The following is a 69,103-nucleotide window of genomic DNA, read 5'->3' as shown; positions in this document are numbered from 1 at the left end:
AGAGTACCTTTCTGCCTCTGCAAGTCAGAGGGACGTTTCTCTAATGGGAAATAGCTACTTTAGTGTGAGTTGGCTATTTCCCATTAGACGAGAGGACCTTTCTGCCTCTGCAGGTCAGAGGGCCATTTGTCTAATGGGAAATAGCTGCTTCAGTGTGTATGGGCTAGTTCCCATTAGATGAGAGGACCTTTCTGCCTCTGCATGTCAGATGGGACGTTTCTCTAATGGGAAACAGCTGCTTCAGTGTGAATGGGCTAGTTCCCATTAGACGAGAGGACCTTTCTGCCTCTGCAGGTCAGAGGGCCGTTACTCTAATGGGAAATAGCTGCATCAGTGTGAATGGGCTGGTTCCCATTAGACGAAAGGACCTTTCTGCCTCTGCAGGTCGGAGGGCCGTTTCTCTAATGGGAAATAGCTGCTTCAGTTTGAGTGGGCTAGTTCCCATTAGACGAGAGGACCTTTCTGCCTCTGCAGGTCGGAGGGACGTTTCTCTAATGGTAAATAGCTGCTTCAGTGTGATTTGGCTAGTTCCCATTAGACAAGAGGACCTTTCTGCCTCTGCAGGTCGCAGGACCGTTTCTCTAATGGGAAATAGCTGCTTCAGTGTGAGTGGGCTAGTTCCCATTAGACGAGAGGATCTTTCTGCCTCTGCAGGTCTGAGGGCTGTTTCTCTAATGAGAAATAGCTGCTTCAGTGTGAGTGGGCTAGTTCCCATTAGACAAGAGAACCTTTCTGCCTCTGCAGGTCAGAGGGCCATTTCTCTAATGGGAAATAGCTGCTTCAGTGCAGGTCGGAAGGCCGTTTCTCTAATGTGAAATAGCTACTTCAGTGTGAATGGGCTAGTTCCCATTATACGAGAGGACCTGTTCTGCCTCTGCAGGTCGCAGGGCCGTTTCTCTAATGGGAAATAGCTACTTCAGTGTGAGTGGGCTAGTTCCCATTAGACGAGAGAACCTTTCTGCCCCTGCAGGTCGGAGGGCCGTTTCTCTAATGGGAAATAGCTGCTTCAGTGTGAAAGGGCTAGTTCCCATTAGACGAGAGGACCTTTCTGCCTCTGCATGTCAGAGGGCCGTTTCTCTAATGGGAAATAGCTGCTTCAGTGTGAGTGGGCTAGTTCCAAATAGACGAGAGGACCTTTCTGACTCTGCAGGTCAGAGGGCAATTTCTCTAATGGGGAAATAGCTGCTTCAGTATGAGTGGGCTAGTTCCCATTAGACGAGAGGACCTTTCTGCCTCTGCAGGTCGGAGGGCCGTTTCTCTAATGGGAAATAGCTGCTTCAGTGTGAAAGGGCTAGTTCCCATTAGACGAGAGGACCATTCTGCCTCTGCAGGTCAGAGGGCCGTTTCTCTAATGGGAAATAGCTGCTTCAGTGTGAGTGGGCTAGTTCTCAATAGACGAGAGGACATTTCTGACTCTGCAGGTCAGAGGGCCATTTCTCTAATCGGGAAATAGCTGCTTCAGTATGAGTGGGCTAGTTCCCATTAGACGAGAGTACCTTTCTGCCTCTGCAAGTCAGAGGGACGTTTCTCTAATGGGAAATAGCTACTTTAGTGTGAGTTGGCTATTTCCCATTAGACGAGAGGACCTTTCTGCCTCTGCAGGTCAGAGGGCCATTTGTCTAATGGGAAATAGCTGCTTCAGTGTGTATGGGCTAGTTCCCATTAGATGAGAGGACCTTTCTGCCTCTGCATGTCAGATGGGACGTTTCTCTAATGGGAAACAGCTGCTTCAGTGTGAGTGGGCTAGTTCCCATTAGATGAGAGGACCTTTCTGCCTCTGCAGGTCGGAGGGCCGTTTCTCTAATGGGAAATAGCTACTTCAGTGTGAGTGGGCTAGTTCCCATTAGACGAGAAGACCTTTCTGCCTCTGCAGGTCAGAGAGCTGTTTCTCTAATGGGAAATAGCTGCTTCAGTGTGAGTGGGCTAGTTCCCATTAGATGAGAGGACCTTTCTGCCTCTGCAGGTCGGAGGGCCGTTTCACTAATGGGAAATAGCTACATCAGTGTGATTGGGCTAGTTCCCTTTAGACGAGAGGACCTTTCTGCCTCTGCAGGTCAGAGGGCCGTTTCTCTAATGGGAAATATCTACTTCAGTGTGAGTGGGCTAGTTCCGATTAGACGAGAGGACCTGTCTGCCTCTGCAGGTCAGAGGGCTGTTTCTCTAATGGGAAATAGCTACTTCAGTGTGAGTGGGCTAGTTCCCATTAGACGAGAGGACCTTTCTGCCTTTCCAGGTCAGAGGGCCGTTTCTCTAATGGGAAATAGCTGCTTCAGTGTGAGTGGGCTAGTTCCCACTAGACGAGAGGACCTTTCTGCCTCTGCAGGTCGGAGGGCCGTTTCTCTAATGGGAAATAGCTGCTTCATTGTCAAAGGGCTAGTTCCCATTAGACGAGAGGACCTTTCTGCCTCTGCAGGTCAGAGGGCCGTTTCTCTAATGGGAAATAGCTGCTTCAGTGCGAGTGGGCTAGTTCCCATTAGACGAGAGGACCTTTCTGCCTCTGCAGGTCGGAGGGCTGTTTCTCTAATGGGAAATAGCTGCTTCAGTTTGAGTGGGCTAGTTCCCATTAGACGAAAGGACCTTTCTGCCTCTGCAGGTCAGAGGGCCGTTTCTCTAATGGGAAATAGCTGCTTCAGTGTGAATGGGCTAGTTCCCATTAGACGAGAGGACCTTTCTGCCTTTCCAGGTCGGAGGGCCGTTTTTCTAATGGGAAATAGCTGCTTCAGTGTGAGTGGGCTAGTTCCCATTAGACGAGAGGCCTTTCTGCCTCTGCAGGTCAGAGGGCTGTTTCTCTAATGGGAAATAGCTGCTTCAGTGTGAGTGGGATAGTTCCCATTAGAGGAGAGCACCTTTCTGCCTCTGCAGGTCGGAAAGGCCATTTCTCTAATGGGAACTAGCTGCTTCAGTGTGAATGGGCTAGTTCCCATTAGACGAGAGGCCCTTTCTGCCTTTCCAGGTCAGAGGACCGTTTCTCTAATGGGAAATAGCTGCTTCAGTGTAGTGGGGCAGTTCCCAATAGACTATAGGACCTTTCTGACTCTGCAGGTCAGAGGGCCGTTTCTCTAATGGGAAATAGCCACTTCAGTGTGAGTGGGCTAGTTCCCATTAGACAAGAGGACCTTTCTGCCTCTGCAGGTCAGAGGGCCGTTTCTCTAATGGGAAATAGCTGCTTCATTGTGAAAGGGCTAGTTCCCATTAGACGAGAGGACCTTTCTGCCTCTGCAGGTCAGAGGGCCGTTTCTCTAATGGGAAATAGCTGCTTCAGTGTGAGTGGGCTAGTTCCCAATAGACGAGAGGACCTTTCTGACTCTGCAGGTCAGAGGGCCGTTTCTCTGATGGGAAATAGCTGCTTCAGTGTGAATGGGCTAGTTCCCATTAGACGAGAGGACCTTTCTGCCTCTGCAGGTCAGACGGCCGTTTCTCTAATGGGAAATAGCTGCTTCAATGTGAAAGGGCTAGTTCCCATTAGACGAGAGGACCTTTCTGCCTCTGCAGGTCAGAGGGCCGTGTCTCTAATGGGAAATAGCTACTTCAGTGTGAGTGGGCTAGTTCCCATTAGACAAGAGGACCTTTCTGCCTCTGCAGGTCAGAGGGCTGTTTCACTAATGGGAAATAGCTGCTTCAGTGTGAGTGGGCTAGTTCCCATTAGACGAGAGGACCTTTCTGCCTCTGCAGGTCAGAGAGCCGTTTCTTTAATGGGAAATAGCTGCTTCAGTGTGAATGGGCTAGTTCCCATTAGACAAAAGGACCTTTCTGCCTCTCCAGGTCAGAGGGCTGTTTCTCTAATGGGAAATAGCAGCTTCAGTGTGAGTGGGCTAGTTCCCATTAGCCGGGAGGACCTTTCTGGACTGTGCAGGTCAGAGGGCCGTTTCTCTAATGAGAAATAGCTGCTTCAGTGTGAGTGGGCTAGTTCCCATTAGACGAGAGGACCTTTCTGCCTCTGCAGGTCAGAGGGCTGTTTCTCTAATGGGAAATAGCTGCTTCAGTGTGAGTGGGCTAGTTCCCAATAGACGACAGGACCTTTCTGACTCTGCAGGTCAGAGGGCTGTTTCTCTAATGGGAAATAGCTACTTCAGTGTGAGTGGGCTAGTTCCCATTAGACGAGAGGACCTTTCTGCCTTTCCAGGTCAGAGGGCCATTTCTCTAATGGGAAATAGCTGCTTCAGTGTGAGTGGGCTAGTTCCCACTAGACGAGAGGACCTTTCTGCCTCTGCAGGTCGGAGGGCCGTTTCTCTAATGGGAAATAGCTGCTTCATTGTCAAAGGGCTAGTTCCCATTAGACGAGAGGACCTTTCTGACTCTGCAGGTCAGAGTGCCGTTTCTCTGATGGGAAATAGCTGCTTCAGTGTGAATGGGCTAGTTCCCATTAGACGAGAGGACCTTTCTGCCTCTGCAGGTCAGAGGGCCGTTTCTCTAATGGGAAATAGCTGCTTCAATGTGAAAGGGCTAGTTCCCATTAGACGAGAGGACCTTTCTGCCTCTGCAGGTCAGAGGGCCGTTTCTCTAATGGGAAATAGCTACTTCAGTGTGAGTGGGCTAGTTCCCATTAGACGAGAGGACCTTTCTGCCTCTGCAGGTCAGAGGGCTGTTTCACTAATGGGAAATAGCTGCTTCAGTGTGAGTGGGCTAGTTCCCATTAGACGAGAGGACCTTTCTGCCTCTGCAGGTCAGAGAGCCATTTCTTTAATGGGAAATAGCTGCTTCAGTGTGAATGGGCTAGTTCCCATTAGACAAGAGGACCTTTCTGCCTCTGCAGGTCAGAGGGCTGTTTCACTAATGGGAAATAGCTGCTTCAGTGTGAGTGGGCTAGTTCCCATTAGACGAGAGGACCTTTCTGCCTCTGCAGGTCAGAGAGCCGTTTCTTTAATGGGAAATAGCTGCTTCAGTGTGAATGGGCTAGTTCCCATTAGACAAAAGGACCTTTCTGCCTCTCCAGGTCAGAGGGCTGTTTCTCTAATGGGAAATAGCAGCTTCAGTGTGAGTGGGCTAGTTCCCATTAGCCGGGAGGACCTTTCTGGACTGTGCAGGTCAGAGGGCCGTTTCTCTAATGAGAAATAGCTGCTTCAGTGTGAGTGGGCTAGTTCCCATTAGACGAGAGGACCTTTCTGCCTCTGCAGGTCAGAGGGCTGTTTCTCTAATGGGAAATAGCTGCTTCAGTGTGAGTGGGCTAGTTCCCAATAGACGACAGGACCTTTCTGACTCTGCAGGTCAGAGGGCTGTTTCTCTAATGGGAAATAGCTACTTCAGTGTGAGTGGGCTAGTTCCCATTAGACGAGAGGACCTTTCTGCCTTTCCAGGTCAGAGGGCCATTTCTCTAATGGGAAATAGCTGCTTCAGTGTGAGTGGGCTAGTTCCCACTAGACGAGAGGACCTTTCTGCCTCTGCAGGTCGGAGGGCCGTTTCTCTAATGGGAAATAGCTGCTTCATTGTCAAAGGGCTAGTTCCCATTAGACGAGAGGACCTTTCTGACTCTGCAGGTCAGAGTGCCGTTTCTCTGATGGGAAATAGCTGCTTCAGTGTGAATGGGCTAGTTCCCATTAGACGAGAGGACCTTTCTGCCTCTGCAGGTCAGAGGGCCGTTTCTCTAATGGGAAATAGCTGCTTCAATGTGAAAGGGCTAGTTCCCATTAGACGAGAGGACCTTTCTGCCTCTGCAGGTCAGAGGGCCGTTTCTCTAATGGGAAATAGCTACTTCAGTGTGAGTGGGCTAGTTCCCATTAGACGAGAGGACCTTTCTGCCTCTGCAGGTCAGAGGGCTGTTTCACTAATGGGAAATAGCTGCTTCAGTGTGAGTGGGCTAGTTCCCATTAGACGAGAGGACCTTTCTGCCTCTGCAGGTCAGAGAGCCATTTCTTTAATGGGAAATAGCTGCTTCAGTGTGAATGGGCTAGTTCCCATTAGACAAAAGGACCTTTCTGCCTCTCCAGGTCAAAGGGCTGTTTCTCTAATGGGAAATAGCAGCTTCAGTGTGAGTGGGCTAGTTCCCATTAGCCGGGAGGACCTTTCTGGACTGTGCAGGTCAGAGGGCCGTTTCTCTAATGAGAAATAGCTGCTTCAGTGTGAGTGGGCTAGTTCCCATTAGACGAGAGGACCTTTCTGCCTCTGCACGTCAGAGGGCTGTTTCTCTAATGGGAAATAGCTGCTTCAATGTGAAAGGGCTAGTTCCCATTAGACGAGAGGACCTTTCTGCCTCTGCAGGTCAGAGGGCCGTGTCTCTAATGGGAAATAGCTACTTCAGTGTGAGTGGGCTAGTTCCCATTAGACAAGAGGACCTTTCTGCCTCTGCAGGTCAGAGGGCTGTTTCACTAATGGGAAATAGCTGCTTCAGTGTGAGTGGGCTAGTTCCCATTAGACGAGAGGACCTTTCTGCCTCTGCAGGTCAGAGAGCCGTTTCTTTAATGGGAAATAGCTGCTTCAGTGTGAATGGGCTAGTTCCCATTAGACAAAAGGACCTTTCTGCCTCTCCAGGTCAGAGGGCTGTTTCTCTAATGGGAAATAGCAGCTTCAGTGTGAGTGGGCTAGTTCCCATTAGCCGGGAGGACCTTTCTGGACTGTGCAGGTCAGAGGGCCGTTTCTCTAATGAGAAATAGCTGCTTCAGTGTGAGTGGGCTAGTTCCCATTAGACGAGAGGACCTTTCTGCCTCTGCAGGTCAGAGGGCTGTTTCTCTAATGGGAAATAGCTGCTTCAGTGTGAGTGGGCTAGTTCCCAATAGACGACAGGACCTTTCTGACTCTGCAGGTCAGAGGGCTGTTTCTCTAATGGGAAATAGCTACTTCAGTGTGAGTGGGCTAGTTCCCATTAGACGAGAGGACCTTTCTGCCTTTCCAGGTCAGAGGGCCATTTCTCTAATGGGAAATAGCTGCTTCAGTGTGAGTGGGCTAGTTCCCACTAGACGAGAGGACCTTTCTGCCTCTGCAGGTCGGAGGGCCGTTTCTCTAATGGGAAATAGCTGCTTCATTGTCAAAGGGCTAGTTCCCATTAGACGAGAGGACCTTTCTGACTCTGCAGGTCAGAGTGCCGTTTCTCTGATGGGAAATAGCTGCTTCAGTGTGAATGGGCTAGTTCCCATTAGACGAGAGGACCTTTCTGCCTCTGCAGGTCAGAGGGCCGTTTCTCTAATGGGAAATAGCTGCTTCAATGTGAAAGGGCTAGTTCCCATTAGACGAGAGGACCTTTCTGCCTCTGCAGGTCAGAGGGCCGTTTCTCTAATGGGAAATAGCTACTTCAGTGTGAGTGGGCTAGTTCCCATTAGACGAGAGGACCTTTCTGCCTCTGCAGGTCAGAGGGCTGTTTCACTAATGGGAAATAGCTGCTTCAGTGTGAGTGGGCTAGTTCCCATTAGACGAGAGGACCTTTCTGCCTCTGCAGGTCAGAGAGCCATTTCTTTAATGGGAAATAGCTGCTTCAGTGTGAATGGGCTAGTTCCCATTAGACAAGAGGACCTTTCTGCCTCTGCAGGTCAGAGGGCTGTTTCACTAATGGGAAATAGCTGCTTCAGTGTGAGTGGGCTAGTTCCCATTAGACGAGAGGACCTTTCTGCCTCTGCAGGTCAGAGAGCCGTTTCTTTAATGGGAAATAGCTGCTTCAGTGTGAATGGGCTAGTTCCCATTAGACAAAAGGACCTTTCTGCCTCTCCAGGTCAGAGGGCTGTTTCTCTAATGGGAAATAGCAGCTTCAGTGTGAGTGGGCTAGTTCCCATTAGCCGGGAGGACCTTTCTGGACTGTGCAGGTCAGAGGGCCGTTTCTCTAATGAGAAATAGCTGCTTCAGTGTGAGTGGGCTAGTTCCCATTAGACGAGAGGACCTTTCTGCCTCTGCAGGTCAGAGGGCTGTTTCTCTAATGGGAAATAGCTGCTTCAGTGTGAGTGGGCTAGTTCCCAATAGACGACAGGACCTTTCTGACTCTGCAGGTCAGAGGGCTGTTTCTCTAATGGGAAATAGCTACTTCAGTGTGAGTGGGCTAGTTCCCATTAGACGAGAGGACCTTTCTGCCTTTCCAGGTCAGAGGGCCATTTCTCTAATGGGAAATAGCTGCTTCAGTGTGAGTGGGCTAGTTCCCACTAGACGAGAGGACCTTTCTGCCTCTGCAGGTCGGAGGGCCGTTTCTCTAATGGGAAATAGCTGCTTCATTGTCAAAGGGCTAGTTCCCATTAGACGAGAGGACCTTTCTGACTCTGCAGGTCAGAGTGCCGTTTCTCTGATGGGAAATAGCTGCTTCAGTGTGAATGGGCTAGTTCCCATTAGACGAGAGGACCTTTCTGCCTCTGCAGGTCAGAGGGCCGTTTCTCTAATGGGAAATAGCTGCTTCAATGTGAAAGGGCTAGTTCCCATTAGACGAGAGGACCTTTCTGCCTCTGCAGGTCAGAGGGCCGTTTCTCTAATGGGAAATAGCTACTTCAGTGTGAGTGGGCTAGTTCCCATTAGACGAGAGGACCTTTCTGCCTCTGCAGGTCAGAGGGCTGTTTCACTAATGGGAAATAGCTGCTTCAGTGTGAGTGGGCTAGTTCCCATTAGACGAGAGGACCTTTCTGCCTCTGCAGGTCAGAGAGCCATTTCTTTAATGGGAAATAGCTGCTTCAGTGTGAATGGGCTAGTTCCCATTAGACAAAAGGACCTTTCTGCCTCTCCAGGTCAAAGGGCTGTTTCTCTAATGGGAAATAGCAGCTTCAGTGTGAGTGGGCTAGTTCCCATTAGCCGGGAGGACCTTTCTGGACTGTGCAGGTCAGAGGGCCGTTTCTCTAATGAGAAATAGCTGCTTCAGTGTGAGTGGGCTAGTTCCCATTAGACGAGAGGACCTTTCTGCCTCTGCACGTCAGAGGGCTGTTTCTCTAATGGGAAATAGCTGCTTCAGTGTGAGTGGGCTAGTTCCCAATAGACGACAGGACCTTTCTGACTCTGCAGGTCAGAGGGCCGTTTCTCTAATGGGAAATAGCTACTTCAGTGTGAGTGGGCTAGTTCCCACTAGACGAGAGGACCTTTCTGCCTTTCCAGGTCAGAGGGCCGTTTCTCTAATGGGAAATAGCTGCTTCAGTGTGAGTGGGCTAGTTCCCACTAGACGAGAGGACCTTTCTGCCTCTGCAGGTCGGAGGGCCGTTTCTCTAATGGGAAATAGCTGCTTCATTGTCAAAGGGCTAGTTCCCATTAGACGAGAGGACCTTTCTGCCTCTGCAGGTCAGAGGGCCGTTTCTCTAATGGGAAATAGCTGCTTCAGTGTGAGTGGGCTAGTTCCCAATAGACGAGAGGACCTTTCTGACTCTGCAGGTCAGAGGGCCGTTTCTCTGATCCGAAATAGCTACTTCAGTGTGAGTGGGCTAGTTCCCATTAGACAAGAGGACCTTTCTGCTTCTGCATGTCCGATGGGACGTTTCTCTAATGGGAAATAGCTGCTTCAGTGTGAGTGGGCTAGTTCCCATTAGACGAGAGGACCTTTCTGCCTCTGCAGGTCGGAGGGCCGTTTCTCTAATGGGAAATAGCTGCTTCAGTGTGAATGGGCTAGTTCCCATTAGACGAGACGGCCTTTCTGCCTCTGCAGGTCGGAGGGCCGTTTCTCTAATGGGAAATAGCTGCTTCAGTGCGAGTGGGCTAGTTCCCATTAGACGAGAGGACCTTTCTGCCTCTGCAGGTCGGAGGGCTGTTTCTCTAATGGGAAATAGGTGCTTCAGTTTGAGTGGGCTAGTTCCCATTAGACGAAAGGACCTTTCTGCCTCTGCAGGTCGGAGGGCCGTTTCTCTAATGGGAAATAGCTGCTTCAGTGTGAATGGGCTAGTTCCCATTAGACGAGAGGATCTTTCTGCCTTTCCAGGTCAGAGGGCCGTTTCTCTAATGAGAAATAGCTGCTTCAGTGTGAGTGGGCTAGTTCCCATTAGACGAGAGGCCTTTCTGCCTCTGCAGGTCAGAGGGCCGTTTCTCTAATGGGAAATAGCTGCTTCAGTGTGAGTGGGCTAGTTCCCATTAGAGGAGAGGACCTTTCTGCCTCTGCAGGTCGGAAAGGCCATTTCTCTAATGGGAACTAGCTGCTTCAGTGTGAATGGGCTAGTTCCCATTAGACGAGAGGACCTTTCTGCCTTTCCAGGTCAGAGGACCGATTCTCTAATGGGAAATAGCTGCTTCAGTGTAGTGGGCCAGTTCCCAATAGACTAGAGGACCTTTCTGACTCTGCAGGTCAGAGGGCCGTTTCTCTAATGGGAAATAGCCACTTCAGTGTGAGTGGGCTAGTTCCCATTAGACAAAAGGACCTTTCTGCCTCTGCAGGTCGGAGGGCCGTTTCTCTAATGGGAAATAGCTGCTTCAGTGTGAGTGGGCTAGTTCACATTAGATGAGAGGACCTTTCTGCCTCTGCAGGTCGGAGGGCCGTTTCTCTAAAGGGAAATAGCTGCTTCAGTGTGAGTGGGCTAGTTCACATTAGATGAGAGGACCTTTCTGCCTCTCCAGGTCGGAGGGCCGTTTCTCTAATGGGAACTAGCCTTCTCAGTGTGGGTGGGCTAGTTCCCATTATTATGCAGGACTTGGCCATTAGGGGCAAAAAGGGCCGTTTCTCTAATGGGAAATAGCTGCTTCAGTGTGAAAGGGCTAGTTCCCATTAGACGAGAGGACCTTTCTGCCTCTGCATGTCAGAGGGCCGTTTCTCTAATGTGAAATAGCTGCGTCAATGTGAGTGGGCTAGTTCCAAATAGACGAGAGGACCTTTCTGACTCTGCAGGTCAGAGGGCCATTTCTCTAATGGGGAAATAGCTGCTTCAGTATGAGTGGGCTAGTTCCCATTAGACAAGAGGACCTTTCTGCCTCTGCAGGTCAGAGGGCCGTTTCTCTAATAGGAAATAGCTGCTTCAGTTTGAGTGGGCTAGTTCCCATTAGACGAGAGGACCTTTCTGCCTCTGCAGGTCGGAGGGACGTTTCTCTAATGGTAAATAGCTGCTTCAGTGTGATTGAGCTAGTTCCCATTAGACAAGAGGACCTTTCTGCCTCTGCAGGTCGCAGGGCCGTTTCTCTAATGGGAAATAGCTACTTCAGAGTGAATGGGCTAGTTCCCATTAGACGAGAGGACCTTTCTGCCTTTCCAGGTCAGAGGACCGATTCTCTAATGGGAAATAGCTGCTTCAGTGTAGTGGGCCAGTTCCCAATAGACTAGAGGACCTTTCTGACTCTGCAGGTCAGAGGGCCGTTTCTCTAATGGGAAATAGCCACTTCAGTGTGAGTGGGCTAGTTCCCATTAGACAAAAGGACCTTTCTGCCTCTGCAGGTCGGAGGGCCGTTTCTCTAATGGGAAATAGCTGCTTCAGTGTGAGTGGGCTAGTTCACATTAGATGAGAGGACCTTTCTGCCTCTGCAGGTCGGAGGGCCGTTTCTCTAAAGGGAAATAGCTGCTTCAGTGTGAGTGGGCTAGTTCACATTAGATGAGAGGACCTTTCTGCCTCTCCAGGTCGGAGGGCCGTTTCTCTAATGGGAACTAGCCTTCTCAGTGTGGGTGGGCTAGTTCCCATTATTATGCAGGACTTGGCCATTAGGGGCAAAAAGGGCCGTTTCTCTAATGGGAAATAGCTGCTTCAGTGTGAAAGGGCTAGTTCCCATTAGACGAGAGGACCTTTCTGCCTCTGCATGTCAGAGGGCCGTTTCTCTAATGTGAAATAGCTGCGTCAATGTGAGTGGGCTAGTTCCAAATAGACGAGAGGACCTTTCTGACTCTGCAGGTCAGAGGGCCATTTCTCTAATGGGGAAATAGCTGCTTCAGTATGAGTGGGCTAGTTCCCATTAGACAAGAGGACCTTTCTGCCTCTGCAGGTCAGAGGGCCGTTTCTCTAATAGGAAATAGCTGCTTCAGTTTGAGTGGGCTAGTTCCCATTAGACGAGAGGACCTTTCTGCCTCTGCAGGTCGGAGGGACGTTTCTCTAATGGTAAATAGCTGCTTCAGTGTGATTGAGCTAGTTCCCATTAGACAAGAGGACCTTTCTGCCTCTGCAGGTCGCAGGGCCGTTTCTCTAATGGGAAATAGCTACTTCAGAGTGAATGGGCTAGTTCCCATTAGAAGAGAGGACCTGTTCTGCCTCTGGAGGTCACAGGGCCGTTTGTCTAATAGGAAATAGCTGCTTCAGTGTGAATGGGCTAGTTCCCATTAGACGAGAGGACCTTTCTGCCTCTGCAGGTCAGAGGGCTGTTTCTCTAATGGGAAATAGCTGCTTCAGTGTGAGTGGGCTAGTTCACATTAGATGAGAGGACCTTTCTGCCTCTGCAGGTCGGAGGGCCGTTTCTCTAAAGGGAAATAGCTGCTTCAGTGTGAGTGGGCTAGTTCACATTAGATGAGAGGACCTTTCTGCCTCTCCAGGTCGGAGGGCCGTTTCTCTAATGGGAACTAGCCTTCTCAGTGTGGGTGGGCTAGTTCCCATTATTATGCAGGACTTGGCCATTAGGGGCAAAAAGGGCCGTTTCTCTAATGGGAAATAGCTGCTTCAGTGTGAAAGGGCTAGTTCCCATTAGACGAGAGGACCTTTCTGCCTCTGCATGTCAGAGGGCCGTTTCTCTAATGTGAAATAGCTGCGTCAATGTGAGTGGGCTAGTTCCAAATAGACGAGAGGACCTTTCTGACTCTGCAGGTCAGAGGGCCATTTCTCTAATGGGGAAATAGCTGCTTCAGTATGAGTGGGCTAGTTCCCATTAGACAAGAGGACCTTTCTGCCTCTGCAGGTCAGAGGGCCGTTTCTCTAATAGGAAATAGCTGCTTCAGTTTGAGTGGGCTAGTTCCCATTAGACGAGAGGACCTTTCTGCCTCTGCAGGTCGGAGGGACGTTTCTCTAATGGTAAATAGCTGCTTCAGTGTGATTGAGCTAGTTCCCATTAGACAAGAGGACCTTTCTGCCTCTGCAGGTCGCAGGGCCGTTTCTCTAATGGGAAATAGCTACTTCAGAGTGAATGGGCTAGTTCCCATTAGAAGAGAGGACCTGTTCTGCCTCTGGAGGTCACAGGGCCGTTTGTCTAATAGGAAATAGCTGCTTCAGTGTGAATGGGCTAGTTCCCATTAGACGAGAGGACCTTTCTGCCTCTGCAGGTCAGAGGGCTGTTTCTCTAATGGGAAATAGCTGCTTCAGTGTGAGTGGGCTAGTTCCCATTAGACGAGAGGATCTTTCTGCCTCTTCAGGTCAGAGGGCCATTTCTCTAATGAGAAATAGCTGCTTCAGTGTGAGTGGGCTGGTTCACATTAGACGAGAGGACCTTTCTGCCTCTGCAGGTCAGAGGGCCATTTCTATCATGGGAAATAGCTGCTTCAGTGCAGGTCGGAAGGCCGTTTCTCTAATGTGAAATAGCTACTTCAGTGTGAATGGGCTAGTTCCCATTAGACGAGAGGACCTGTTCTGCCTCTGCAGGTCGCAGGGCCGTTTGTCTAATGGGAAATAGCTGCTTCAGTGTGAATGGGCTAGTTCCCATTAGACAAGAGGACCTTTCTGCCTCTGCTGGTTAGAGGGCCATTTCTCTAATGGGAAATAGCTGCTTCAGTGTGAGTTGGCTAGTTCCCATTAGACGAGAGGACCTTTCTTCCTATGCAGGTCGGCGGGCCGTTTCTCTAATGGGAAATAGCTGCTTCAGTTTGAGTGGGCTAGTTCCCATTAGACGAGAGGACCTTTCTGCCTCTGCAGGTCGGAGGGCCGTTTCTCTAATGGGAAATAGCTGCTTCAGTGTGAGTGGGCTAGTTCCCATTAGACGAGAGGACCTTTCTGCCTCTGCAGGTCGGAGTGCCGTTTCTCTAATGGGAAATATCTGCTTCAGTGTGAGTGGGCTAGTTCCGATTAGACGAGAGGACCTTTCTGCCTCTGCAGGTCGGAGGGCGGTTTCTCTAATGGGAAATAGCTGCTTCAGTGTGATTGGGCTAGTTCCCATAAGACGAGAGGACCTTTCTACCTCTGCAGGTCAGAGGGCCGTTTCTCTAATGGGAAATAGCTGCTTCAGTGTGAATGGGCTAGTTCCCATTAGAGGAGAGGACCTTTCTGCCCTTCCAGGTTGGAGGGCCGTTTCTCTAATGGGAAATAGCTGCTTCAGTGTGAATGGGCTAGTTCCCATTAGACGAGAGGACCTTTCTGCCTCTGCAGGTCAGAGGGCCGTTACTCTAATGGGAAATAGCTGCATCAGTGTGAATGGGCTAGTTCCCATTAGACGAAAGGACCTTTCTGCCTCTGCAGGTCGGAGGGCCGTTTCTCTAATGGGAAATAGCTGCTTCAGTTTGAGTGGGCTAGTTCCCATTAGACGAGAGGACCTTTCTGCCTCTGCAGGTCGGAGGGACGTTTCTCTAATGGTAAATAGCTGCTTCAGTGTGATTTGGCTAGTTCCCATTAGACAAGAGGATCTTTCTGCCTCTGCAGGTCGCAGGACCGTTTCTCTAATGGGAAATAGCTGCTTCAGTGTGAATGGGCCGGTTCCCATTAGACGAGAGGACCTTTCTGCCTCTGCAGGTCTGAGGGCTGTTTCTCTAATGGGAAATAGCTGCTTCAGTGTGAGTGGGCTAGTTCCCATTAGACGAGAGGATCTTTCTGCCTCTTCAGGTCAGAGGGCCATTTCTCTAATGAGAAATAGCTGCTTCAGTGTGAGTGGGCTAGTTCCCATTAGACAAGAGAACCTTTCTGCCTCTGCAGGTCAGAGGGCCATTTCTCTAATGGGAAATAGCTGCTTCAGTGCAGGTCGGAAGGCCGTTTCTCTAATGTGAAATAGCTACTTCAGTGTGAATGGGCTAGTTCCCATTAGACGAGAGGACCTGTTCTGCCTCTGCAGGTCGCAGGGCCGTTTGTCTAATGGGAAATAGCTACTTCAGTGTGAGTGGGCTAGTTCCCATTAGACGAGAGAACCTTTCTGCCCCTGCAGGTCGGAGGGCCGTTTCTCTAATGGGAAATAGCTGCTTCAGTGTGAAAGTGCTAGTTCCCATTAGACGAGAGGACCTTTCTGCCTCTGCATGTCAGAGGGCCGTTTCTCTAATGGGAAATAGCTGCTTCAGTGTGAGTGGGCTAGTTCCAAATAGACGAGAGGACCTTTCTGACTCTGCAGGTCAGAGGGCCATTTCTCTAATGGGGAAATAGCTGCTTCAGTATGAGTGGGCTAGTTCCCATTAGACAAGAGGACCTTTCTGCCTCTGCAGGTCAGAGGGCCATTTCTCTAATGGGAAATAGCTACTTCAGTGTGAGCGGGCTAGTTCCCATTAGACGAGAGGACCTTTCTGCCTCTGCAGGTCAGAGGGCCGTTTCTCTAATGGGAAATAGCTGCTTCAGTGTGTGTGGGCTAGTTCCCATTAGACGAGAGGACCTTTCTGCCTCTGCAGGTCGGAGGGCCTTTTCTCTAATGGGAAATAGCTGCTTCAGTGTGAAAGGGCTAGTTCCCATTAGACGAGAGGACCTTTCTGCCTCTGCAGGTCAGAGGGCCGTTTCTCTAATGGGAAATAGCTGCTTCAGTGTGAGTGGGCTAGTTCTCAATAGACGAGAGGACATTTCTGACTCTGCAGGTCAGAGGGCCATTTCTCTAATCGGGAAATAGCTGCTTCAGTATGAGTGGGCTAGTTCCCATTAGATGAGAGTACCTTTCTGCCTCTGCAAGTCAGAGGGACGTTTCTCTAATGGGAAATAGCTAAATCAGTGTGAGTGGGCTATTTCCCATTAGACGAGAGGACCTTTCTGCCTCTGCAGGTCAGAGGGCCATTTCTCTAATGGGAAATAGCTGCTTCAGTGTGTATGGGCTAGTTCCCATTAGATGAGAGGACCTTTCTGCCTCTGCATGTCAGATGGGACGTTTCTCTAATGGGAAATAGCTGCTTCAGTGTGAGTGGGCTAGTTCCCATTAGATGAGAGGACCTTTCTGCCTCTGCAGGTCGGAGGGCCGTTTCTCTAATGGGAAATAGCTACTTCAGTGTGAGTGGGCTAGTTCCCATTAGACGAGAAGACCTTTCTGCCTCTGCAGGTCAGAGAGCTGTTTCTCTAATGGGAAATAGCTGCTTCAGTGTGAGTGGGCTAGTTCCCATTAGAAAAGAGGACCTTTCTGCATCTGCAGGTCGGAGGGCCGTTTCTCTAATGGGAAATAGCTGCTTCAGTGTGAGTGGGCTAGTTCCCATTAGACGAGAGGACCTTTCTGCCTCTGCAGGTCGGAGGGCCGTTTCTCTAATGGGAAATATCTGCTTCAGTGTGAGTGGGCTAGTTCCGATTAGACGAGAGGACCTTTCTGCCTCTGCAGGTCGGAGGGCCGTTTCTCTAATGGGAAATAGCTGCTTCTGTGTGATTGGGCTAGTTCCCATTAAACGAGAGGTCCTTTCTGTCTCTGCAGGTCAGAGGCCGTTTCTCTAATGGGAAATAGCTGCATCAGTGTGAATGGGCTAGTTCCCATTAGACGAAAGGACCTTTCTGCCTCTGCAGGTCGGAGGGCCGTTTCTCTAATGGGAAATAGCTGCTTCAGTTTGAGTGGGCTAGTTCCCATTAGACGAGAGGACCTTTCTGCCTCTGCAGGTCGGAGGGACGTTTCTCTAATGGGAAATAGCTGCTTCAGTGTGATTGGGCTAGTTCCCATTAGATGAGAGGACCTTTCTGCCTCTGCAGGTCAGAGGGCTGTTTCTCTAATGGGAAATAGCTGCTTCAGTGTGAATGGGCTAGTTCCCATTAGACGAGAGGACCGTTCTGCACTTCCAGGTTGTAGGGCCGTTTCTCTAATGGGAAATAGCTGCTTCAGTGTGAGTGGGCTAGTTCCCAATAGACGAGAGGACCTTTCTGCCTCTGCAGGTCAGAGGGCCGTTTCTCTGATGGGAAATAGCTGCTTCAGTGTGAGTGGGCTAGTTCCCATTAGACGAAAGGACCTTTCTGCCTCTGCAGGTCGGAGGGCATTTCTCTAATGGGAAATAGCTGCTTCAGTGTGAATGGGCTAGTTCCCATTAGATGAGAGGACCTTTCTGCCTCTGCAGGTCAGAGGGCTGTTTCTCTAATGGGAAATAGCTGCTTCAGTGTGAATGGGCTAGTTCCCATTAGACGAGAGGACCTTTCTGCCCTTCCAGGTTGTAGGGCCGTTTCTCTAATGGGAAATAGCTGCTTCAGTGTGAATGGGCTAGTTCCTATTAGACGAGAGGACCTTTCTGCCTCTGAAGGTCAGAGGGCCATTACTCTAATGGGAAATAGCTGCATCAGTGTGAGTGGGCTAGTTCCCATTAGACGAAAGGACCTTTCTGCCTCTGCAGGTCGGAGGGCATTTCTCTAATGGGAAATAGCTGCTTCAGTGTGAATGGGCTAGTTCCCATTAGACGAGAGGACCTTTCTGCCTCTGCAGGTCAGAGGGCCGTTTCTCTAATGGGAAATAGCTGCTTCAATGTGAAAGGGCTAGTTCCCATTAGACGAGAGGACCTTTCTGCCTCTGCAGGTCAGAGGGCCATTTCTCTGATGGGAAATAGCTGCTTCAGTGTGAGTGGGCTAGTTCCCAATAGACGAGAGGACCTTTCTGACTCTGCAGGTCAGAGGGCCGTTTCTCTAATGGGAAATAGCTGCTTCAGTGTGAGTGGGCTAGTTCCCATTAGACGAGAGGACCTTTCTGCCTCTACAGGTCGCAGGGCCATTTCTCTAATGGGAAATAGCTACTTCAGTGTGAATGGGCTAGTTCCCATTAGACAAGAGGACCTTTCTGCCTCTGCAGGTCAGAGGGCCTTTTCTCTAATGGGAAATAGCTGCTTCAGTGTGAGTGGGCTAGTTCCCATTAGACGAGACCTTTCTGCCTCTGCAGGTCGCAGGGCCGTTTCTCTAATGGGAAATAGCTGCTTCAGTGTGAATGGGCTAGTTCCCATTAGACAAGAGGACCTTTCTGCCTCTGCAGGTCAGAGGGCCGTTTCTCTAATGGGAAATAGCTGCTTCAGTGTGAGTGGGCTAGTTCCCATTAGACAAGAGGACCTTTCTGCCTCTGCAGGTCAGAGGACCGTTTCTCTAATGGGAAATAGCTGCTTCAGTGTGAGTGGGCTAGTTGCCATTAGACAAAAGGACCTTTCTGCCTCTCCAGGTCAGAGGGCCGTTTCTCTAAAGGGAAATAGCTGCTTAAGTATGAGTGGGCTAGTTCCCATTTGACGAGAGTACCTTTCTGCCTCTGCAGGTCAGAGGGCCGTTTCTCTAATGGGAAATAGCTGCTTCAGTGGGACTGGGCTAGTTCCCATTAGACGAGAGGACCTTTCTGCCTCTGCAGGTCGGAGGGCCGTTTCTCTAAAGGGAAATAGCTGCTTCAGTGTGAGTGGGCTAGTTCCCATTAGACGAGAGGACCTTTCTGCCTCTGCAGGTCAGAGGGCCGTTTCTCTAAAGGGAAATAGCTGCTTCAGTGTGAATGGGCTAGTTCCCATTAGACGAGAGGACCTTTCTGCCTCTGCAGGTCAGAGGGCCGTTTCTCTAATGGGAAATAGCTGCTTCAGTGTGAATGGGCTAGTTCCCATTAGACGAGAGGACCTTTCTGCCCTTCCAGGTTGTAGGGCCGTTTCTTTAATGGGAAATAGCTGCTTCAGTGTGAATGGGCTAGTTCCCATTAGACGAGAGGACCTTTCTGCCTCTGCAGGTCAGAGGGCGGTTACTCTAATGGGAAATAGTTGCATCAGTGTGAGTGGGCTAGTTCCCATTAGACGAAAGGACCTTTCTGCCTCCGCAGGTCGGAGGGCCGTTTCTCTAATGGGGAATAGCTGCTTCAGTGTGAATGGGCTAGTTCCCATTAGACGAGAGGACCTTTCTGCCTCTGCAGGTCATAGGGCCGTTTCTCTAATGGGAAATAGCTGCTTCAATGTGAAAGGGCTAGTTCCCATTAGACGAGAGGACCTTTCTGCCTCTGCAGGTCAGAGGGCCGTTTCTCTAATGGGAAATAGCTGCTTCAGTGGGACTGGGCTAGTTCCCATTAGACGAGAGGACCTTTCTGCCTCTGCAGGTCGGAGGGCCGTTTCTCTAAAGGGAAATAGCTGCTTCAGTGTGAGTGGGCTAGTTCCCATTAGACGAGAGGACCTTTCTGCCTCTGCAGGTCAGAGGGCCGTTTCTCTAAAGGGAAATAGCTGCTTCAGTGTGAATGGGCTAGTTCCCATTAGACGAGAGGACCTTTCTGCCTCTGCAGGTCAGAGGGCCGTTTCTCTAATGGGAAATAGCTGCTTCAGTGTGAATGGGCTAGTTCCCATTAGACGAGAGGACCTTTCTGCCCTTCCAGGTTGTAGGGCCGTTTCTTTAATGGGAAATAGCTGCTTCAGTGTGAATGGGCTAGTTCCCATTAGACGAGAGGACCTTTCTGCCTCTGCAGGTCAGAGGGCGGTTACTCTAATGGGAAATAGTTGCATCAGTGTGAGTGGGCTAGTTCCCATTAGACGAAAGGACCTTTCTGCCTCCGCAGGTCGGAGGGCCGTTTCTCTAATGGGGAATAGCTGCTTCAGTGTGAATGGGCTAGTTCCCATTAGACGAGAGGACCTTTCTGCCTCTGCAGGTCATAGGGCCGTTTCTCTAATGGGAAATAGCTGCTTCAATGTGAAAGGGCTAGTTCCCATTAGACGAGAGGACCTTTCTGCCTCTGCAGGTCAGAGGGCCATTTCTCTAATGGGAAATAGCTGCTTCAGTGTGAGTGGGCTAGTTCCCAATAGACGAGAGGACAATTCTGCCTCTGCAGGTCAGAGGGCCGTTTCTCTAATGGGAAATAGCTGCTTCAGTGTGAGTGGGCTAGTTCCGATTAGACGAGAGGACCTTTCTGCCTCTGCAGGTCAGAGGGCCATTTCTCTAATGGGAAATAGCTGCTTCAGTGTGAGTGGGCTAGTTCCCAATAGACGAGAGGACAATTCTGCCTCTGCAGGTCGGAGGGCCGTTTCTCTAATGGGAAATAGCTGCTTCAGTGTGATTGGGCTAGTTCCCATTAGACGAGAGGACCTTTCTGCCTCTGCAGGTCAGAGGGCCGTTTCTCTAATGGGAAATAGCTGCTTCAGTGTGAATGGGCTAGTTCCCATTAGACGAGAGGACCTTTCTGCCCTTCCAGGTTGGAGGGCCGTTTCTCTAATGGGAAATAGCTGCTTCAGTGTGAATGGGCTAGTTCCCATTAGACGAGAGGACCTTTCTGCCTCTGCAGGACAGAGGGCCGTTACTCTAATGGGAAATAGCTGCATCAGTGTGAATGGGCTAGTTCCCATTAGACGAAAGGACCTTTCTGCCTCTGCAGGTCAGAGGGGCGTTTCTCTAATGGGAAATAGCTGCTTCAGTTTGAGTGGGCTAGTTCCCATTAGACGAGAGGACCTTTCTGCCTCTGCAGGTCCGAGGGACGTTTCTCTAATGGGAAATAGCTGCTTCAGTGTGATTGGGCTAGTTCCCATTAGATGAGAGGACCTTTCTGCCTCTGCAGGTCGGAGGGCCGTTTCTCTAATGGGAAATAGCTGCTTCAGTGTGAGTGGGCTAGTTCCCATTAGATGAGAGGACCTTTCTGCCTCTGCAGTTCGGAGGGCCGTTTCTCTAATGGGAAATAGCTGCTTCAGTGTGATTGGGCTAGTTCCCATTAGATGAGAGGACCTTTCTGCCTCTGCAGGTCAGAGGGCCGTTTCTCTAATGGGAAATAGCTGCATCAGTGTGAGTGGGCTAGTACCCATTAGACGAAAGGACCTTTCTGCCTCTGCAGGTCAGAGGGGCGTTTCTCTAATGGGAAATAGCTGCTTCAGTTTGAGTGGGCTAGTTCCCATTAGACAAGAGGACCGTTCTGCCCTTCCAGGTTGTAGGGCCGTTTCTCTAATGGGAAATAGCTGCTTCAGTGTGAGTGGGCTAGTTCCCATTAGACAAGAGGACCTTTCTGCCTCTGCAGGTCAGAGGGCCGTTTCTCTAATGGGAAATAGCTGCTTCAATGTGAAAGGGTTAGTTCCCATTAGACGAGAGGACCTTTCTGCCTCTGCAGGTCAGAGGGCCATTTCTCTAATGGGAAAAAGCTGCTTCAGTGTGAGTGGGCTAGTTCCCAATAGACGAGAGGACCTTTCTGACTCTGCAGGTCAGAGGGCCGTTTCTCTAATAGGAAATAGCTACTTCAGTGTGAGTGGGCTAGTTCCCATTAGACGAGAGGACCTTTCTGCCTCTGCAGGTCAGAGGGCCGTTTCTCTAATGGGAAATAACTGCTTCAGTGTGAGTGGGCTAGTTCCCATTAGAGAGAGGACCTTTCTGCCTCTGCAGGTCAGAGAGCCGTTTCTTTAATGGGAAATAGCTGCTTCAGTGTAAATGGGCTAGTTCCCATTAGACAAAAGGATCTTTCTGCCTCTCCAGGTCAGAGGGCCGTTTCTCTAATGGGAAATAGCAGCTTCAGTGTGAGTGGGCTAGTTCCCATTAGCTGGAAGGACCTTTCGACGAGAGACCTTTCTGCCTCTGCAGGTCGAAGGGCCGTTTCTCTAATGGGAAATAGCTGCTTCAGTGTGATTGGGCTAGTTCCCATTAGACGAGAGGACCTTTCTGCCTCTGCAGGTCAGAGGGCCGTTTCTCTAATGGGAAATAGCTGCTTCAGTGTGAATGGGCTAGTTCCCATTAGACGAGAGGACCTTTCTGACGTTCCAGGTTGGAGGGTCGTTTCTCTAATGGGAAATAGCTGCTTCAGTGTGAATGGGCTAGTTCCCATTAGACGAGAGGACCGTTCTGCCTCTGCAGGTCAGAGGGCCGTTACTCTAATGGGAAATAGCTGCATCAGTGTGAATGGGCTACTTCCCATTAGACAACAGGACCTTTCTGCCTCTGCAGGTCGGAGGGCCGTTTCTCTAATGGGAAATAGCTGCTTCAGTTTGAGTGGGCTAGTTCCCATTAGACGAGAGGACCTTTCTGCCTCTGCAGGTCGGAGGGACGTTTCTCTAATGGGAAATAGCTGCTTCAGTGTGATTGGGCTAGTTCCCATTAGATGAGAGGACCTTTCTGCCTCTGCAGGTCGGAGGGCCGTTTCTCTAATGGGAAATAGCTGCTTCAGTGTGAATGGGCTAGTTCCCATTAGACGAGAGGACCTTTCTGCCCTTCCAGGTTGTAGGGCCGTTTCTCTAATGGGAAATAGCTGCTTCAGTGTGAATGGGCTAGTTCCCATTAGACGAGAGGACCTTTCTGCCTCTGCAGGTCAGAGGGCTGTTACTCTAATGGGAAATAGCTGCATCAGTGTGAGTGGGCTAGTTCCCATTAGACGAGAGAACCTTTCTGCCTCTGCAGGTCGGAGGGCCGTTTCTCTAATGGGAAATAGCTGCTTCAGTGTGAATGGGCTAGTTCCCATTAGACGAGAGGACTTTTCTGCCTCTGCAGGTCAGAGGGCCGTTTCTCTAATGGGAAATAGCTGCTTCAGTGTGAATGGGCTAGTTCCCATTAGACGAGAGGACCTTTCTGCCCTTCCAGGTTGTAGGGCCGTTTCTCTAATGGGAAATAGCTGCTTCAGTGTGAATGGGCTAGTTCCCATTAGACGAGAGGACCTTTCTGCCTCTGCAGGTCAGAGGGCTGTTACTCTAATGGGAAATAGCTGCATCAGTGTGAGTGGGCTAGTTCCCATTAGACGAAAGGACCTTTCTGACTCTGCAGGTCGGATGGCCGTTTCTCTAATGGGAAATAGCTGCTTCAGTGTGAATGGGCTAGTTCCCATTAGACCAGAGGACCTTTCTGCCTCTGCAGGTCAGAGGGCCGTTTCTCTAATGGGAAATAGCTGCTTCAATGTGAAAGGGCTAGTTCCCATTAGACGAGAGGACCTTTCTGCCTCTGCAGGTCAGAGGGCCATTTCTCTAATGGGAAATAGCTGCTTCAGTGTGAGTGGGCTAGTTCCCAATAGACGAGGGGACCTTTCTGACTCTGCAGGTCAGAGGGCCGTTTCTCTAATGGGAAATAGCTACTTCAGTGTGAGTGGGCTAGTTCCCATTAGACGAGAGGACCTTTCTGCCTCTGCAGGTCAGAGGGCCGTTTCTCTAATGGGAAATAGCTGCTTCAGTGTGAGTGGGCTAGTTCCCATTACACGAGAGGACCTTTCTGCCTCTGCAGGTCAGAGAGCCGTTTCTTTAATGGGAAATAGCTGCTTCAGTGTGAATGGGCTAGTTCCCATTAGACAAAAGGACCTTTCTGCCTCTCCAGGTCAGAGGGCCGTTTCTCTAATGGGAAATAGCTGCTTCAGTGTGAATGGGCTAGTTCCCATTAGACGAGAGGACCTATCTGCCCTTCCAGGTCGGAGGGCCGTTTCTCTAATGGGAAATAGCTGCTTCAGTGAGAATGGGATAGTTCCCATTAGACGAGAGGACCTTTCTGCATTTCCAGGTCAGAGGGCCGTTTCTCTAATGGGAAATAGCTGCTTCAGTGTGAGTGGGCTAGTTCCCATTAGACAAGAGGACCTTTCTGCCTCTGCAGGTCGGAGGGCCGTTTCTCTAATGGGAAATAGCTGCTTCATTGTCAAAGGGCTAGTTCCCATTAGACGAGAGGACCTTTCTGCCTCTGCAGGTCAGAGGGCCGTTTCTCTAATGGGAAATAGCTGCTTCAGTGTGAGTGGGCTAGTTCCCAATAGACGAGAGGACCTTTCTGACTCTGCAGGTCAGAGGGCCGTTTCTCTGATGGGAAATAGCTGCTTCAGTGTGAATGGGCTAGTTCCCATTAGACGAGAGGACCTTTCTGCCTCTGCAGGTCAGAGGGCCGTTTCTCTAATGGGAAATAGCTGCTTCAATGTGAAAGGGCTAGTTCCCATTAGACGAGAGGACCTTTCTGACTCTGCAGGTCAGAGGGCCATTTCTCTAATGGGAAATAGCTGCTTCAGTGTGAGTGGGCTAGTTCCCAATAGACGAGAGGACCTTTCTGACTCTGCAGGTCAGAGGGCCGTTTCTCAAATGGGAAATAGCTACTTCAGTGTGAGTGGGCTAGTTCCCATTAGACGAGAGGTCCTTTCTGCCTCTGCAGGTCAGAGGGCCGTTTCTCTAATGGGAAATAGCTGCTTCAGTGTGAGTGGGCTAGTTCCCATTAGACGAGAGGACCTTTCTGCCTCTGCATGTCGGATGGGAGGTTTCTCTAATGGGAAATAGCTGCTTCAGTGTGAGTGGGCTAGTTCCCATTAGATGAGAGGATCTTTCTGCCTCTGCAGGTCGGAGGGCTGTTTCTCTAATGGGAAATAGCTACTTCAGTGTGAGTGGGCTAGTTCCCATTGGACGAGAAGACCTTTCTGCCTCTGCAGGTCAGAGGGCCGTTTCTCTAATGGGAAATAGCTGCTTCAGTGTGAGTGGGCTAGTTCCCATTAGACGAGAGGACTTTTCTGCCTCTGCATGTCGGATGGGACGTTTCTCTCATGGGAAATAGCTGCTTCAGTGTGAGTGCGCTAGTTCCCATTAGACGAGAGGACATTTCTGCCTCTGCAGGTCGGAGGACCGTTTCTCTAATGGGAAATAGCTGCTTCAGTGTGAGTGGGCTAGTTCCCATTAGACGAGACAACCTTTCTGCCTCTGCAGGTCGGAGGGCCGTTTCTCTAATGGGAAATAGCTGCTTCAGTGTGAGTGGGCTAGTTCCCATTAGACGAGAGGACCTTTCTGCCTCTGCAGGTCGGAGGGCCGTTTCTCCAATGGGAAATAGCTGCTTCAGTGTGAGTGGGCTAGTTCCCATTTGACGAGAGGACCTTTCTTCCTCTGCAGGTCGGAGGGCCGTTTCTCTAATGGGAAATAGCTGCTTCAGTGTGAATGGGCTAGTTCCCATTAGACGAGAGGACCTTTCTGCCTCTGCAGGTCAGAGGGCTGTTACTCTAATGGGAAATAGCTGCATCAGTGTGAGTGGGCTAGTTCCCATTAGACGAGAGAACCTTTCTGCCCCTGCAGGTCGGAGGGCCGTTTCTCTAATGGGAAATAGCTGCTTCAGTGTGAATGGGCTAGTTCCCATTAGACAAGAGGACCTTTCTGCCTCTGCAGGTCAGAGGGCCTTTTCTCTAATGGGAAATAGCTGCTTCAGTGTGAGTGGGCTAGTTCCCATTAGACGAGACCTTTCTGCCTCTGCAGGTCGCAGGGCCGTTTCTCTAATGGGAAATAGCTGCTTCAGTGTGAATGGGCTAGTTCCCATTAGACAAGAGGACCTTTCTGCCTCTGCAGGTCAGAGGGCCGTTTCTCTAATGGGAAATAGCTGCTTCAGTGTGAGTGGGCTAGTTCCCATTAGACAAGAGGACCTTTCTGCCTCTGCAGGTCAGAGGACCGTTTCTCTAATGGAAAATAGCTGCTTCAGTTTAGTGGGCTAGTTGCCATTAGACAAAAGGACCTTTCTGCCTCTCCAGGTCAGAGGGCCGTTACTCTAATGGGAAATAGCTGCATCAGTGTGAGTGGGCTAGTTCCCATTAGACGAAAGGACCTTTCTGCCTCTGCAGGTCGGAGGGCATTTCTCTAATGGGAAATAGCTGCTTCAGTGTGAATGGGCTAGTTCCCATTAGACGAGAGGACCTTTCTGCCTCTGCAGGTCAGAGGGCCGTTTCTCTAATGGGAAATAGCTGCTTCAATGTGAAAGGGCTAGTTCCCATTAGACGAGAGGACCTTTCTGCCTCTGCAGGTCAGAGGGCCATTTCTCTGATGGGAAATAGCTGCTTCAGTGTGAGTGGGCTAGTTCCCAATAGACGAGAGGACCTTTCTGACTCTGCAGGTCAGAGGGCCGTTTCTCTAATGGGAAATAGCTGCTTCAGTGTGAGTGGGCTAGTTCCCATTAGACGAGAGGACCTTTCTGCCTCTACAGGTCGCAGGGCCATTTCTCTAATGGGAAATAGCTACTTCAGTGTGAATGGGCTAGTTCCCATTAGACAAGAGGACCTTTCTGCCTCTGCAGGTCAGAGGGCCTTTTCTCTAATGGGAAATAGCTGCTTCAGTGTGAGTGGGCTAGTTCCCATTGGACGAGACCTTTCTGCCTCTGCAGGTCGCAGGGCCGTTTCTCTAATGGGAAATAGCTGCTTCAGTGTGAATGGGCTAGTTCCCATTAGACAAGAGGACCTTTCTGCCTCTGCAGGTCAGAGGGCCGTTTCTCTAATGGGAAATAGCTGCTTCAGTGTGAGTGGGCTAGTTCCCATTAGACAAGAGGACCTTTCTGCCTCTGCAGGTCAGAGGACCGTTTCTCGAATGGGAAATAGCTGCTTCAGTGTGAGTGGGCTAGTTGCCATTAGACAAAAGGACCTTTCTGCCTCTCCAGGTCAGAGGGCCGTTTCTCTAAAGGGAAATAGCTGCTTAAGTATGAGTGGGCTAGTTCCCATTTGACGAGAGTACCTTTCTGCCTCTGCAGGTCAGAGGGCCGTTTCTCTAATGGGAAATAGCTGCTTCAGTGGGACTGGGCTAGTTCCCATTAGACGAGAGGACCTTTCTGCCTCTGCAGGTCGGAGGGCCGTTTCTCTAAAGGGAAATAGCTGCTTCAGTGTGAGTGGGCTAGTTCCCATTAGACGAGAGGACCTTTCTGCCTCTGCAGGTCAGAGGGCCGTTTCTCTAAAGGGAAATAGCTGCTTCAGTGTGAATGGGCTAGTTCCCATTAGACGAGAGGACCTTTCTGCCTCTGCAGGTCAGAGGGCCGTTTCTCTAATGGGAAATAGCTGCTTCAGTGTGAATGGGCTAGTTCCCATTAGACGAGAGGACCTTTCTGCCCTTCCAGGTTGTAGGGCCGTTTCTTTAATGGGAAATAGCTGCTTCAGTGTGAATGGGCTAGTTCCCATTAGACGAGAGGACCTTTCTGCCTCTGCAGGTCAGAGGGCGGTTACTCTAATGGGAAATAGTTGCATCAGTGTGAGTGGGCTAGTTCCCATTAGACGAAAGGACCTTTCTGCCTCCGCAGGTCGGAGGGCCGTTTCTCTAATGGGGAATAGCTGCTTCAGTGTGAATGGGCTAGTTCCCATTAGACGAGAGGACCTTTCTGCCTCTGCAGGTCATAGGGCCGTTTCTCTAATGGAAAATAGCTGCTTCAATGTGAAAGGGCTAGTTCCCATTAGACGAGAGGACTTTTCTGCCTCTGCAGGTCAGAGGGCCGTTTCTCTAATGGGAAATAGCTGCTTCAGTGGGACTGGGCTAGTTCCCATTAGACGAGAGGACCTTTCTGCCTCTGCAGGTCAGAGGGCTGTTACTCTAATGGGAAATAGCTGCATCAGTGTGAGTGGGCTAGTTCCCATTAGACGAGAGAACCTTTCTGCCTCTGCAGGTCGGAGGGCCGTTTCTCTAATGGGAAATAGCTGCTTCAGTGTGAATGGGCTAGTTCCCATTAGACGAGAGGACTTTTCTGCCTCTGCAGGTCAGAGGGCCGTTTCTCTAATGGGAAATAGCTGCTTCAGTGTGAATGGGCTAGTTCCCATTAGACGAGAGGACCTTTCTGCCCTTCCAGGTTGTAGGGCCGTTTCTCTAATGGGAAATAGCTGCTTCAGTGTGAATGGGCTAGTTCCCATTAGACGAGAGGACCTTTCTGCCTCTGCAGGTCAGAGGGCTGTTACTCTAATGGGAAATAGCTGCATCAGTGTGAGTGGGCTAGTTCCCATTAGACGAAAGGACCTTTCTGACTCTGCAGGTCGGATGGCCGTTTCTCTAATGGGAAATAGCTGCTTCAGTGTGAATGGGCTAGTTCCCATTAGACCAGAGGACCTTTCTGCCTCTGCAGGTCAGAGGGCCGTTTCTCTAATGGGAAATAGCTGCTTCAATGTGAAAGGGCTAGTTCCCATTAGACGAGAGGACCTTTCTGCCTCTGCAGGTCAGAGGGCCATTTCTCTAATGGGAAATAGCTGCTTCAGTGTGAGTGGGCTAGTTCCCAATAGACGAGGGGACCTTTCTGACTCTGCAGGTCAGAGGGCCGTTTCTCTAATGGGAAATAGCTACTTCAGTGTGAGTGGGCTAGTTCCCATTAGACGAGAGGACCTTTCTGCCTCTGCAGGTCAGAGGGCCGTTTCTCTAATGGGAAATAGCTGCTTCAGTGTGAGTGGGCTAGTTCCCATTACACGAGAGGACCTTTCTGCCTCTGCAGGTCAGAGAGCCGTTTCTTTAATGGGAAATAGCTGCTTCAGTGTGAATGGGCTAGTTCCCATTAGACAAAAGGACCTTTCTGCCTCTCCAGGTCAGAGGGCCGTTTCTCTAATGGGAAATAGCTGCTTCAGTGTGAATGGGCTAGTTCCCATTAGACGAGAGGACCTATCTGCCCTTCCAGGTCGGAGGGCCGTTTCTCTAATGGGAAATAGCTGCTTCAGTGAGAATGGGATAGTTCCCATTAGACGAGAGGACCTTTCTGCATTTCCAGGTCAGAGGGCCGTTTCTCTAATGGGAAATAGCTGCTTCAGTGTGAGTGGGCTAGTTCCCATTAGACAAGAGGACCTTTCTGCCTCTGCAGGTCGGAGGGCCGTTTCTCTAATGGGAAATAGCTGCTTCATTGTCAAAGGGCTAGTTCCCATTAGACGAGAGGACCTTTCTGCCTCTGCAGGTCAGAGGGCCGTTTCTCTAATGGGAAATAGCTGCTTCAGTGTGAGTGGGCTAGTTCCCAATAGACGAGAGGACCTTTCTGACTCTGCAGGTCAGAGGGCCGTTTCTCTGATGGGAAATAGCTGCTTCAGTGTGAATGGGCTAGTTCCCATTAGACGAGAGGACCTTTCTGCCTCTGCAGGTCAGAGGGCCGTTTCTCTAATGGGAAATAGCTGCTTCAATGTGAAAGGGCTAGTTCCCATTAGACGAGAGGACCTTTCTGACTCTGCAGGTCAGAGGGCCATTTCTCTAATGGGAAATAGCTGCTTCAGTGTGAGTGGGCTAGTTCCCAATAGACGAGAGGACCTTTCTGACTCTGCAGGTCAGAGGGCCGTTTCTCAAATGGGAAATAGCTACTTCAGTGTGAGTGGGCTAGTTCCCATTAGACGAGAGGTCCTTTCTGCCTCTGCAGGTCAGAGGGCCGTTTCTCTAATGGGAAATAGCTGCTTCAGTGTGAGTGGGCTAGTTCCCATTAGACGAGAGGACCTTTCTGCCTCTGCATGTCGGATGGGACGTTTCTCTAATGGGAAATAGCTGCTTCAGTGTGAGTGGGCTAGTTCCCATTAGATGAGAGGATCTTTCTGCCTCTGCAGGTCGGAGGGCTGTTTCTCTAATGGGAAATAGCTACTTCAGTGTGAGTGGGCTAGTTCCCATTGGACGAGAAGACCTTTCTGCCTCTGCAGGTCAGAGGGCCGTTTCTCTAATGGGAAATAGCTGCTTCAGTGTGAGTGGGCTAGTTCCCATTAGACGAGAGGACTTTTCTGCCTCTGCATGTCGGATGGGACGTTTCTCTCATGGGAAATAGCTGCTTCAGTGTGAGTGCGCTAGTTCCCATTAGACGAGAGGACATTTCTGCCTCTGCAGGTCGGAGGACCGTTTCTCTAATGGGAAATAGCTGCTTCAGTGTGAGTGGGCTAGTTCCCATTAGACGAGACAACCTTTCTGCCTCTGCAGGTCGGAGGGCCGTTTCTCTAATGGGAAATAGCTGCTTCAGTGTGAGTGGGCTAGTTCCCATTAGACGAGAGGACCTTTCTGCCTCTGCAGGTCGGAGGGCCGTTTCTCCAATGGGAAATAGCTGCTTCAGTGTGAGTGGGCTAGTTCCCATTTGACGAGAGGACCTTTCTTCCTCTGCAGGTCGGAGGGCCGTTTCTCTAATGGGAAATAGCTGCTTCAGTGTGAATGGGCTAGTTCCCATTAGACGAGAGGACCTTTCTGCCTCTGCAGGTCAGAGGGCTGTTACTCTAATGGGAAATAGCTGCATCAGTGTGAGTGGGCTAGTTCCCATTAGACGAGAGAACCTTTCTGCCCCTGCAGGTCGGAGGGCCGTTTCTCTAATGGGAAATAGCTGCTTCAGTGTGAATGGGCTAGTTCCCATTAGACAAGAGGACCTTTCTGCCTCTGCAGGTCAGAGGGCCTTTTCTCTAATGGGAAATAGCTGCTTCAGTGTGAGTGGGCTAGTTCCCATTAGACGAGACCTTTCTGCCTCTGCAGGTCGCAGGGCCGTTTCTCTAATGGGAAATAGCTGCTTCAGTGTGAATGGGCTAGTTCCCATTAGACAAGAGGACCTTTCTGCCTCTGCAGGTCAGAGGGCCGTTTCTCTAATGGGAAATAGCTGCTTCAGTGTGAGTGGGCTAGTTCCCATTAGACAAGAGGACCTTTCTGCCTCTGCAGGTCAGAGGACCGTTTCTCTAATGGAAAATAGCTGCTTCAGTTGAGTGGGCTAGTTGCCATTAGACAAAAGGACCTTTCTGCCTCTCCAGGTCAGAGGGCCGTTACTCTAATGGGAAATAGCTGCATCAGTGTGAGTGGGCTAGTTCCCATTAGACGAAAGGACCTTTCTGCCTCTGCAGGTCGGAGGGCATTTCTCTAATGGGAAATAGCTGCTTCAGTGTGAATGGGCTAGTTCCCATTAGACGAGAGGACCTTTCTGCCTCTGCAGGTCAGAAGGCCGTTTCTCTAATGGGAAATAGCTGCTTCAATGTGAAAGGGCTAGTTCCCATTAGACGAGAGGACCTTTCTGCCTCTGCAGGTCAGAGGGCCATTTCTCTGATGGGAAATAGCTGCTTCAGTGTGAGTGGGCTAGTTCCCAATAGACGAGAGGACCTTTCTGACTCTGCAGGTCAGAGGGCCGTTTCTCTAATGGGAAATAGCTGCTTCAGTGTGAGTGGGCTAGTTCCCATTAGACGAGAGGACCTTTCTGCCTCTACAGGTCGCAGGGCCATTTCTCTAATGGGAAATAGCTACTTCAGTGTGAATGGGCTAGTTCCCATTAGACAAGAGGACCTTTCTGCCTCTGCAGGTCAGAGGGCCTTTTCTCTAATGGGAAATAGCTGCTTCAGTGTGAGTGGGCTAGTTCCCATTAGACGAGACCTTTCTGCCTCTGCAGGTCGCAGGGCCGTTTCTCTAATGGGAAATAGCTGCTTCAGTGTGAATGGGCTAGTTCCCATTAGACAAGAGGACCTTTCTGCCTCTGCAGGTCAGAGGGCCGTTTCTCTAATGGGAAATAGCTGCTTCAGTGTGAGTGGGCTAGTTCCCATTAGACAAGAGGACCTTTCTGCCTCTGCAGGTCAGAGGACCGTTTCTCTAATGGGAAATAGCTGCTTCAGTGTGAGTGGGCTAGTTGCCATTAGACAAAAGGACCTTTCTGCCTCTCCAGGTCAGAGGGCCGTTTCTCTAAAGGGAAATAGCTGCTTAAGTATGAGTGGGCTAGTTCCCATTTGACGAGAGTACCTTTCTGCCTCTGCAGGTCAGAGGGCCGTTTCTCTAATGGGAAATAGCTGCTTCAGTGGGACTGGGCTAGTTCCCATTAGACGAGAGGACCTTTCTGCCTCTGCAGGTCAGAGGGCCGTTTCTCTAATGGGAAATAGCTGCTTCAGTGTGAGTGGGCTAGTTCCCATTACACGAGAGGACCTTTCTGCCTCTGCAGGTCAGAGAGCCGTTTCTTTAATGGGAAATAGCTGCTTCAGTGTGAATGGGCTAGTTCCCATTAGACAAAAGGACCTTTCTGCCTCTCCAGGTCAGAGGGCCGTTTCTCTAATGGGAAATAGCTGCTTCAGTGTGAATGGGCTAGTTCCCATTAGACGAGAGGACCTATCTGCCCTTCCAGGTCGGAGGGCCGTTTCTCTAATGGGAAATAGCTGCTTCAGTGAGAATGGGATAGTTCCCATTAGACGAGAGGACCTTTCTGCATTTCCAGGTCAGAGGGCCGTTTCTCTAATGGGAAATAGCTGCTTCAGTGTGAGTGGGCTAGTTCCCATTAGACAAGAGGACCTTTCTGCCTCTGCAGGTCGGAGGGCCGTTTCTCTAATGGGAAATAGCTGCTTCATTGTCAAAGGGCTAGTTCCCATTAGACGAGAGGACCTTTCTGCCTCTGCAGGTCAGAGGGCCGTTTCTCTAATGGGAAATAGCTGCTTCAGTGTGAGTGGGCTAGTTCCCAATAGACGAGAGGACCTTTCTGACTCTGCAGGTCAGAGGGCCGTTTCTCTGATGGGAAATAGCTGCTTCAGTGTGAATGGGCTAGTTCCCATTAGACGAGAGGACCTTTCTGCCTCTGCAGGTCAGAGGGCCGTTTCTCTAATGGGAAATAGCTGCTTCAATGTGAAAGGGCTAGTTCCCATTAGACGAGAGGACCTTTCTGACTCTGCAGGTCAGAGGGCCATTTCTCTAATGGGAAATAGCTGCTTCAGTGTGAGTGGGCTAGTTCCCAATAGACGAGAGGACCTTTCTGACTCTGCAGGTCAGAGGGCCGTTTCTCAAATGGGAAATAGCTACTTCAGTGTGAGTGGGCTAGTTCCCATTAGACGAGAGGTCCTTTCTGCCTCTGCAGGTCAGAGGGCCGTTTCTCTAATGGGAAATAGCTGCTTCAGTGTGAGTGGGCTAGTTCCCATTAGACGAGAGGACCTTTCTGCCTCTGCATGTCGGATGGGACGTTTCTCTAATGGGAAATAGCTGCTTCAGTGTGAGTGGGCTAGTTCCCATTAGATGAGAGGATCTTTCTGCCTCTGCAGGTCGGAGGGCTGTTTCTCTAATGGGAAATAGCTACTTCAGTGTGAGTGGGCTAGTTCCCATTGGACGAGAAGACCTTTCTGCCTCTGCAGGTCAGAGGGCCGTTTCTCTAATGGGAAATAGCTGCTTCAGTGTGAGTGGGCTAGTTCCCATTAGACGAGAGGACTTTTCTGCCTCTGCATGTCGGATGGGACGTTTCTCTCATGGGAAATAGCTGCTTCAGTGTGAGTGCGCTAGTTCCCATTAGACGAGAGGACATTTCTGCCTCTGCAGGTCGGAGGACCGTTTCTCTAATGGGAAATAGCTGCTTCAGTGTGAGTGGGCTAGTTCCCATTAGACGAGACAACCTTTCTGCCTCTGCAGGTCGGAGGGCCGTTTCTCTAATGGGAAATAGCTGCTTCAGTGTGAGTGGGCTAGTTCCCATTAGACGAGAGGACCTTTCTGCCTCTGCAGGTCGGAGGGCCGTTTCTCCAATGGGAAATAGCTGCTTCAGTGTGAGTGGGCTAGTTCCCATTTGACGAGAGGACCTTTCTTCCTCTGCAGGTCGGAGGGCCGTTTCTCTAATGGGAAATAGCTGCTTCAGTGTGAATGGCCTAGTTCCCATTAGACGAGAGGACCTTTCTGCCTCTGCAGGTCAGAGGGCTGTTACTCTAATGGGAAATAGCTGCATCAGTGTGAGTGGGCTAGTTCCCATTAGACGAGAGAACCTTTCTGCCCCTGCAGGTCGGAGGGCCGTTTCTCTAATGGGAAATAGCTGCTTCAGTGTGAATGGGCTAGTTCCCATTAGACAAGAGGACCTTTCTGCCTCTGCAGGTCAGAGGGCCTTTTCTCTAATGGGAAATAGCTGCTTCAGTGTGAGTGGGCTAGTTCCCATTAGACGAGACCTTTCTGCCTCTGCAGGTCGCAGGGCCGTTTCTCTAATGGGAAATAGCTGCTTCAGTGTGAATGGGCTAGTTCCCATTAGACAAGAGGACCTTTCTGCCTCTGCAGGTCAGAGGGCCGTTTCTCTAATGGGAAATAGCTGCTTCAGTGTGAGTGGGCTAGTTCCCATTAGACAAGAGGACCTTTCTGCCTCTGCAGGTCAGAGGACCGTTTCTCTAATGGAAAATAGCTGCTTCAGTTGAGTGGGCTAGTTGCCATTAGACAAAAGGACCTTTCTGCCTCTCCAGGTCAGAGGGCCGTTACTCTAATGGGAAATAGCTGCATCAGTGTGAGTGGGCTAGTTCCCATTAGACGAAAGGACCTTTCTGCCTCTGCAGGTCGGAGGGCATTTCTCTAATGGGAAATAGCTGCTTCAGTGTGAATGGGCTAGTTCCCATTAGACGAGAGGACCTTTCTGCCTCTGCAGGTCAGAAGGCCGTTTCTCTAATGGGAAATAGCTGCTTCAATGTGAAAGGGCTAGTTCCCATTAGACGAGAGGACCTTTCTGCCTCTGCAGGTCAGAGGGCCATTTCTCTGATGGGAAATAGCTGCTTCAGTGTGAGTGGGCTAGTTCCCAATAGACGAGAGGACCTTTCTGACTCTGCAGGTCAGAGGGCCGTTTCTCTAATGGGAAATAGCTGCTTCAGTGTGAGTGGGCTAGTTCCCATTAGACGAGAGGACCTTTCTGCCTCTACAGGTCGCAGGGCCATTTCTCTAATGGGAAATAGCTACTTCAGTGTGAATGGGCTAGTTCCCATTAGACAAGAGGACCTTTCTGCCTCTGCAGGTCAGAGGGCCTTTTCTCTAATGGGAAATAGCTGCTTCAGTGTGAGTGGGCTAGTTCCCATTAGACGAGACCTTTCTGCCTCTGCAGGTCGCAGGGCCGTTTCTCTAATGGGAAATAGCTGCTTCAGTGTGAATGGGCTAGTTCCCATTAGACAAGAGGACCTTTCTGCCTCTGCAGGTCAGAGGGCCGTTTCTCTAATGGGAAATAGCTGCTTCAGTGTGAGTGGGCTAGTTCCCATTAGACAAGAGGACCTTTCTGCCTCTGCAGGTCAGAGGACCGTTTCTCTAATGGGAAATAGCTGCTTCAGTGTGAGTGGGCTAGTTGCCATTAGACAAAAGGACCTTTCTGCCTCTCCAGGTCAGAGGGCCGTTTCTCTAAAGGGAAATAGCTGCTTAAGTATGAGTGGGCTAGTTCCCATTTGACGAGAGTACCTTTCTGCCTCTGCAGGTCAGAGGGCCGTTTCTCTAATGGGAAATAGCTGCTTCAGTGGGACTGGGCTAGTTCCCATTAGACGAGAGGACCTTTCTGCCTCTGCAGGTCGGAGGGCCGTTTCTCTAAAGGGAAATAGCTGCTTCAGTGTGAGTGGGCTAGTTCCCATTAGACGAGAGGACCTTTCTGCCTCTGCAGGTCAGAGGGCCGTTTCTCTAAAGGGAAATAGCTGCTTCAGTGTGAATGGGCTAGTTCCCATTAGACGAGAGGACCTTTCTGCCTCTGCAGGTCAGAGGGCCGTTTCTCTAATGGGAAATAGCTGCTTCAGTGTGAATGGGCTAGTTCCCATTAGACGAGAGGACCTTTCTGCCCTTCCAGGTTGTAGGGCCGTTTCTTTAATGGGAAATAGCTGCTTCAGTGTGAATGGGCTAGTTCCCATTAGACGAGAGGACCTTTCTGCCTCTGCAGGTCAGAGGGCGGTTACTCTAATGGGAAATAGTTGCATCAGTGTGAGTGGGCTAGTTCCCATTAGACGAAAGGACCTTTCTGCCTCCGCAGGTCGGAGGGCCGTTTCTCTAATGGGGAATAGCTGCTTCAGTGTGAATGGGCTAGTTCCCATTAGACGAGAGGACCTTTCTGCCTCTGCAGGTCATAGGGCCGTTTCTCTAATGGGAAATAGCTGCTTCAATGTGAAAGGGCTAGTTCCCATTAGACGAGAGGACTTTTCTGCCTCTGCAGGTCAGAGGGCCATTTCTCTAATGGGAAATAGCTGCTTCAGTGTGAGTGGGCTAGTTCCCAATAGACGAGAGGACAATTCTGCCTCTGCAGGTCAGAGGGCCGTTTCTCTAATGGGAAATAGCTGCTTCAGTGTGAGTGGGCTAGTTCCGATTAGACGAGAGGACCTTTCTGCCTCTGCAGGTCAGAGGGCCATTTCTCTAATGGGAAATAGCTGCTTCAGTGTGAATGGGCTAGTTCCCATTAGACAAGAGGACCTTTCTAACTCTGCAGGTCAGAGGGCCGTTTCTCTAATGGGAAATAGCTGCTTCAGTTGAGTGGGCTAGTTGCCATTAGACAAAAGGACCTTTCTGCCTCTCCAGGTCAGAGGGCCGTTACTCTAATGGGAAATAGCTGCATCAGTGTGAGTGGGCTAGTTCCCATTAGACGAAAGGACCTTTCTGCCTCTGCAGGTCGGAGGGCATTTCTCTAATGGGAAATAGCTGCTTCAGTGTGAATGGGCTAGTTCCCATTAGACGAGAGGACCTTTCTGCCTCTGCAGGTCAGAGGGCCGTTTCTCTAATGGGAAATAGCTGCTTCAATGTGAAAGGGCTAGTTCCCATTAGACGAGAGGACCTTTCTGCCTCTGCAGGTCAGAGGGCCATTTCTCTGATGGGAAATAGCTGCTTCAGTGTGAGTGGGCTATTTCCCAATAGACGAGAGGACCTTTCTGACTCTGCAGGTCAGAGGGCCGTTTCTCTAATGGGAAATAGCTGCTTCAGTGTGAGTGGGCTAGTTCCCATTAGACGAGAGGACCTTTCTGCCTCTACAGGTCGCAGGGCCATTTCTCTAATGGGAAATAGCTACTTCAGTGTGAATGGGCTAGTTCCCATTAGACAAGAGGACCTTTCTGCCTCTGCAGGTCAGAGGGCCTTTTCTCTAATGGGAAATAGCTGCTTCAGTGTGAGTGGGCTAGTTCCCATTAGACGAGACCTTTCTGCCTCTGCAGGTCGCAGGGCCGTTTCTCTAATGGGAAATAGCTGCTTCAGTGTGAATGGGCTAGTTCCCATTAGACAAGAGGACCTTTCTGCCTCTGCAGGTCAGAGGGCCGTTTCTCTAATGGGAAATAGCTGCTTCAGTGTGAGTGGGCTAGTTCCCATTAGACAAGAGGACCTTTCTGCCTCTGCAGGTCAGAGGACCGTTTCTCTAATGGGAAATAGCTGCTTCAGTGTGAGTGGGCTAGTTGCCATTAGACAAAAGGACCTTTCTGCCTCTCCAGGTCAGAGGGCCGTTTCTCTAAAGGGAAATAGCTGCTTAAGTATGAGTGGGCTAGTTCCCATTTGACGAGAGTACCTTTCTGCCTCTACAGGTCAGAGGGCGGTTTCTCTAATGGGAAATAGCTGCTTCAGTGGGACTGGGCTAGTTCCCATTAGACGAGAGGACCTTTCTGCCTCTGCAGGTCGGAGGGCCGTTTCTCTAAAGGGAAATAGCTGCTTCAGTGTGAGTGGGCTAGTTCCCATTAGACCAGAGGACCTTTCTGCCTCTGCAGGTCAGAGGGCCGTTTCTCTAAAGGGAAATAGCTGCTTCAGTGTGAATGGGCTAGTTCCCATTAGACGAGAGGACCTTTCTGCCTCTGCAGGTCAGAGGGCCGTTTCTCTAATGGGAAATAGCTGCTTCAGTGTGAATGGGCTAGTTCCCATTAGACGAGAGGACCTTTCTGCCCTTCCAGGTTGTAGGGCCGTTTCTTTAATGGGAAATAGCTGCTTCAGTGTGAATGGGCTAGTTCCCATTAGAAGAGAGGACCTTTCTGCCTCTGCAGGTCAGAGGGCGGTTACTCTAATGGGAAATAGTTGCATCAGTGTGAGTGGGCTAGTTCCCATTAGACGAAAGGACATTTCTGCCTCCGCAGGTCGGAGGGCCGTTTCTCTAATGGGGAATAGCTGCTTCAGTGTGAATGGGCTAGTTCCCATTAGACGAGAGGACCTTTCTGCCTCTGCAGGTCATAGGGCCGTTTCTCTAATGGGAAATAGCTGCTTCAATGTGAAAGGGCTAGTTCCCATTAGACGAGAGGACCTTTCTGCCTCTGCAGGTCAGAGGGCCATTTCTCTAATGGGAAATAGCTGCTTCAGTGTGAGTGGGCTAGTTCCCAATAGACGAGAGGACAATTCTGCCTCTGCAGGTCAGAGGGCCGTTTCTCTAATGGGAAATAGCTGCTTCAGTGTGAGTGGGCTAGTTCCGATTAGACGAGAGGACCTTTCTGCCTCTGCAGGTCAGAGGGCCATTTCTCTAATGGGAAATAGCTGCTTCAGTGTGAGTGGGCTAGTTCCCAATAGACGAGAGGACAATTCTGCCTCTGCAGGTCGGAGGGCCGTTTCTCTAATGGGAAATAGCTGCTTCAGTGTGATTGGGCTAGTTCCCATTAGACGAGAGGACCTTTCTGCCTCTGCAGGTCAGAGGGCCGTTTCTCTAATGGGAAATAGCTGCTTCAGTGTGAATGGGCTAGTTCCCATTAGACGAGAGGACCTTTCTGCCCTTCCAGGTTGGAGGGCCGTTTCTCTAATGGGAAATAGCTGCTTCAGTGTGAATGGGCTAGTTCCCATTAGACGAGAGGACCTTTCTGCCTCTGCAGGACAGAGGGCCGTTACTCTAATGGGAAATAGCTGCATCAGTGTGAATGGGCTAGTTCCCATTAGACGAAAGGACCTTTCTGCCTCTGCAGGTCAGAGGGGCGTTTCTCTAATGGGAAATAGCTGCTTCAGTTTGAGTGGGCTAGTTCCCATTAGACGAGAGGACCTTTCTGCCTCTGCAGGTCCGAGGGACGTTTCTCTAATGGGAAATAGCTGCTTCAGTGTGATTGGGCTAGTTCCCATTAGATGAGAGGACCTTTCTGCCTCTGCAGGTCGGAGGGCCGTTTCTCTAATGGGAAATAGCTGGTTCAGTGTGAGTGGGCTAGTTCCCATTAGATGAGAGGACCTTTCTGCCTCTGCAGTTCGGAGGGCCGTTTCTCTAATGGGAAATAGCTGCTTCAGTGTGATTGGGCTAGTTCCCATTAGATGAGAGGACCTTTCTGCCTCTGCAGGTCAGAGGGCCGTTTCTCTAATGGGAAATAGCTGCATCAGTGTGAGTGGGCTAATACCCATTAGACGAAAGGACCTTTCTGCCTCTGCAGGTCAGAGGGGCGTTTCTCTAATGGGAAATAGCTGCTTCAGTTTGAGTGGGCTAGTTCCCATTAGACAAGAGGACCGTTCTGCCCTTCCAGGTTGTAGGGCCGTTTCTCTAATGGGAAATAGCTGCTTCAGTGTGAATGGGCTAGTTCCCATTAGACGAGAGGACCTTTCTGCCTCTGCAGGTCAGAGGGCCGTTACTCTAATGGGAAATAGCTGCATCAGTGTGAGTGGGCTAGTACCCATTAGACGAAAGGACCTTTCTGCCTCTGCAGGTCGGAGGGCCGTTTCTCTAAAGGGAAATAGCTGCTTCAGTGTGAGTGGGCTAGTTCCCATTAGACAAGAGGACCTTTCTGCCTCTGCAGGTCAGAGGGCCGTTTCTCTAATGGGAAATAGCTGCTTCAATGTGAAAGGGTTAGTTCCCATTAGACGAGAGGACCTTTCTGCCTCTGCAGGTCAGAGGGCCATTTCTCTAATGGGAAAAAGCTGCTTCAGTGTGAGTGGGCTAGTTCCCAATAGACGAGAGGACCTTTCTGACTCTGCAGGTCAGAGGGCCGTTTCTCTAATAGGAAATAGCTACTTCAGTGTGAGTGGGCTAGTTCCCATTAGACGAGAGGACCTTTCTGCCTCTGCAGGTCAGAGGGCCGTTTCTCTAATGGGAAATAACTGCTTCAGTGTGAGTGGGCTAGTTCCCATTAGAGAGAGGACCTTTCTGCCTCTGCAGGTCAGAGAGCCGTTTCTTTAATGGGAAATAGCTGCTTCAGTGTAAATGGGCTAGTTCCCATTAGACAAAAGTATCTTTCTGCCTCTCCAGGTCAGAGGGCTGTTTCTCTAATGGGAAATAGCAGCTTCAGTGTGAGTGGGCTAGTTCCCATTAGCTGGGAGGACCTTTCGACGAGAGACCTTTCTGCCTCTGCAGGTCGAAGGGCCGTTTCTCTAATGGGAAATAGCTGCTTCAGTGTGATTGGGCTAGTTCCCATTAGACGAGAGGACCTTTCTGCCTCTGCAGGTCAGAGGGCCGTTTCTCTAATGGGAAATAGCTGCTTCAGTGTGAATGGGCTAGTTCCCATTAGACGAGAGGACCTTTCTGACGTTCCAGGTTGGAGGGTCGTTTCTCTAATGGGAAATAGCTGCTTCAGTGTGAATGGGCTAGTTCCCATTAGACGAGAGGACCGTTCTGCCTCTGCAGGTCAGAGGGCCGTTACTCTAATGGGAAATAGCTGCATCAGTGTGAATGGGCTACTTCCCATTAGACAACAGGACCTTTCTGCCTCTGCAGGTCGGAGGGCCGTTTCTCTAATGGGAAATAGCTGCTTCAGTTTGAGTGGGCTAGTTCCCATTAGACGAGAGGACCTTTCTGCCTCTGCAGGTCGGAGGGACGTTTCTCTAATGGGAAATAGCTGCTTCAGTGTGATTGGGCTAGTTCCCATTAGATGAGAGGACCTTTCTGCCTCTGCAGGTCGGAGGGCCGTTTCTCTAATGGGAAATAGCTGCTTCAGTGTGAATGGGCTAGTTCCCATTAGACGAGAGGACCTTTCTGCCCTTCCAAGTTGTAGGGCCATTTCTCTAATGGGAAATAGCTGCTTCAGTGTGAATGGGCTAGTTCCCATTAGACGAGAGGACCTTTCTGCCTCTGCAGGTCAGAGGGCTGTTACTCTAATGGGAAATAGCTGCATCAGTGTGAGTGGGCGAGTTCCCATTAGACGAGAGAACCTTTCTGCCTCTGCAGGTCGGAGGGCCGTTTCTCTAATGGGAAATAGCTGCTTCAGTGTGAATGGGCTAGTTCCCATTAGACGAGAGGACTTTTCTGCCTCTGCAGGTCAGAGGGCCATTTCTCTAATGGGAAATAGCTGCTTCAGTGTGAATGGGCTAGTTCCCATTAGACGAGAGGACCTTTCTGCCCTTCCAGGTTGTAGGGCCGTTTCTCTAATGGGAAATAGCTGCTTCAGTGTGAATGGGCTAGTTCCCATTAGACGAGAGGACCTTTCTGCCTCTGCAGGTCAGAGGGCTGTTACTCTAATGGGAAATAGCTGCATCAGTGTGAGTGGGCTAGTTCCCATTAGACGAAAGGACCTTTCTTACTCTGCAGGTCGGATGGCCGTTTCTCTAATGGGAAATAGCTGCTTCAGTGTGAATGGGCTAGTTCCCATTAGACCAGAGGACCTTTCTGCCTCTGCAGGTAAGAGGGCCGTTTCTCTAATGGGAAATAGCTGCTTCAATGTGAAAGGGCTAGTTCCCATTAGACGAGAGGACCTTTCTGCCTCTGCAGGTCAGAGGGCCATTTCTCTAATGGGAAATAGCTGCTTCAGTGTGAGTGGGCTAGTTCCCAATAGACGAGGGGACCTTTCTGACTCTGCAGGTCAGAGGGCCGTTTCTCTAATGGGAAATAGCTACTTCAGTGTGAGTGGGCTAGTTCCCATTAGACGAGAGGACCTTTCTGCCTCTGCAGGTCAGAGGGCCGTTTCTCTAATGGGAAATAGCTGCTTCAGTGTGAGTGGGCTAGTTCCCATTACACGAGAGGACCTTTCTGCCTCTGCAGGTCAGAGAGCCGTTTCTTTAATGGGAAATAGCTGCTTCAGTGTGAATGGGCTAGTTCCCATTAGACAAAAGGACCTTTCTGCCTCTCCAGGTCAGAGGGCCGTTTCTCTAATGGGAAATAGCTGCTTCAGTGTGAATGGGCTAGTTCCCATTAGACGAGAGGACCTATCTGCCCTTCCAGGTCGGAGGGCCGTTTCTCTAATGGGAAATAGCTGCTTCAGTGAGAATGGGATAGTTCCCATTAGACGAGAGGACCTTTCTGCATTTCCAGGTCAGAGGGCCGTTTCTCTAATGGGAAATAGCTGCTTCAGTGTGAGTGGGCTAGTTCCCATTAGACAAGAGGACCTTTCTGCCTCTGCAGGTCGGAGGGCCGTTTCTCTAATGGGAAATAGCTGCTTCATTGTCAAAGGGCTAGTTCCCATTAGACGAGAGGACCTTTCTGCCTCTGCAGGTCAGAGGGCCGTTTCTCTAATGGGAAATAGCTGCTTCAGTGTGAGTGGGCTAGTTCCCAATAGACGAGAGGACCTTTCTGACTCTGCAGGTCAGAGGGCCGTTTCTCTGATGGGAAATAGCTGCTTCAGTGTGAATGGGCGAGTTCCCATTAGACGAGAGGACCTTTCTGCCTCTGCAGGTCAGAGGGCCGTTTCTCTAATGGGAAATAGCTGCTTCAATGTGAAAGGGCTAGTTCCCATTAGACGAGAGGACCTTTCTGACTCTGCAGGTCAGAGGGCCATTTCTCTAATGGGAAATAGCTGCTTCAGTGTGAGTGGGCTAGTTCCCAATAGACGAGAGGACCTTTCTGACTCTGCAGGTCAGAGGGCCGTTTCTCAAATGGGAAATAGCTACTTCAGTGTGAGTGGGCTAGTTCCCATTAGACGAGAGGTCCTTTCTGCCTCTGCAGGTCAGAGGGCCGTTTCTCTAATGGGAAATAGCTGCTTCAGTGTGAGTGGGCTAGTTCCCATTAGACGAGAGGACCTTTCTGCCTCTGCATGTCGGATGGGACGTTTCTCTAATGGGAAATAGCTGCTTCAGTGTGAGTGGGCTAGTTCCCATTAGATGAGAGGACCTTTCTGCCTCTGCAGGTCGGAGGGCTGTTTCTCTAATGGGAAATAGCTACTTCAGTGTGAGTGGGCTAGTTCCCATTGGACGAGAAGACCTTTCTGCCTCTGCAGGTCAGAGGGCCGCTTCTCTAATGGGAAATAGCTGCTTCAGTGTGAGTGGGCTAGTTCCCATTAGACGAGAGGACTTTTCTGCCTCTGCATGTCGGATGGGACGTTTCTCTCATGGGAAATAGCTGCTTCAGTGTGAGTGCGCTAGTTCCCATTAGACGAGAGGACATTTCTGCCTCTGCAGGTCGGAGGACCGTTTCTCTAATGGGAAATAGCTGCTTCAGTGTGAGTGGGCTAGTTCCCATTAGACGAGACAACCTTTCTGCCTCTGCAGGTCGGAGGGCCGTTTCTCTAATGGGAAATAGCTGCTTCAGTGTGAGTGGGCTAGTTCCCATTAGACGAGAGGACCTTTCTGCCTCTGCAGGTCGGAGGGCCGTTTCTCCAATGGGAAATAGCTGCTTCAGTGTGAGTGGGCTAGTTCCCATTTGACGAGAGGACCTTTCTTCCTCTGCAGGTCGGAGGGCCGTTTCTCTAATGGGAAATAGCTGCTTCAGTGTGAATGGGCTAGTTCCCATTAGACGAGAGGACCTTTCTGCCTCTGCAGGTCAGAGGGCTGTTACTCTAATGGGAAATAGCTGCATCAGTGTGAGTGGGCTAGTTCCCATTAGACGAGAGAACCTTTCTGCCCCTGCAGGTCGGAGGGCCGTTTCTCTAATGGGAAATAGCTGCTTCAGTGTGAATGGGCTAGTTCCCATTAGACAAGAGGACCTTTCTGCCTCTGCAGGTCAGAGGGCCTTTTCTCTAATGGGAAATAGCTGCTTCAGTGTGAGTGGGCTAGTTCCCATTAGACGAGACCTTTCTGCCTCTGCAGGTCGCAGGGCCGTTTCTCTAATGGGAAATAGCTGCTTCAGTGTGAATGGGCTAGTTCCCATTAGACAAGAGGACCTTTCTGCCTCTGCAGGTCAGAGGGCCGTTTCTCTAATGGGAAATAGCTGCTTCAGTGTGAGTGGGCTAGTTCCCATTAGACAAGAGGACCTTTCTGCCTCTGCAGGTCAGAGGACCGTTTCTCTAATGGGAAATAGCTGCTTCAGTTGAGTGGGCTAGTTGCCATTAGACAAAAGGACCTTTCTGCCTCTCCAGGTCAGAGGGCCGTTTCTCTAAAGGGAAATAGCTGCTTAAGTATGAGTGGGCTAGTTCCCATTTGACGAGAGTACCTTTCTGCCTCTGCAGGTCAGAGCGCCGTTTCTCTAATGGGAAATAGCTGTTTCAGTGGGACTGGGCTAGTTCCCATTAGACGAGAGGACCTTTCTGCCTCTGCAGGTCGGAGGGCCGTTTCTCTAAAGGGAAATAGCTGCTTCAGTGTGAGTGGGCTCGTTCCCATTAGACGAGAGGACCTTTCTGCCTCTGCAGGTCAGAGGGCCGTTTCTCTAAAGGGAAATAGCTGCTTCAGTGTGAATGGGCTAGTTCCCATTAGACGAGAGGACCTTTCTGCCTCTGCAGGTCAGAGGGCCGTTTCTCTAATGGGAAATAGCTGCTTCAGTGTGAATGGGCTAGTTCCCATTAGACGAGAGGACCTTTCTGCCCTTCCAGGTTGTAGGGCCGTTTCTTTAATGGGAAATAGCTGCTTCAGTGTGAATGGGCTAGTTCCCATTAGACGAGAGGACCTTTCTGCCTCTGCAGGTCAGAGGGCGGTTACTCTAATGGGAAATAGCTGCTTCAGTTGAGTGGGCTAGTTGCCATTAGACAAAAGGACCTTTCTGCCTCTCCAGGTCAGAGGGCCGTTTCTCTAATGGGAAATAGCTGCTTCAGTTGAGTGGGCTAGTTGCCATTAGACAAAAGGACCTTTCTGCCTCTCCAGGTCAGAGGGCCGTTTCTCTAAAGGGAAATAGCTGCTTAAGTATGAGTGGGCTAGTTCCCATTTGACGAGAGTACCTTTCTGCCTCTGCAGGTCAGAGCGCCGTTTCTCTAATGGGAAATAGCTGCTTCAGTGGGACTGGGCTAGTTCCCATTAGACGAGAGGACCTTTCTGCCTCTGCAGGTCGGAGGGCCGTTTCTCTAAAGGGAAATAGCTGCTTCAGTGTGAGTGGGCTCGTTCCCATTAGACGAGAGGACCTTTCTGCCTCTGCAGGTCAGAGGGCCGTTTCTCTAAAGGGAAATAGCTGCTTCAGTGTGAATGGGCTAGTTCCCATTAGACGAGAGGACCTTTCTGCCTCTGCAGGTCAGAGGGCCGTTTCTCTAATGGGAAATAGCTGCTTCAGTGTGAATGGGCTAGTTCCCATTAGACGAGAGGACCTTTCTGCCTCTGCAGGTCAGAGGGCGGTTACTCTAATGGGAAATAGTTGCATCAGTGTGAGTGGGCTAGTTCCCATTAGACGAGAGGACCTTTCTGCCTCTGCAGGTCAGAGGGCCGTTTCTCTAATGGGAAATAGCTGCTTCAATGTGAAAGGGCTAGTTCCCATTAGACGAGAGGACCTTTCTGCCTCTGCAGGTCAGAGGGCCGTTTCTCTAATGGGAAATAGCTGCTTCAGTGTGAGTGGGCTAGTTCCGATTAGACGAGAGGACCTTTCTGCCTCTGCAGGTCGGAGGGCCGTTTCTCTAATGGGAAATAGCTGCTTCAGTGTGAATGGGCTAGTTCCCATTAGACGAGAGGACCTTTCTGCCTCTGCAGGTCAGAGGGCTGTTACTCTAATGGGAAATAGCTGCATCAGTGTGAGTGGGCTAGTTCCCATTAGACGAGAGAACCTTTCTGCCTCTGCAGGTCGGAGGGCCGTTTCTCTAATGGGAAATAGCTGCTTCAGTGTGAATGGGCTAGTTCCCATTAGACGAGAGGACTTTTCTGCCTCTGCAGGTCAGAGGGCCGTTTCTCTAATGGGAAATAGCTGCTTCAGTGTGAATGGGCTAGTTCCCATTAGACGAGAGGACCTTTCTGCCCTTCGAGGTTGTAGGGCCGTTTCTCTAATGGGAAATAGCTGCTTCAGTGTGAATGGGCTAGTTCCCATTAGACGAGAGGACCTTTCTGCCTCTGCAGGTCAGAGGGCTGTTACTCTAATGGGAAATAGCTGCATCAGTGTGAGTGGGCTAGTTCCCATTAGATGAAAGGACCTTTCTGACTCTGCAGGTCGGAGGGCCGTTTCTCTAATGGGAAATAGCTGCTTCAGTGTGAATGGGCTAGTTCCCATTAGACCAGAGGACCTTTCTGCCTCTGCAGGTCAGAGGGCCGTTTCTCTAATGGGAAATAGCTGCTTCAATGTGAAAGGGCTAGTTCCCATTAGACGAGAGGACCTTTCTGCCTCTGCAGGTCAGAGGGCCATTTCTCTAATGGGAAATAGCTGCTTCAGTGTGAGTGGGCTAGTTCCCAATAGTCGAGGGGACCTTTCTGACTCTGCAGGTCAGAGGGCCGTTTCTCTAATGGGAAATAGCTACTTCAGTGTGAGTGGGCTAGTTCCCATTAGACGAGAGGACCTTTCTGCCTCTGCAGGTCAGAGGGCCGTTTCTCTAATGGGAAATAGCTGCTTCAGTGTGAGTGGGCTAGTTCCCATTACACGAGAGGACCTTTCTGCCTCTGCAGGTCAGAGAGCCGTTTCTTTAATGGGAAATAGCTGCTTCAGTGTGAATGGGCTAGTTCCCATTAGACAAAAGGACCTTTCTGCCTCTCCAGGTCAGAGGGCCGTTTCTCTAATGGGAAATAGCTGCTTCAGTGTGAATGGGCTAGTTCCCATTAGACGAGAGGACCTATCTGCCCTTCCAGGTCGGAGGGCCGTTTCTCTAATGGGAAATAGCTGCTTCAGTGAGAATGGGATAGTTCCCATTAGACGAGAGGACCTTTCTGCATTTCCAGGTCAGAGGGCCGTTTCTCTAATGGGAAATAGCTGCTTCAGTGTGAGTGGGCTAGTTCCCATTAGACAAGAGGACCTTTCTGCCTCTGCAGGTCGGAGGGCCGTTTCTCTAATGGGAAATAGCTGCTTCATTGTCAAAGGGCTAGTTCCCATTAGACGAGAGGACCTTTCTGCCTCTGCAGGTCAGAGGGCCGTTTCTCTAATGGGAAATAGCTGCTTCAGTGTGCGTGGGCTAGTTCCCAATAGACGAGAGGACCTTTCTGACTCTGCAGGTCAGAGGGCCGTTTCTCTGATGGGAAATAGCTGCTTCAGTGTGAATGGGCTAGTTCCCATTAGACGAGAGGACCTTTCTGCCTCTGCAGGTCAGAGGGCCGTTTCTCTAATGGGAAATAGCTGCTTCAATGTGAAAGGGCTAGTTCCCATTAGACGAGAGGACCTTTCTGACTCTGCAGGTCAGAGGGCCATTTCTCTAATGGGAAATAGCTGCTTCAGTGTGAGTGGGCTAGTTCCCAATAGACGAGAGGACCTTTCTGACTCTGCAGGTCAGAGGGCCGTTTCTCAAATGGGAAATAGCTACTTCAGTGTGAGTGGGCTAGTTCCCATTAGACGAGAGGTCCTTTCTGCCTCTGCAGGTCAGAGGGCCGTTTCTCTAATGGGAAATAGCTGCTTCAGTGTGAGTGGGCTAGTTCCCATTAGACGAGAGGACCTTTCTGCCTCTGCATGTCGGATGGGACGTTTCTCTAATGGGAAATAGCTGCTTCAGTGTGAGTGGGCTAGTTCCCATTAGACGAGAGGACCTTTCTGCCTCTGCAGGTCGGAGGGCTGTTTCTCTAATGGGAAATAGCTACTTCAGTGTGAGTGGGCTAGTTCCCATTGGACGAGAAGACCTTTCTGCCTCTGCAGGTCAGAGGGCCGTTTCTCTAATGGGAAATAGCTGCTTCAGTGTGAGTGGGCTAGTTCCCATTAGACGAGAGGACTTTTCTGCCTCTGCATGTCGGATGGGACGTTTATCTCATGGGAAATAGCTGCTTCAGTGTGAGTGCGCTAGTTCCCATTAGACGAGAGGACATTTCTGCCTCTGCAGGTCGGAGGACCGTTTCTCTAATGGGAAATAGCTGCTTCAGTGTGAGTGGACTAGTTCCCATTAGACGAGACAACCTTTCTGCCTCTGCAGGTCGGAGGGCCGTTTCTCTAATGGGAAATAGCTGCTTCAGTTTGAGTGGGCTAGTTCCCATTAGACGAGAGGACCTTTCTGCCTCTGCAGGTCGGAGGGCCGTTTCTCCAATGGGAAATAGCTGCTTCAGTGTGAGTGGGCTAGTTCCCATTTGACGAGAGGACCTTTCTTCCTCTGCAGGTCGGAGGGCCGTTTCTCTAATGGGAAATAGCTGCTTCAGTGTGAATGGGCTAGTTCCCATTAGACGAGGGGACCTTTCTGCCTCTGCAGGTCAGAGGGTTGTTCCTCTAATGGGAAATAGCTGCATCAGTGTGAGTGGGCTAGTTCCCATTAGACGAGAGAACCTTTCTGCCCCTGCAGGTCGGAGGGCCGTTTCTCTAATGGGAAATAGCTGCTTCAGTGTGAATGGGCTAGTTCCCATTAGACAAGAGGACCTTTCTGCCTCTGCAGGTCAGAGGGCCTTTTCTCTAATGGGAAATAGCTGCTTCAGTGTGAGTGGGCTAGTTCCCATTAGACGAGACCTTTCTGCCTCTGCAGGTCGCAGGGCCGTTTCTCTAATGGGAAATAGCTGCTTCAGTGTGAATGGGCTAGTTCCCATTAGACAAGAGGACCTTTCTGCCTCTGCAGGTCAGAGGGCCGTTTCTCTAATGGGAAATAGCTGCTTCAGTGTGAGTGGGCTAGTTCCCATTAGACAAGAGGACCTTTCTGCCTCTGCAGGTCAGAGGACCGTTTCTCTAATGGGAAATAGCTGCTTCAGTTGAGTGGGCTAGTTGCCATTAGACAAAAGGACATTTCTGCCTCTCCAGGTCAGAGGGCCGTTTCTCTAAAGGGAAATAGCTGCTTAAGTATGAGTGGGCTAGTTCCCATTTGACGAGAGTACCTTTCTGCCTCTGCAGGTCAGAGGGCCGTTTCTCTAATGGGAAATAGCTGCTTCAGTGGGACTGGGCTAGTTCCCATTAGACGAGAGGACCTTTCTGCCTCTGCAGGTCGGAGGGCCGTTTCTCTAAAGGGAAATAGCTGCTTCAGTGTGAGTGGGCTCGTTCCCATTAGACGAGAGGACCTTTCTGCCTCTGCAGGTCAGAGGGCCGTTTCTCTAAAGGGAAATAGCTGCTTCAGTGTGAATGGGCTAGTTCCCATTAGACGAGAGGACCTTTCTGCCTCTGCAGGTCAGAGGGCCGTTTCTCTAATGGGAAATAGCTGCTTCAGTGTGAATGGGCTAGTTCCCATTAGACGAGAGGACCTTTCTGCCCTTCCAGGTTGTAGGGCCGTTTCTTTAATGGGAAATAGCTGCTTCAGTGTGAATGGGCTAGTTCCCATTAGACGAGAGGACCTTTCTGCCTCTGCAGGTCAGAGGGCGGTTACTCTAATGGGAAATAGTTGCATCAGTGTGAGTGGGCTAGTTCCCATTAGACGAGAGGACCTTTCTGCCTCTGCAGGTCAGAGGGCCGTTTCTCTAATGGGAAATAGCTGCTTCAATGTGAAAGGGCTAGTTCCCATTAGACGAGAGGACCTTTCTGCCTCTGCAGGTCAGAGGGCCGTTTCTCTAATGGGAAATAGCTGCTTCAGTGTGAGTGGGCTAGTTCCGATTAGACGAGAGGACCTTTCTGCCTCTGCAGGTCGGAGGGCCGTTTCTCTAATGGGAAATAGCTGCTTCAGTGTGATTGGGCTAGTTCCCATTAGACGAGAGGACCTTTCTGCCTCTGCAGGTCAGAGGGCCGTTTTTCTAAAAGGAAATAGCTGCTTCAGTGTGAATGGGCTAGTTCCCATTAGACGAGAGGACCTTTCTGCCCTTCCAGGTTGGAGGGCCGTTTCTCTAATGGGAAATAGCTGCTTCAGTGTGAATGGGCTAGTTCCCATTAGACGAGAGGACCTTTCTGCCTCTGCAGGACAGAGGGCTGTTACTCTAATGGGAAATAGCTGCATCAGTGTGAGTGGGCTAGTTCCCATTAGACGAGAGAACCTTTCTGCCCCTGCAGGTCGGAGGGCCGTTTCTCTAATGGGAAATAGCTGCTTCAGTGTGAATGGGCTAGTTCCCATTAGACAAGAGGACCTTTCTGCCTCTGCAGGTCAGAGGGCCTTTTCTCTAATGGGAAATAGCTGCTTCAGTGTGAGTGGGCTAGTTCCCATTAGACGAGACCTTTCTGCCTCTGCAGGTCGCAGGGCCGTTTCTCTAATGGGAAATAGCTGCTTCAGTGTGAATGGGCTAGTTCCCATTAGACAAGAGGACCTTTCTGCCTCTGCAGGTCAGAGGGCCGTTTCTCTAATGGGAAATAGCTGCTTCAGTGTGAGTGGGCTAGTTCCCATTAGACAAGAGGACCTTTCTGCCTCTGCAGGTCAGAGGACCGTTTCTCTAATGGGAAATAGCTGCTTCAGTTGAGTGGGCTAGTTGCCATTAGACAAAAGGACCTTTCTGCCTCTCCAGGTGAGAGGGCCGTTACTCTAATGGGAAATAGCTGCATAAGTGTGAGTGGGCTAGTTCCCATTAGACGAAAGGGCCTTTCTGCCTCTGCAGGTCGGAGGGCATTTCTCTAATGGGAAATAGCTGCTTCAGTGTGAATGGGCTAGTTCCCATTAGACGAGAGGACCTTTCTGCCTCTGCAGGTCAGAGGGCCGTTTCTCTAATGGGAAATAGCTGCTTCAATGTGAAAGGGCTAGTTCCCATTAGACGAGAGGACCTTTCTGCCTCTGCAGGTCAGAGGGCCATTTCTCTGATGGGAAATAGCTGCTTCAGTGTGAGTGGGCTAGTTCCCAATAGACGAGAGGACCTTTCTGACTCTGCAGGTCAGAGGGCCGTTTCTCTAATGGGAAATAGCTGCTTCAGTGTGAGTGGGCTAGTTCCCATTAGACGAGAGGACCTTTCTGCCTCTACAGGTCGCAGGGCCATTTCTCTAATGGGAAATAGCTACTTCAGTGTGAATGGGCTAGTTCCCATTAGACAAGAGGACCTTTCTGCCTCTGCAGGTCAGAGGGCCTTTTCTCTAATGGGAAATAGCTGCTTCAGTGTGAGTGGGCTAGTTCCCATTAGACGAGACCTTTCTGCCTCTGCAGGTCGCAGGGCCGTTTCTCTAATGGGAAATAGCTGCTTCAGTGTGAATGGGCTAGTTCCCATTAGACAAGAGGACCTTTCTGCCTCTGCAGGTCAGAGGGCCGTTTCTCTAATGGGAAATAGCTGCTTCAGTGTGAGTGGGCTAGTTCCCATTAGACAAGAGGACCTTTCTGCCTCTGCAGGTCAGAGGACCGTTTCTCTAATGGGAAATAGCTGCTTCAGTGTGAGTGGGCTAGTTGCCATTAGACAAAAGGACCTTTCTGCCTCTCCAGGTCAGAGGGCCGTTTCTCTAAAGGGAAATAGCTGCTTAAGTATGACTGGGCTAGTTCCCATTAGACGAGAGGACCTTTCTGCCTCTGCAGGTCGGAGGGCCGTTTCTCTAAAGGGAAATAGCTGCTTCAGTGTGAGTGGGCTAGTTCCCATTAGACGAGAGGACCTTTCTGCCTCTGCAGGTCAGAGGGCCGTTTCTCTAAAGGGAAATAGCTGCTTCAGTGTGAATGGGCTAGTTCCCATTAGACGAGAGGACCTTTCTGCCTCTGCAGGTCAGAGGGCCGTTTCTCTAATGGGAAATAGCTGCTTCAGTGTGAATGGGCTAGTTCCCATTAGACGAGAGGACCTTTCTGCCCTTCCAGGTTGTAGGGCCGTTTCTTTAATGGGAAATAGCTGCTTCAGTGTGAGTGGGCTAGTTCCCATTAGACGAGACCTTTCTGCCTCTGCAGGTCGCAGGGCCGTTTCTCTAATGGGAAATAGCTGCTTCAGTGTGAATGGGCTAGTTCCCATTAGACAAGAGGACCTTTCTGCCTCTGCAGGTCAGAGGGCCGTTTCTCTAATGGGAAATAGCTGCTTCAGTGTGAGTGGGCTAGTTCCCATTAGACAAGAGGACCTTTCTGCCTCTGCAGGTCAGAGGACCGTTTCTCTAATGGGAAATAGCTGCTTCAGTGTGAGTGGGCTAGTTGCCATTAGACAAAAGGACCTTTCTGCCTCTCCAGGTCAGAGGGCCGTTTCTCTAAAGGGAAATAGCTGCTTAAGTATGACTGGGCTAGTTCCCATTAGACGAGAGGACCTTTCTGCCTCTGCAGGTCGCAGGGCCGTTTCTCTAATGGGAAATAGCTGCTTCAGTGTGAATGGGCTAGTTCCCATTAGACAAGAGGACCTTTCTGCCTCTGCAGGTCAGAGGGCCGTTTCTCTAATGGGAAATAGCTGCTTCAGTGTGAGTGGGCTAGTTCCCATTAGACAAGAGGACCTTTCTGCCTCTGCAGGTCAGAGGACCGTTTCTCTAATGGGAAATAGCTGCTTCAGTGTGAATGGGCTAGTTCCCATTAGACGAGAGGACCTTTCTGCCCTTCCAGGTTGTAGGGCCGTTTCTTTAATGGGAAATAGCTGCTTCAGTGTGAATGGGCTAGTTCCCATTAGACGAGAGGACCTTTCTGCCTCTGCAGGTCAGAGGGCGGTTACTCTAATGGGAAATAGTTGCATCAGTGTGAGTGGGCTAGTTCCCATTAGACGAAAGGACCTTTCTGCCTCCGCAGGTCGGAGGGCCGTTTCTCTAATGGGGAATAGCTGCTTCAGTGTGAATGGGCTAGTTCCCATTAGACGAGAGGACCTTTCTGCCTCTGCAGGTCATAGGGCCGTTTCTCTAATGGGAAATAGCTGCTTCAATGTGAAAGGGCTAGTTCCCATTAGACGAGAGGACCTTTCTGCCTCTGCAGGTCAGAGGGCCATTTCTCTAATGGGAAATAGCTGCTTCAGTGTGAGTGGGCTAGTTCCCAATAGACGAGAGGACAATTCTGCCTCTGCAGGTCAGAGGGCCGTTTCTCTAATGGGAAATAGCTGCTTCAGTGTGAGTGGGCTAGTTCCGATTAGACGAGAGGACCTTTCTGCCTCTGCAGGTCAGAGGGCCATTTCTCTAATGGGAAATAGCTGCTTCAGTGTGAATGGGCTAGTTTCCATTAGACAAGAGGACCTTTCTGCCTCTGCAGGTCAGAGGGCCGTTTCTCTAATGGGAAATAGCTGCTTCAGTTGAGTGGGCTAGTTGCCATTAGACAAAAGGACCTTTCTGCCTCTCCAGGTCAGAGGGCCGTTACTCTAATGGGAAATAGCTGCATCAGTGTGAGTGGGCTAGTTCCCATTAGACGAAAGGACCTTTCTGCCTCTGCAGGTCGGAGGGCATTTCTCTAATGGGAAATAGCTGCTTCAGTGTGAATGGGCTAGTTCCCATTAGACGAGAGGACCTTTCTGCCTCTGCAGGTCAGAGGGCCGTTTCTCTAATGGGAAATAGCTGCTTCAATGTGAAAGGGCTAGTTCCCATTAGACGAGAGGACCTTTCTGCCTCTGCAGGTCAGAGGGCCATTTCTCTGATGGGAAATAGCTGCTTCAGTGTGAGTGGGCTAGTTCCCAATAGACGAGAGGACCTTTCTGACTCTGCAGGTCAGAGGGCCGTTTCTCTAATGGGAAATAGCTGCTTCAGTGTGAGTGGGCTAGTTCCCATTAGACGAGAGGACATTTCTGCCTCTACAGGTCGCAGGGCCATTTCTCTAATGGGAAATAGCTACTTCAGTGTGAATGGGCTAGTTCCCATTAGACAAGAGGACCTTTCTGCCTCTGCAGGTCAGAGGGCCTTTTCTCTAATGGGAAATAGCTGCTTCAGTGTGAGTGGGCTAGTTCCCATTAGACGAGACCTTTCTGCCTCTGCAGGTCGCAGGGCCGTTTCTCTAATGGGAAATAGCTGCTTCAGTGTGAATGGGCTAGTTCCCATTAGACAAGAGGACCTTTCTGCCTCTGCAGGTCAGAGGGCCGTTTCTCTAATGGGAAATAGCTGCTTCAGTGTGAGTGGGCTAGTTCCCATTAGACAAGAGGACCTTTCTGCCTCTGCAGGTCAGAGGACCGTTTCTCTAATGGGAAATAGCTGCTTCAGTGTGAGTGGGCTAGTTGCCATTAGACAAAAGGACCTTTCTGCCTCTCCAGGTCAGAGGGCCGTTTCTCTAAAGGGAAATAGCTGCTTAAGTATGAGTGGGCTAGTTCCCATTTGACGAGAGTACCTTTCTGCCTCTACAGGTCAGAGGGCCGTTTCTCTAATGGGAAATAGCTGCTTCAGTGGGACTGGGCTAGTTCCCATTAGACGAGAGGACCTTTCTGCCTCTGCAGGTCGGAGGGCCGTTTCTCTAAAGGGAAATAGCTGCTTCAGTGTGAGTGGGCTAGTTCCCATTAGACGAGAGGACCTTTCTGCCTCTGCAGGTCAGAGGGCCGTTTCTCTAAAGGGAAATAGCTGCTTCAGTGTGAATGGGCTAGTTCCCATTAGACGAGAGGACCTTTCTGCCTCTGCAGGTCAGAGGGCCGTTTCTCTAATGGGAAATAGCTGCTTCAGTGTGAATGGGCTAGTTCCCATTAGACGAGAGGACCTTTCTGCCCTTCCAGGTTGTAGGGCCGTTTCTTTAATGGGAAATAGCTGCTTCAGTGTGAATGGGCTAGTTCCCATTAGACGAGAGGACCTTTCTGCCTCTGCAGGTCAGAGGGCGGTTACTCTAATGGGAAATAGTTGCATCAGTGTGAGTGGGCTAGTTCCCATTAGACGAAAGGACCTTTCTGCCTCCGCAGGTCGGAGGGCCGTTTCTCTAATGGGGAATAGCTGCTTCAGTGTGAATGGGCTAGTTCCCATTAGACGAGAGGACCTTTCTGCCTCTGCAGGTCATAGGGCCGTTTCTCTAATGGGAAATAGCTGCTTCAATGTGAAAGGGCTAGTTCCCATTAGACGAGAGGACCTTTCTGCCTGTGCAGGTCAGAGGGCCATTTCTCTAATGGGAAATAGCTGCTTCAGTGTGAGTGGGCTAGTTCACAATAGACGAGAGGACAATTCTGCCTCTGCAGGTCAGAGGGCCGTTTCTCTAATGGGAAATAGCTGCTTCAGTGTGAGTGGGCTAGTTCCGATTAGACGAGAGGACCTTTCTGCCTCTGCAGGTCAGAGGGCCATTTCTCTAATGGGAAATAGCTGCTTCAGTGTGAGTGGGCTAGTTCCCAATAGACGAGAGGACAATTCTGCCTCTGCAGGTCGGAGGGCCGTTTCTCTAATGGGAAATAGCTGCTTCAGTGTGATTGGGCTAGTTCCCATTAGACGAGAGGACCTTTCTGCCTCTGCAGGTCAGAGGGCCGTTTCTCTAATGGGAAATAGCTGCTTCAGTGTGAATGGGCTAGTTCCCATTAGACGAGAGGACCTTTCTGCCCTTCCAGGTTGGAGGGCCGTTTCTCTAATGGGAAATAGCTGCTTCAGTGTGAATGGGCTAGTTCCCATTAGACGAGAGGACCTTTCTGCCTCTGCAGGACAGAGGGCCGTTACTCTAATGGGAAATAGCTGCATCAGTGTGAATGGGCTAGTTCCCATTAGACGAAAGGACCTTTCTGCCTCTGCAGGTCAGAGGGGCATTTCTCTAATGGGAAATAGCTGCTTCAGTTTGAGTGGGCTAGTTCCCATTAGACGAGAGGACCTTTCTGCCTCTGCAGGTCCGAGGGACGTTTCTCTAATGGGAAATAGCTGCTTCAGTGTGATTGGGCTAGTTCCCATTAGATGAGAGGACCTTTCTGCCTCTGCAGGTCGGAGGGCCGTTTCTCTAATGGGAAATAGCTGCTTCAGTGTGAGTGGGCTAGTTCCCATTAGATGAGAGGACCTTTCTGCCTCTGCAGTTCGGAGGGCCGTTTCCCTAATGGGAAATAGCTGCTTCAGTGTGATTGGGCTAGTTCCCATTAGATGAGAGGACCTTTCTGCCTCTGCAGGTCAGAGGGCCGTTTCTCTAATGGGAAATAGCTGCATCAGTGTGAGTGGGCTAGTACCCATTAGACGAAAGGACCTTTCTGCCTCTGCAGGTCAGAGGGGCGTTTCTCTAATGGGAAATAGCTGCTTCAGTTTGAGTGGGCTAGTTCCCATTAGACAAGAGGACCGTTCTGCCCTTCCAGGTTGTAGGGCCGTTTCTCTAATGGGAAATAGCTGCTTCAGTGTGAATGGGCTAGTTCCCATTAGACGAGAGGACCTTTCTGCCTCTGCAGGTCAGAGGGCCGTTACTCTAATGGGAAATAGCTGCATCAGTGTGAGTGGGCTAGTACCCATTAGACGAAAGGACCTTTCTGCCTCTGCAGGTCGGAGGGCCGTTTCTCTAAAGGGAAATAGCTGCTTCAGTGTGAGTGGGCTAGTTCCCATTAGACAAGAGGACCTTTCTGCCTCTGCAGGTCAGAGGGCCGTTTCTCTAATGGGAAATAGCTGCTTCAATGTGAAAGGGTTAGTTCCCATTAGACGAGAGGACCTTTCTGCCTCTGCTGGTCAGAGGGCCATTTCTCTAATGGGAAAAAGCTGCTTCAGTGTGAGTGGGCTAGTTCCCAATAGACGAGAGGACCTTTCTGACTCTGCAGGTCAGAGGGCCGTTTCTCTAATAGGAAATAGCTACTTCAGTGTGAGTGGGCTAGTTCCCATTAGACGAGAGGACCTTTCTGCCTCTGCAGGTCAGAGGGCCGTTTCTCTAATGGGAAATAACTGCTTCAGTGTGAGTGGGCTAGTTCCCATTAGAGAGAGGACCTTTCTGCCTCTGCAGGTCAGAGAGCCGTTTCTTTAATGGGAAATAGCTGCTTCAGTGTAAATGGGCTAGTTCCCATTAGACAAAAAGATCTTTCTGCCTCTCCAGGTCAGAGGGCCGTTTCTCTAATGGGAAATAGCAGCTTCAGTGTGAGTGGGCTAGTTCCCATTAGCTGGGAGGACCTTTCGACGAGAGACCTTTCTGCCTCTGCAGGTCGAAGGGCCGTTTCTCTAATGGGAAATAGCTGCTTCAGTGTGATTGGGCTAGTTCCCATTAGACGAGAGGACCTTTCTGCCTCTGCAGGTCAGAGGGCCGTTTCTCTAATGGGAAATAGCTGCTTCAGTGTGAATGGGCTAGTTCCCATTAGACGAGAGGACCTTTCTGACGTTCCAGGTTGGAGGGTCGTTTCTCTAATGGGAAATAGCTGCTTCAGTGTGAATGGGCTAGTTCCCATTAGACGAGAGGACCGTTCTGCCTCTGCAGGTCAGAGGGCCGTTACTCTAATGGGAAATAGCTGCATCAGTGTGAATGGGCTACTTCCCATTAGACAACAGGACCTTTCTGCCTCTGCAGGTCGGAGGGCCGTTTCTCTAATGGGAAATAGCTGCTTCAGTTTGAGTGGGCTATTTCCCATTAGACGAGAGGACCTTTCTGCCTCTGCAGGTCGGAGGGACGTTTCTCTAATGGGAAATAGCTGCTTCAGTGTGATTGGGCTAGTTCCCATTAGATGAGAGGACCTTTCTGCCTCTGCAGGTCGGAGGGCCGTTTCTCTAATGGGAAATAGCTGCTTCAGTGTGAATGGGCTAGTTCCCATTAGACGAGAGGACCTTTCTGCCCTTCCAGGTTGTAGGGCCGTTTCTCTAATGGGAAATAGCTGCTTCAGTGTGAATGGGCTAGTTCCCATTAGACGAGAGGACCTTTCTGCCTCTGCAGGTCAGAGGGCTGTTACTCTAATGGGAAATAGCTGCATCAGTGTGAGTGGGCTAGTTCCCATTAGACGAGAGAACCTTTCTGCCTCTGCAGGTCGGAGGGCCGTTTCTCTAATGGGAAATAGCTGCTTCAGTGTGAATGGGCTAGTTCCCATTAGACGAGAGGACTTTTCTGCCTCTGCAGGTCAGAGGGCCGTTTCTCTAATGGGAAATAGCTGCTTCAGTGTGAATGGGCTAGTTCCCATTAGACGAGAGGACCTTTCTGCCCTTCCAGGTTGTAGGGCCGTTTCTGTAATGGGAAATAGCTGCTTCAGTGTGAATGGGCTAGTTCCCAATAGACGAGAGGACCTTTCTGCCTCTGCAGGTCAGAGGGCTGTTTCTCTAATGGGAAATAGCTGCTTCAGTGGGACTGGGCTAGTTCCCATTAGACGAGAGGACCTTTCTGCCTCTGCAGGTCGGAGGGCCGTTTCTCTAAAGGGAAATAGCTGCTTCAGTGTGAGTGGGCTAGTTCCCATTAGACGAGAGGACCTTTCTGCCTCTGCAGGTCAGAGGGCCGTTTCTCTAATGGGAAATAGCTGCTTCAGTGTGAATGGGCTAGTTCCCATTAGACGAGAGGACTTTTCTGCCTCTGCAGGTCAGAGGGCCGTTTCTCTAATGGGAAATAGCTGCTTCAGTGTGAGTGGGCTAGTTGCCATTAGACAAAAGGACCTTTCTGCCTCTCCAGGTCAGAGGGCCGTTTCTCTAAAGGGAAATAGCTGCTTAAGTATGAGTGGGCTAGTTCCCATTTGACGAGAGTACCTTTCTGCCTCTGCAGGTCAGAGGGCCGTTTCTCTAATGGGAAATAGCTGCTTCAGTGGGACTGGGCTAGTTCCCATTAGACGAGAGGACCTTTCTGCCTCTGCAGGTCGGAGGGCCGTTTCTCTAAAGGGAAATAGCTGCTTCAGTGTGAGTGGGCTAGTTCCCATTAGACGAGAGGACCTTTCTGCCTCTGCAGGTCAGAGGGCCGTTTCTCTAAAGGGAAATAGCTGCTTCAGTGTGAATGGGCTAGTTCCCATTAGACGAGAGGACCTTTCTGCCTCTGCAGGTCAGAGGGCCGTTTCTCTAATGGGAAATAGCTGCTTCAGTGTGAATGGGCTAGTTCCCATTAGACGAGAGGACCTTTCTGCCCTTCCAGGTTGTAGGGCCGTTTCTTTAATGGGAAATAGCTGCTTCAGTGTGAATGGGCTAGTTCCCATTAGACGAGAGGACCTTTCTGCCTCTGCAGGTCAGAGGGCGGTTACTCTAATGGGAAATAGTTGCATCAGTGTGAGTGGGCTAGTTCCCATTAGACGAAAGGACCTTTCTGCCTCCGCAGGTCGGAGGGCCGTTTCTCTAATGGGGAATAGCTGCTTCAGTGTGAATGGGCTAGTTCCCATTAGACGAGAGGACCTTTCTGCCTCTGCAGGTCATAGGGCCGTTTCTCTAATGGGAAATAGCTGCTTCAATGTGAAAGGGCTAGTTCCCATTAGACGAGAGGACCTTTCTGCCTCTGCAGGTCAGAGGGCCATTTCTCTAATGGGAAATAGCTGCTTCAGTGTGAGTGGGCTAGTTCCCAATAGACGAGAGGACAATTCTGCCTCTGCAGGTCAGAGGGCCGTTTCTCTAATGGGAAATAGCTGCTTCAGTGTGAGTGGGCTAGTTCCGATTAGACGAGAGGACCTTTCTGCCTCTGCAGGTCAGAGGGCCATTTCTCTAATGGGAAATAGCTGCTTCAGTGTGAATGGGCTAGTTTCCATTAGACAAGAGGACCTTTCTGCCTCTGCAGGTCAGAGGGCCGTTTCTCTAATGGGAAATAGCTGCTTCAGTTGAGTGGGCTAGTTGCCATTAGACAAAAGGACCTTTCTGCCTCTCCAGGTCAGAGGGCCGTTACTCTAATGGGAAATAGCTGCATCAGTGTGAGTGGGCTAGTTCCCATTAGACGAAAGGACCTTTCTGCCTCTGCAGGTCGGAGGGCATTTCTCTAATGGGAAATAGCTGCTTCAGTGTGAATGGGCTAGTTCCCATTAGACGAGAGGACCTTTCTGCCTCTGCAGGTCAGAGGGCCGTTTCTCTAATGGGAAATAGCTGCTTCAATGTGAAAGGGCTAGTTCCCATTAGACGAGAGGACCTTTCTGCCTCTGCAGGTCAGAGGGCCATTTCTCTGATGGGAAATAGCTGCTTCAGTGTGAGTGGGCTAGTTCCCAATAGACGAGAGGACCTTTCTGACTCTGCAGGTCAGAGGGCCGTTTCTCTAATGGGAAATAGCTGCTTCAGTGTGAGTGGGCTAGTTCCCATTAGACGAGAGGACCTTTCTGCCTCTACAGGTCGCAGGGCCATTTCTCTAATGGGAAATAGCTACTTCAGTGTGAATGGGCTAGTTCCCATTAGACAAGAGGACCTTTCTGCCTCTGCAGGTCAGAGAGCCTTTTCTCTAATGGGAAATAGCTGCTTCAGTGTGAGTGGGCTAGTTCCCATTAGACGAGACCTTTCTGCCTCTGCAGGTCGCAGGGCCGTTTCTCTAATGGGAAATAGCTGCTTCAGTGTGAATGGGCTAGTTCCCATTAGACAAGAGGACCTTTCTGCCTCTGCAGGTCAGAGGGCCGTTTCTCTAATGGGAAATAGCTGCTTCAGTGTGAGTGGGCTAGTTCCCATTAGACAAGAGGACCTTTCTGCCTCTGCAGGTCAGAGGACCGTTTCTCTAATGGGAAATAGCTGCTTCAGTGTGAGTGGGCTAGTTGCCATTAGACAAAAGGACCTTTCTGCCTCTCCAGGTCAGAGGGCCGTTTCTCTAAAGGGAAATAGCTGCTTAAGTATGAGTGGGCTAGTTCCCATTTGACGAGAGTACCTTTCTGCCTCTACAGGTCAGAGGGCCGTTTCTCTAATGGGAAATAGCTGCTTCAGTGGGACTGGGCTAGTTCCCATTAGACGAGAGGACCTTTATGCCTCTGCAGGTCGGAGGGCCGTTTCTCTAAAGGGAAATAGCTGCTTCAGTGTGAGTGGGCTAGTTCCCATTAGACGAGAGGACCTTTCTGCCTCTGCAGGTCAGAGGGCCGTTTCTCTAAAGGGAAATAGCTGCTTCAGTGTGAATGGGCTAGTTCCCATTAGACGAGAGGACCTTTCTGCCTCTGCAGGTCAGAGGGCCGTTTCTCTAATGGGAAATAGCTGCTTCAGTGTGAATGGGCTAGTTCCCATTAGACGAGAGGACCTTTCTGCCCTTCCAGGTTGTAGGGCCGTTTCTTTAATGGGAAATAGCTGCTTCAGTGTGAATGGGCTAGTTCCCATTAGACGAGAGGACCTTTCTGCCTCTGCAGGTCAGAGGGCGGTTACTCTAATGGGAAATAGTTGCATCAGTGTGAGTGGGCTAGTTCCCATTAGACGAAAGGACCTTTCTGCCTCCGCAGGTCGGAGGGCCGTTTCTCTAATGGGGAATAGCTGCTTCAGTGTGAATGGGCTAGTTCCCATTAGACGAGAGGACCTTTCTGCCTCTGCAGGTCATAGGGCCGTTTCTCTAATGGGAAATAGCTGCTTCAATGTGAAAGGGCTAGTTCCCATTAGACGAGAGGACCTTTCTGCCTCTGCAGGTCAGAGGGCCATTTCTCTAATGGGAAATAGCTGCTTCAGTGTGAGTGGGCTAGTTCCCAATAGACGAGAGGACAATTCTGCCTCTGCAGGTCAGAGGGCCGTTTCTCTAATGGGAAATAGCTGCTTCAGTGTGAGTGGGCTAGTTCCGATTAGACGAGAGGACCTTTCTGCCTCTGCAGGTCAGAGGGCCATTTCTCTAATGGGAAATAGCTGCTTCAGTGTGAGTGGGCTAGTTCCCAATAGACGAGAGGACAATTCTGCCTCTGCAGGTCGGAGGGCCGTTTCTCTAATGGGAAATAGCTGCTTCAGTGTGATTGGGCTAGTTCCCATTAGACGAGAGGACCTTTCTGCCTCTGCAGGTCAGAGGGCCGTTTCTCTAATGGGAAATAGCTGCTTCAGTGTGAATGGGCTAGTTCCCATTAGACGAGAGGACCTTTCTGCCCTTCCAGGTTGGAGGGCCGTTTCTCTAATGGGAAATAGCTGCTTCAGTGTGAATGGGCTAGTTCCCATTAGACGAGAGGACCTTTCTGCCTCTGCAGGACAGAGGGCCGTTACTCTAATGGGAAATAGCTGCATCAGTGTGAATGGGCTAGTTCCCATTAGACGAAAGGACCTTTCTGCCTCTGCAGGTCAGAGGGGCGTTTCTCTAATGGGAAATAGCTGCTTCAGTTTGAGTGGGCTAGTTCCCATTAGACGAGAGGACCTTTCTGCCTCTGCAGGTCCGAGGGACGTTTCTCTAATGGGAAATAGCTGCTTCAGTGTGATTGGGCTAGTTCCCATTAGATGAGAGGACCTTTCTGCCTCTGCAGGTCGGAGGGCCGTTTCTCTAATGGGAAATAGCTGCTTCAGTGTGAGTGGGCTAGTTCCCATTAGATGAGAGGACCTTTCTGCCTCTGCAGTTCGGAGGGCCGTTTCTCTAATGGGAAATAGCTGCTTCAGTGTGATTGGGCTAGTTCCCATTAGATGAGAGGACCTTTCTGCCTCTGCAGGTCAGAGGGCCGTTTCTCTAATGGGAAATAGCTGCATCAGTGTGAGTGGGCTAGTACCCATTAGACGAAAGGACCTTTCTGCCTCTGCAGGTCAGAGGGGCGTTTCTCTAATGGGAAATAGCTGCTTCAGTTTGAGTGGGCTAGTTCCCATTAGACAAGAGGACCGTTCTGCCCTTCCAGGTTGTAGGGCCGTTTCTCTAATGGGAAATAGCTGCTTCAGTGTGAATGGGCTAGTTCCCATTAGACGAGAGGACCTTTCTGCCTCTGCAGGTCAGAGGGCCGTTACTCTAATGGGAAATAGCTGCATCAGTGTGAGTGGGCTAGTACCCATTAGACGAAAGGACCTTTCTGCCTCTGCAGGTCGGAGGGCCGTTTCTCTAAAGGGAAATAGCTGCTTCAGTGTGAGTGGGCTAGTTCCCATTAGACAAGAGGACCTTTCTGCCTCTGCAGGTCAGAGGGCCGTTTCTCTAATGGGAAATAGCTGCTTCAATGTGAAAGGGTTAGTTCCCATTAGACGAGAGGACCTTTCTGCCTCTGCAGGTCAGAGGGCCATTTCTCTAATGGGAAAAAGCTGCTTCAGTGTGAGTGGGCTAGTTCCCAATAGACGAGAGGACCTTTCTGACTCTGCAGGTCAGAGGGCCGTTTCTCTAATAGGAAATAGCTACTTCAGTGTGAGTGGGCTAGTTCCCATTAGACGAGAGGACCTTTCTGCCTCTGCAGGTCAGAGGGCCGTTTCTCTAATGGGAAATAACTGCTTCAGTGTGAGTGGGCTAGTTCCCATTAGAGAGAGGACCTTTCTGCCTCTGCAGGTCAGAGAGCCGTTTCTTTAATGGGAAATAGCTGCTTCAGTGTAAATGGGCTAGTTCCCATTAGACAAAAAGATCTTTCTGCCTCTCCAGGTCAGAGGGCCGTTTCTCTAATGGGAAATAGCAGCTTCAGTGTGAGTGGGCTAGTTCCCATTAGCTGGGAGGACCTTTCGACGAGAGACCTTTCTGCCTCTGCAGGTCGAAGGGCCGTTTCTCTAATGGGAAATAGCTGCTTCAGTGTGATTGGGCTAGTTCCCATTAGACGAGAGGACCTTTCTGCCTCTGCAGGTCAGAGGGCCGTTTCTCTAATGGGAAATAGCTGCTTCAGTGTGAATGGGCTAGTTCCCATTAGACGAGAGGACCTTTCTGACGTTCCAGGTTGGAGGGTCGTTTCTCTAATGGGAAATAGCTGCTTCAGTGTGAATGGGCTAGTTCCCATTAGACGAGAGGACCGTTCTGCCTCTGCAGGTCAGAGGGCCGTTACTCTAATGGGAAATAGCTGCATCAGTGTGAATGGGCTACTTCCCATTAGACAACAGGACCTTTCTGCCTCTGCAGGTCGGAGGGCCGTTTCTCTAATGGGAAATAGCTGCTTCAGTTTGAGTGGGCTAGTTCCCATTAGACGAGAGGACCTTTCTGCCTCTGCAGGTCGGAGGGACGTTTCTCTAATGGGAAATAGCTGCTTCAGTGTGATTGGGCTAGTTCCCATTAGATGAGAGGACCTTTCTGCCTCTGCAGGTCGGAGGGCCGTTTCTCTAATGGGAAATAGCTGCTTCAGTGTGAATGGGCTAGTTCCCATTAGACGAGAGGACCTTTCTGCCCTTCCAGGTTGTAGGGCCGTTTCTCTAATGGGAAATAGCTGCTTCAGTGTGAATGGGCTAGTTCCCATTAGACGAGAGGACCTTTCTGCCTCTGCAGGTCAGAGGGCTGTTACTCTAATGGGAAATAGCTGCATCAGTGTGAGTGGGCTAGTTCCCATTAGACGAGAGAACCTTTCTGCCTCTGCAGGTCGGAGGGCCGTTTCTCTAATGGGAAATAGCTGCTTCAGTGTGAATGGGCTAGTTCCCATTAGACGAGAGGACTTTTCTGCCTCTGCAGGTCAGAGGGCCGTTTCTCTAATGGGAAATAGCTGCTTCAGTGTGAATGGGCTAGTTCCCATTAGACGAGAGGACCTTTCTGCCCTTCCAGGTTGTAGGGCCGTTTCTCTAATGGGAAATAGCTGCTTCAGTGTGAATGGGCTAGTTCCCAATAGACGAGAGGACCTTTCTGCCTCTGCAGGTCAGAGGGCTGTTACTCTAATGGGAAATAGCTGCATCAGTGTGAGTGGGCTAGTTCCCATTAGACGAAAGGACCTTTCTGACTCTGCAGGTCGGATGGCCGTTTCTCTAATGGGAAATAGCTGCTTCAGTGTGAATGGGCTAGTTCCCATTAGACCAGAGGACCTTTCTGCCTCTGCAGGTCAGAGGGCCGTTTCTCTAATGGGAAATAGCTGCTTCAATGTGAAAGGGCTAGTTCCCATTAGACGAGAGGACCTTTCTGCCTCTGCAGGTCAGAGGGCCATTTCTCTAATGGGAAATAGCTGCTTCAGTGTGAGTGGGCTAGTTCCCAATAGACGAGGGGACCTTTCTGACTCTGCAGGTCAGAGGGCCGTTTCTCTAATGGGAAATAGCTACTTCAGTGTGAGTGGGCTAGTTCCCATTAGACGAGAGGACCTTTCTGCCTCTGCAGGTCAGAGGGCCGTTTCTCTAATGGGAAATAGCTGCTTCAGTGTGAGTGGGCTAGTTCCCATTACACGAGAGGACCTTTCTGCCTCTGCAGGTCAGAGAGCCGTTTCTTTAATGGGAAATAGCTGCTTCAGTGTGAATGGGCTAGTTCCCATTAGACAAAAGGACCTGTTGCCTCTCCAGGTCAGAGGGCCGTTTCTCTAATGGGAAATAGCTGCTTCAGTGTGAATGGGCTAGTTCCCATTAGACGAGAGGACCTATCTGCCCTTCCAGGTCGGAGGGCCGTTTCTCTAATGGGAAATAGCTGCTTCAGTGAGAATGGGATAGTTCCCATTAGACGAGAGGACCTTTCTGCATTTCCAGGTCAGAGGGCCGTTTCTCTAATGGGAAATAGCTGCTTCAGTGTGAGTGGGCTAGTTCCCATTAGACAAGAGGACCTTTCTGCCTCTGCAGGTCGGAGGGCCGTTTCTCTAATGGGAAATAGCTGCTTCATTGTCAAAGGGCTAGTTCCCATTAGACGAGAGGACCTTTCTGCCTCTGCAGGTCAGAGGGCCGTTTCTCTAATGGGAAATAGCTGCTTCAGTGTGAGTGCGCTAGTTCCCAATAGACGAGAGGACCTTTCTGACTCTGCAGGTCAGAGGGCCGTTTCTCTGATGGGAAATAGCTGCTTCAGTGTGAATGGGCTAGTTCCCATTAGACGAGAGGACCTTTCTGCCTCTGCAGGTCAGAGGGCCGTTTCTCTAATGGGAAATAGCTACTTCAGTGTGAGTGGGCTAGTTCCCATTAGACGAGAGGTCCTTTCTGCCTCTGCAGGTCAGAGGGCCGTTTCTCTAATGGGAAATAGCTGCTTCAGTGTGAGTGGGCTAGTTCCCATTAGACGAGAGGACCTTTCTGCCTCTGCATGTCGGATGGGACGTTTCTCTAATGGGAAATAGCTGCTTCAGTGTGAGTGGGCTAGTTCCCATTAGATGAGAGGACCTTTCTGCCTCTGCAGGTCGGAGGGCTGTTTCTCTAATGGGAAATAGCTACTTCAGTGTGAGTGGGCTAGTTCCCATTGGACGAGAAGACCTTTCTGCCTCTGCAGGTCAGAGGGCCGTTTCTCTAATGGGAAATAGCTGCTTCAGTGTGAGTGGGCTAGTTCCCATTAGACGAAAGGACTTTTCTGCCTCTGCAGTTCGGAGGGCCGTTTCTCTAATGGGAAATAGCTGCTTCAGTGTGATTGGGCTAGTTCCCATTAGATGAGAGGACCTTTCTGCCTCTGCAGGTCAGAGGGCCGTTTCTCTAATGGGAAATAGCTGCATCAGTGTGAGTGGGCTAGTTCCCATTAGACAAGAGGACCGTTCTGCCCTTCCAGGTTGTAGGGCCGTTTCTCTAATGGGAAATAGCTGCTTCAGTGTGAATGGGCTAGTTCCCATTAGACGAGAGGACCTTTCTGCCTCTGCAGGTCAGAGGGCCGTTACTCTAATGGGAAATAGCTGCATCAGTGTGAGTGGGCTAGTACCCATTAGACGAAAGGACCTTTCTGCCTCTGCAGGTCGGAGGGCCGTTTCTCTAAAGGGAAATAGCTGCTTCAGTGTGAGTGGGCTAGTTCCCATTAGACAAGAGGACCTTTCTGCCTCTGCAGGTCAGAGGGCCGTTTCTCTAATGGGAAATAGCTGCTTCAATGTGAAAGGGTTAGTTCCCATTAGACGAGAGGACCTTTCTGCCTCTGGAGGTCAGAGGGCCATTTCTCTAATGGGAAAAAGCTGCTTCAGTGTGAGTGGGCTAGTTCCCAATAGACGAGAGGACCTTTCTGCCTCTACAGGTCGCAGGGCCATTTCTCTAATGGGAAATAGCTACTTCAGTGTGAATGGGCTAGTTCCCATTAGACAAGAGGACCTTTCTGCCTCTGCAGGTCAGAGAGCCTTTTCTCTAATGGGAAATAGCTGCTTCAGTGTGAGTGGGCTAGTTCCCATTAGACGAGACCTTTCTGCCTCTGCAGGTCGCAGGGCCGTTTCTCTAATGGGAAATAGCTGCTTCAGTGTGAATGGGCTAGTTCCCATTAGACAAGAGGACCTTTCTGCCTCTGCAGGTCAGAGGGCCGTTTCTCTAATGGGAAATAGCTGCTTCAGTGTGAGTGGGCTAGTTCCCATTAGACAAGAGGACCTTTCTGCCTCTGCAGGTCAGAGGACCGTTTCTCTAATGGGAAATAGCTGCTTCAGTGTGAGTGGGCTAGTTGCCATTAGACAAAAGGACCTTTCTGCCTCTCCAGGTCAGAGGGCCGTTTCTCTAAAGGGAAATAGCTGCTTAAGTATGAGTGGGCTAGTTCCCATTTGACGAGAGTACCTTTCTGCCTCTACAGGTCAGAGGGCCGTTTCTCTAATGGGAAATAGCTGCTTCAGTGGGACTGGGCTAGTTCCCATTAGACGAGAGGACCTTTATGCCTCTGCAGGTCGGAGGGCCGTTTCTCTAAAGGGAAATAGCTGCTTCAGTGTGAGTGGGCTAGTTCCCATTAGACGAGAGGACCTTTCTGCCTCTGCAGGTCAGAGGGCCGTTTCTCTAAAGGGAAATAGCTGCTTCAGTGTGAATGGGCTAGTTCCCATTAGACGAGAGGACCTTTCTGCCTCTGCAGGTCAGAGGGCCGTTTCTCTAATGGGAAATAGCTGCTTCAGTGTGAATGGGCTAGTTCCCATTAGACGAGAGGACCTTTCTGCCCTTCCAGGTTGTAGGGCCGTTTCTTTAATGGGAAATAGCTGCTTCAGTGTGAATGGGCTAGTTCCCATTAGACGAGAGGACCTTTCTGCCTCTGCAGGTCAGAGGGCGGTTACTCTAATGGGAAATAGTTGCATCAGTGTGAGTGGGCTAGTTCCCATTAGACGAAAGGACCTTTCTGCCTCCGCAGGTCGGAGGGCCGTTTCTCTAATGGGGAATAGCTGCTTCAGTGTGAATGGGCTAGTTCCCATTAGACGAGAGGACCTTTCTGCCTCTGCAGGTCATAGGGCCGTTTCTCTAATGGGAAATAGCTGCTTCAATGTGAAAGGGCTAGTTCCCATTAGACGAGAGGACCTTTCTGCCTCTGCAGGTCAGAGGGCCATTTCTCTAATGGGAAATAGCTGCTTCAGTGTGAGTGGGCTAGTTCCCAATAGACGAGAGGACAATTCTGCCTCTGCAGGTCAGAGGGCCGTTTCTCTAATGGGAAATAGCTGCTTCAGTGTGAGTGGGCTAGTTCCGATTAGACGAGAGGACCTTTCTGCCTCTGCAGGTCAGAGGGCCATTTCTCTAATGGGAAATAGCTGCTTCAGTGTGATTGGGCTAGTTCCCATTAGACGAGAGGACCTTTCTGCCTCTGCAGGTCAGAGGGCCGTTTCTCTAATGGGAAATAGCTGCTTCAGTGTGAATGGGCTAGTTCCCAATAGACGAGAGGACAATTCTGCCTCTGCAGGTCGGAGGGCCGTTTCTCTAATGGGAAATAGCTGCTTCAGTGTGATTGGGCTAGTTCCCATTAGACGAGAGGACCTTTCTGCCTCTGCAGGTCAGAGGGCCGTTTCTCTAATGGGAAATAGCTGCTTCAGTGTGAATGGGCTAGTTCCCATTAGACGAGAGGACCTTTCTGCCCTTCCAGGTTGGAGGGCCGTTTCTCTAATGGGAAATAGCTGCTTCAGTGTGAATGGGCTAGTTCCCATTAGACGAGAGGACCTTTCTGCCTCTGCAGGACAGAGGGCCGTTACTCTAATGGGAAATAGCTGCATCAGTGTGAATGGGCTAGTTCCCATTAGACGAAAGGACCTTTCTGCCTCTGCAGGTCAGAGGGGCGTTTCTCTAATGGGAAATAGCTGCTTCAGTTTGAGTGGGCTAGTTCCCATTAGACGAGAGGACCTTTCTGCCTCTGCAGGTCCGAGGGACGTTTCCCATTAGATGAGAGGACCTTTCTGCCTCTGCAGGTCGGAGGGCCGTTTCTCTAATGGGAAATAGCTGCTTCAGTGTGAGTGGGCTAGTTCCCATTAGATGAGAGGACCTTTCTGCCTCTGCAGTTCGGAGGGCCGTTTCTCTAATGGGAAATAGCTGCTTCAGTGTGATTGGGCTAGTTCCCATTAGATGAGAGGACCTTTCTGCCTCTGCAGGTCAGAGGGCCGTTTCTCTAATGGGAAATAGCTGCATCAGTGTGAGTGGGCTAGTACCCATTAGACGAAAGGACCTTTCTGCCTCTGCAGGTCAGAGGGGCGTTTCTCTAATGGGAAATAGCTGCTTCAGTTTGAGTGGGCTAGTTCCCATTAGACAAGAGGACCGTTCTGCCCTTCCAGGTTGTAGGGCCGTTTCTCTAATGGGAAATAGCTGCTTCAGTGTGAATGGGCTAGTTCCCATTAGACGAGAGGACCTTTCTGCCTCTGCAGGTCAGAGGGCCGTTACTCTAATGGGAAATAGCTGCATCAGTGTGAGTGGGCTAGTACCCATTAGACGAAAGGACCTTTCTGCCTCTGCAGGTCGGAGGGCCGTTTCTCTAAAGGGAAATAGCTGCTTCAGTGTGAGTGGGCTAGTTCCCATTAGACAAGAGGACCTTTCTGCCTCTGCAGGTCAGAGGGCCGTTTCTCTAATGGGAAATAGCTGCTTCAATGTGAAAGGGTTAGTTCCCATTAGACGAGAGGACCTTTCTGCCTCTGCAGGTCAGAGGGCCATTTCTCTAATGGGAAAAAGCTGCTTCAGTGTGAGTGGGCTAGTTCCCAATAGACGAGAGGACCTTTCTGACTCTGCAGGTCAGAGGGCCGTTTCTCTAATAGGAAATAGCTACTTCAGTGTGAGTGGGCTAGTTCCCATTAGACGAGAGGACCTTTCTGCCTCTGCAGGTCAGAGGGCCGTTTCTCTAATGGGAAATAACTGCTTCAGTGTGAGTGGGCTAGTTCCCATTAGAGAGAGGACCTTTCTGCCTCTGCAGGTCAGAGAGCCGTTTCTTTAATGGGAAATAGCTGCTTCAGTGTAAATGGGCTAGTTCCCATTAGACAAAAAGATCTTTCTGCCTCTCCAGGTCAGAGGGCCGTTTCTCTAATGGGAAATAGCAGCTTCAGTGTGAGTGGGCTAGTTCCCATTAGCTGGGAGGACCTTTCGACGAGAGACCTTTCTGCCTCTGCAGGTCGAAGGGCCGTTTCTCTAATGGGAAATAGCTGCTTCAGTGTGATTGGGCTAGTTCCCATTAGACGAGAGGACCTTTCTGCCTCTGCAGGTCAGAGGGCCGTTTCTCTAATGGGAAATAGCTGCTTCAGTGTGAATGGGCTAGTTCCCATTAGACGAGAGGACCTTTCTGACGTTCCAGGTTGGAGGGTCGTTTCTCTAATGGGAAATAGCTGCTTCAGTGTGAATGGGCTAGTTCCCATTAGACGAGAGGACCGTTCTGCCTCTGCAGGTCAGAGGGCCGTTACTCTAAT

This window comes from Ambystoma mexicanum, chromosome 14, assembly GCF_040938575.1.
Source record: "Ambystoma mexicanum isolate Mex_15411 chromosome 14, UKY_AmexF1_1, whole genome shotgun sequence".
Lineage (NCBI taxonomy): Eukaryota > Metazoa > Chordata > Amphibia > Caudata > Ambystomatidae > Ambystoma > Ambystoma mexicanum.
This window is presented reverse-complemented; position numbering follows the sequence as displayed.